General features: G+C 48.8%; 1 protein-coding gene across 1 annotated transcript; it reads left to right on the plus strand.

Moving 5' to 3' along the window:
- The first annotated feature begins 22,030 nt into the window (after positions 1 to 22,030).
- Positions 22,031 to 45,801, plus strand: EEF1A2 (eukaryotic translation elongation factor 1 alpha 2). Its single transcript, XM_065414262.1, has 7 exons — positions 22,031 to 22,174; positions 26,523 to 26,702; positions 30,088 to 30,384; positions 40,080 to 40,230; positions 42,083 to 42,339; positions 43,373 to 43,607; positions 45,474 to 45,801. Exons 1-7 carry the CDS (start codon positions 22,031 to 22,033, stop codon positions 45,599 to 45,601), a joined length of 1,392 nt encoding a protein of 463 aa, XP_065270334.1. The 3' UTR covers positions 45,602 to 45,801.
- The last annotated feature ends 25,870 nt before the right edge of the window (positions 45,802 to 71,671 follow it).

A 71,671-nucleotide genomic window follows, 5' to 3' on the forward strand; every position in this document is an offset into this window, starting at 1 on the left:
GCACATCCTAAAAGCTCAGAAACCTTAAGGCAAACAGAAATTTTTGAATGCTTGGTGTTGGCAATGCTGAAAACGTATCTTTCCTTTCTGCGTGGACATTGGAAAACTTGGAGCATTTTCATATGTGCTTATGTTGTTTTATCAGCCAGTTGTAAATACTCCATTCGGAAAGGAAACGATAGCCCTGTACATCATTCCTTCGGAGAGACAGTGTAATATCCTGGTGAAATACTGCAGACATGTTGCATTGTCTCTTGCAGCATATGGAAAAATCACCTCCCTCTCCGCACTGAACACAACTTGCTGGGAGTGCCACTAAAGAAGTCAACATTTCCCAACAGGTCGTGCACTCTAGAGTCTGAGCTTATACCAGGAAATAACTAACACAAAGCATCTGTGCCAAAGAGCAATGGGCCTTTTCATTGGTAGCAGCATTATCCCATCTCTGTAACCGACGTATTGCCTTCAGAGAGTTGCTGCACACAAATATGTATATTCCCAGTTTGGTGCCTAAGCCCCTGTTGTTTGCACACATAATAACGGAGGCTAGTGCCTGGAAATATGGCCCAAACAGAGCAGCAACAAAGCAAGAGGCTTTTTCCTGAAGTCCAGAACTTATCCAAACTTGTCCAGTGAACTTATAAGGCCAGACTGTCTGTGGTCACCATTGTGCCAGTGCACAAGGGGAAGAGTGCACAGGGAGCTTCTTGCCTGCATTTCCCCATGTTCCCAGAGCAAGGGACCAGGGACAATTGCACCACCTGTGCTTTGGAGAGTGCAGGGACTGCCCCCTTCCATGTGCCCCCCTCCCCCCCCGGGGGGGCAGGCATGATCTCCAAGGTGATGGATAGGTGGATAAGGGGATGTAAGGTCGTGGCCCCACCGATGCTCACTGTCGCTGACCCTAAATGTTAAAAAATCACGAGTCAGCCCTCCCACACAATCATGAGAGCAGCTTAAACATCATGAGACTTTTACACCCTCCCTCTCAGTATATTGATTCTTTTTGTTTCCCTTCTGGTTTCTGAGCCTTTGGAAGGCATTTGGGCCACATTTTCGAGTGTCCCTCTGCAACCACAAGGGCTAGAAACTTACTCTTCTAAAAAAAAAGAGAGAGAAGAAAGAAAGCTGAGAGTCCCATTGGAATCACTGGGGTCCAGTGCTTTAAATAATGCATTAAGTATTGAGAGATGGGCAATGAAATCCCAAGAGCTGGCAGCACTGTATTCTCTGCACTGACCCACAGGGTGGGAGAGAGAGGGCGAGGGGGGCAGGGACCGTCCCCAAAGAGGCCCAAGGATTTCGGGGAGGGACAGTGCTTCCCTGAGGGACAAACTTTTCCTGAGCTGCTGCAAGGAAGTGTGGATTTCAGGGCCGTGACATAAGAGGCCCTTTGAGCATTTCCTATGGCTACTTCTGCTCCTAGAGACTGCCTTTTAGAGAGCTCAGTGGACACTGGAATGGTGTCAGCTCTTTGCTGGCCACGGCCAGGGATACCAGGGGCAGTACGAGGGGCCTTTAGCCCAGGCAACAGTCACATGACGACCTGAGATGCAGCTCGTTTCAGGATGCTGCCCTGTATCCAGGAGCCTGGTGCTCCAGATCCCACTCCTACTAGTACTAAACAGGTGATAGGAGGAAGGGAAATTAACCTTATGGGGTCGATTTTCAGCCAGGTCTCCGCCCTTGTGCAGGTGCAGAATTGAGGGGGGGAGGGAGAGGAATAGCGGCCAAGCAGGACCCACTGATTGCTGTGCACCTGGGACCCAAGGCTGCGGAGGTCGCACAGGTCCATAATGGCCGGGGCAGCATGTCCGTGCACCCTGATGGCCCAAAGCACGGCCTAGCCCCAAGCCATTGCCTGAAGCTTTTACCACTCAAAATAGGTCGGCTAAAGAAGCGGCTGCTTTTCCTTTAAGGAGATGACACCCCCTGGTGGAGCAGGAGTGGAATGTTCCACACAGAGAACAACAATAATCTAGCTCCTCCTTCCCAGCCAGCCGGGGTGCGGCCAGTCCTGTTGGGATCAGATTGCTCCAGAGCACTGAGCAATAGAGGCAACGGGGAGGAGGTCGCACTGGCTATTGATTAACCTTTCAGTGCAGGGGAAACTCATAATTAGTTGCTCTACTAAAGCTCTAGGGCAGGGGTCAGCAACCTTTCAGAAGTGCTGTGCCGAGTCTTCATTTATTCACTCTAATGTAAGGTTTCGCGGGCCAGTCATACACTTTAACGTTTTTAGAAGGTCTCTTTCTATAAGTCTATAATATAGAACTAAACTATTGTATGTAAAATGGTTTTTAAAATGGTTAAGAAGCTTCATTTAAAATTAAATTAAAATGCAGAGCCTCCCCCCCAGACCGGTGCCCAGGACCCAGGCAGTGTGAGTGCCACTGAAAATCAGCTCATGTGCCGCCTTTCGCACACGTGCCATAGGTTGCCTACCCCTGCTATAGGGCCTGATGCTGCACTGTTAAACCCAATGGGACCAAGTCAGGCCTTAGTGAACTCAAGAGGCCCAATTCTGGCACCTTTACACACTCTGACTAGTACCTTTCATTGCAAGGAAGGGTAGCAGACAACCTCCAATGACTGTACTTCACAGATTCTACTCCAGAGAGCTAGATTTTTGCCCCTCTTCCTCACGCTAAGTAGGACCATCCTTGGAGCACAGAGCCATTGCACTTGCAAGTGACTTCAGTAAAGTTACGCTAGGGAGGATGTTGTCCATAATTCTTTTGTCTGATTCATAAAAATAATCAATGAAACATCCAATGAAAGAGAACCTCATTGTGAGGATAATAATGAGTTTGAAGGGCGAAAGGGTGTCAGGCCTTGTGGTGTCAAACCTAAAGACTGTCCAAATGCCCAGTAGAAGGAATTGGAATGGTTTGTTGTTTGTGTTTGAGAAGCAAAAACAATGGCGTGAGTTGGTTCACGTTCCAGGTAAGAGCCCTAGAGTTGAGCAGTGGGAAAAACTATCTGGGGCGGGTCTTCATCTGGTCTGACTTGGCGCTTCACTGCGATGGGAGCTCTGCCAATTCACACCAGCTGAGGATCTACCCCCAAGTCTCTGCAATGTCCCACAGTTCAGACACAGCAGCTCAGTGACAGGCTCAAATGTCAATCAGCTGTAGCCCACTGTGGAGAGCTGCTGCCACCTATGGATAAGAATTAGCCTTAACCGCCTTTCCCAAATGCCGTTCTAGCTCTGTTACTTTATTTGAAGGCTGCTCTATCAAGACCCCTTCTAGTATCAGGGGGATCGTAGCAGGAATAACCATAGGCCTGAAAACAAGCAGATCTTCACGTCGCTGGAAGCAGAAGCAGACACGGTGTAAAAATGCAAGAGAAGAAGAATTCGTAATGGCCAGTTCATTAAAGCAGCTTCCCACATGTCAAGCCTAAAAATATACCTCTAAGGAAAATGACACCAACAGACACTAATAGACTTAGTCTGCCAAATGTAGCTGTAATGTTGCAAACCCTCAAAAACGGAATGTAAAGCATAATTGAATATTATAGCAATTGACTCCTTCACTGCTGCTAGGACATGGGCTAACAATGTTTAATCGTGTGAGTAGAGCGTTAGCATGAGGAAGGAAGCCCTGCTGAGTATTTCCAGGATGCTGGCAGCAAACGGCCATCCTAAAACCATTTGAAGAGGGGCATCTAGATAGAAGTGGACAGGATTTTGGAGAAGTTATGTTGCTACTACACCTTTGCAAGCTCCTCCAATTCACATGCTTAATTGTGGAACTGGTGAGTCACAAGAACACTTTTCACAGTTTATGCACATCAAAAGCAGGCTGCATAGCGCTCTTCATGGAAAACTTCACAGGAAAAGTTATTAACAATTAACCACACCTCATGGGACCTGTGGATGGGGCCTTAATCTAAGGGCTACATGTGCCTTTAGGCACAACCCTAAGCAATAAGTTGCACCACCCCAGAAGGTGAGATAACTCTACAAAGAGGTGAGATATAAAAAATAGCAAAACCCCTTAAAGAGGTAAACCTGTTGTCTACACAGATTTGTGTTGTTCCTGCACCGAAACCTGTCTCATTCCTGCACTGAAATCGTCTTAAATGTGTCCTCCTTGACAGAAGAATATGGGACAGATAATCAGAATAGTGCCCTGCAGAATATGCATGCAGAATTAATGTGATTGCATGCTCTGTCATTGTAATATACAGCACAAAGCTTTTACCAGAGCCATTTTCACTGCCCCTTTCAGGGGGTCATGAGTGGCTCTGTGAATCCCGCGTGTATTTTTCGTTTCCAGTTCTAGTCTAGAAATCTAACTTTCAGGGCGAAATTTTCAACAGGTTTGTTTAAATTTCATCTGCAACAATTGCATGTGTATCTTTAGTGAGAACAAGAGCCTGATTTGCATAGGCAAATAAGCACAGGTATGTGTAAAGAAGATAAAGATCGTTACATACCTAACTACTTGATTTCAATATACACGATGTTCCTTTCATTTTGGGGCTGCAGTTAAGAGAGACAGTGTGTTTTGGAACTGGGACTCAGCAACCTGTGTTCTGATCCTTACTCAGCCAGTGGCTCAGTGTGTGACTTGGTCAGGTTACTTAATGAATCTGAGACACAGATATCTGTAAAATGGGAATAATAATAATATGTAGCCAGCTTTGTAAAGTTCTTTGAGCTGTATGGATGAATACAAGTGTTATGTAAAATAGTGAGGCTGAGTAGTAATAGTTATAACTAAGGAAGCTTTATGTAAATTAGGTCTGAAGAGTTAGCTCATCATTTTGCCAGCCATAACTTTGATCTGCCTATTCCCTTAGCCAGCCTTCATTTCAAAGTCTTTTGTAAAGGAAAATGCAGAGAGAGGACTTGCTTGTCGCACATCTTTAATCAGCAAAGCACTGTGTTCCTCTTGGCAAACTTGCAAATGGTCTTGCAGAGGCAGGATGCTCTCAGGACATCTCTTGTCTCAGCAAACCGCTGACCATATTGACTAACTCACCTGGCCCTATGGCAGGATCGGTGGTCACCAAATAGAATTTTAACACATATGGATGAATAGAAAACATATGGCATCAAATTAATCCCTAGTGTGACACCATTGGCTTTACTAGGGGTTACTCAGGGATGAATTTTGGCTCATCCATTTCACGGACCTGTACTTCTAACAGATCAGTGTTGTAGTAATCTCCCTTTGAATGCCCTAAAAGTTTATTCTTTTTTTTTAACCCGGTCGTTCCTTTAATAGGTCTTCAGTTAAGGTGGTTAGAAGATGTGTCCAGCCAGAGTCCTTTTAACTCAGCACCCATGAATTCATAAACAAAGCCTTGGCTTTTGCCAACTCACATATGTGCACAGCTGCCAAATAAAATCTGATGCGGTTTCTGATACTACTGGACATTTACTGCCGTATAAACAATCCAGCCGGATAGATGTCCAACATGCTGTAAACAGCATTAAGGCAGTACTGCGCGGATATCTCCCATTCTCTCTCCAACTTGACCTACATCAGGAATCAAGAGGGGACTCTAGTCTCTTGTGAGTGTGTATCTGAGCAGCTTGTGTTGGCATTAGCGGGCGTTATGCACACAGCTCCCCTGTGCTTCAAGAATGTCCCTAACTAAATGAATTTTCACATCTCTCTGTTATCCTCCTCTCCTCGAATTAAAAAGATTGCATTGGATATAGAAACATCTGCATTGGCTGCTTCTTGGATTGCTACCACATCCGATTGTACCGTGCAATTTTATTCTGTACGGCCTCTTTCATATCAAGTGTATCTCAAAAGGCTTTAAGGAGTTAAGGAATAAGGTAGCAATATAATAATAGCAAAGGAAGTGAGAAATTAAGGAGACAAGCATTAGATTTTCAGAGGAGATCTGAATATAGGTGAAGAGTTGCTGTATTTTGCTATGGGAAGTCTGCTCTGAATGGCAGAAGCTGCAGAGGAGAAGGTACTTGGCACCAGCAGAGTTGTGAGTATCTGATAATCTAGCCAGTGCTAGATGAGCAAAGGGAGCAGGGAGGGGAGTAGGGAGAAAGACAGAGGCAAGCACCATTAGGTGGGGAGGCTAAAGGTTAGAAGGGCAATTTTGAATTGCATCTTGAAATGATGGGGGAGTCAATGGAGTTGTTTCAAGACAGGAGTATTATGGTTATGTTTTAAGGGGGCTGTGGTAGAGATAGTCATTTGGTCAATTGTACAGCCATGGGGAAATCCGGGAGCCATCTGTCAAACTCAACTCATCCATCATGCAGTTTTGACCACCTCACTTGCACTCCGTCCACCATCCCCATTGTTTTCCCTGGGATTTAGTCTAACATCCCAAATCTTTGCCTTAAAAAAATCAACCTGCTACTAAAAAAAAGAGTCTTTCTTTCCCCGACATGTGAATTTTCCCATTTTCCCCTCCCCACTCCCTGGAAAAAAAAATGCTGGCCTGAGGTTCAAGATGGGCAATATTCAGCCCTATGCCCATGTCTTCTTAAGGCCTGATATCACATGGCTCTCTGGGCTCTGGAGTTTTATACCACTGGGAAGAGAAGATTCCCAATAGACCACACAACATTTCCGTTTAGGCCTCGAAGGGCCCAAGGGATTCAAAAATGTGACATTTTAATGTCTGAAAAAGCTATTTTAGGTCATTTTTAGAGATGTTCACATCCACTGGTTTTAATTTCTCCCTCCCTGTTGGCTGACTTTGTAGGCAGAGGAGTATGAGAAATATACCCAATGCATTTGTTAAAAACCCATTCCCTAAAGAGATTTCGAACACAGGTTTCTATAAAGCATGTGGTGTTGAGAGTATGCAATGGCCTGGGATGGTATAAAGCTGTGTATAAAGGTGAGCTCTGTAATGCAGCCATCACAAACGCATGCCAATAAAGCTTTTATGCCCCTCCGTGTCATCATGCGTTCCCAGCTTCTGTCATCCTATGGGTCAGATTATCTGCTGAGACACAAAGGGGCCAGGAAGGAACTGGATCCAGCCAGCTAAGAATTGCCCCAGCATGGGGAAGCTATTGGCTAGCACAGAGCTAATATAGCTACCTCCTGAGCCACCACCATCCCTGCAGCTCCAGCACAGTAGGCATATCATTGTTGAGAGGGGACATATCTGGAACACGCTATGCTCTGGTTATGCCCAGCTGGCATATGGGGACTGTTGCCAGCTGATGTAATATAGAGCAGACCCCAGGCTGCTCCACCTACATGGCGCTCCTGAATGGTGCAGATCTAGACCGAGAATCGGGGAGCTGGCTCCCTGACAGCCCCCACTCCCTGCTATGCTGAATTTGGGCCTATCCGTTTATCCATGGATTGATAATACACACAGACGTTGTACTCCTCTCCCCATAGATTCTTTAACAGCAATGGCAGATTAAAGCAGGATCATCTCTAGGTCACCTAACCAGATGCTGGCATCTTTAGGGGTTTTTCCCAGCCTCCCCATAACTGCGGATTTCACTCTCCAGGTTTCAGGCAGCACTATCCCAACATGGAATATTCTCATGGAATATTTTCCTCCCCCTCAAGCCCTTCATCTATTCCAGCATAAGCCCTCCCACCAGGGAGTCTAGCCATCGATCAGTGGAAGATGTTTAGCCATCATCCCTCCCTGTTTCTGAGCATTACAGGACTTCCTCAGAAGCACAGCTCAATTCCCTGCAGTGGCCTCATATCCTTCAGGGTCTGCACAGGTGAATCCTCAAGCCAGATGCTGCTTTGCTCGTCAGATACACAGAGCTCTATTTTAGACAGTCAAAGAAAAGCCTTCCTCTCTGCAGTCCGCAGTCACAAAGGGAAGAATGGGCACTTGGGCAAGTGGAATTTAAACAAGGAAAGCCCCCCCCCCCACACACACACACCTAGTGTGTTGGAGCTGCAGGTCGGGGATCCACGCCTCCCCACAATCTATAAGAGCAGCTGATGTAAAACGCAGGCCCATCCGTTCCATGAATGTAGCACTTGGCGAGGATGCTGATTGTTGATGCTACACAGCATCACCATGGCAACCAGCTTCCGCCTTTGCTGCTCTCTCTTCTCTATGCACCGCCCGTGGGAAGCTGGAGTGAAGTTGCATGGTCCCCTGGTTGTCTCAGGTGGGCTGCTGACATCTCAGTCCAAAAGACGTTTGCTTGCCGGGGGCTTTTGAGTGTTGTAAATTGCCAGCATTTCATGAGAGCAGCGCAGGCATCACTTGCCCTTCATGTCTGTCCTTGGGGTGGTAATTTGGTGTCTAGAACCAGAATTTCCCCCCTTCCCTCTGGAAGGGGGACGGCGTAAACCCAGGCTCCTGCTGTGCTAGGATGATGATGATAATGACAAACTGTAGGTTAAAGAGTCAATGAGTCTCTGCTGGCAAAGCTGTTTCAGGGAAGTCAAGGATCTGTCTCCTACCGACTCTCTCCCATCAACGAATTCCTCTATTTTCTGTGCCTTGTGCTACAGGAGCAAGTCTCTTGTCTGCATGCAGATGAGCAGTCTATTGACGAGAGATCAGCACCAGTCCCACCAGTGCATCTCCATCCTTAAAACTCCCAACATGGACCTGATTATCGACCCTACTGTCCTGAAGCTCATTCTGATTTTACAAACCGTTGCATTGCTTTGCTGCCAAGGCCTACAGAATTCTGGGCCCTGAGGGATGGAAGAGGTTTAGAAAGATCTGCCAAAGTTCCCAAAGGCTTCGATTCTCTTTGGATGATACAGACCCAATTTATTCATGTTTCTCTCCCTTTCCCAAGGGGATTCATTGAGTCAGTGTACAAATTGCATCATCTTCACTGCCTTTTAAACCACATGTTCCTGCTGCAGTGGGTGAGGGTGCTGAATGCCCTGTCCTCCCTAGAGACATTTATTTTTTAATGGCACCAAATGCTAAGTCCTCGAAACACCATCTCTTCCCCCAGGTGTGATCTTTGTGTGTTAAATGATCAAGGGATTATTCAAGCCACCCAGCTTCCATCGAAAGAAGAGCAAATAATCCCCAGAAACGCAGTGGCTGCCTGGTGCATTCAACTTATTAGAAAATGGAAGTTATTAAAATGAAAAGGTCATTACTTCTACATACACACAGAGACAACCTCACCGGTAGCCAACCAGAGAGCGGCATTCACATCCAGGGTTTTTGAGACATTTCATGATAAAGTTTAATTTTAGCTGGCTCTGCCTGTAGATTACATTGCGCCATGAAAGCACAAGCATTGCCTGGAGACAGAAGGAGATGAAATTCTTGCTGCGCCTTCCTCCTCTCCTCTGACTGAACCAGGGAAGACAGTTCCAAAGGACTGAGAAAATATGGAGTGATAGAGCATACTTCAAATCATCTGGTGGGATTTTACGTCTACTTTATCCTAGATGATTAAACCTGCTTGCTGTGCACACACTGAATATCTCCTCTCACCCCAACCCTTCTCTCTGTCTCCTGTCCACCTCTCCTTTGCATCACTTCTCTTCTGCCCTTAAGGGCCAGGTTATAGTCAGCCCCTGTCCTGCTATACAAGGAGGAAGGGGACTCCTGTCCTTGTGCTCCTGCAGCCACTAGCCTCCCCAAAAAGGCCAGAGGAGATAGGGCCGTGTCCTTGCCCCTTCTCAGCATCATCAGCAGAGCTTGAGAAGTGATGGTCCAAGCTCAGGAACTGGACTCTGAGCTCATGTTCCTGCTAGACTGATCCCTGGGGAAATTATATTTGCAGTGAGTGCTTCCCAAATTGATCTGTTTAGGAAGAGAAATGTTCCCCCTCTTTGCTTCTCAGCAATGGTGTTACTCCTTTCATGGCTTCCTGGGCAGTGGGTTCTATAGGACACCCTTTGAGATGGATGGCCACCAGGACATAGGAGTCATGTCCATCGGCACTGGAGAGGTACAATCCTCAGCCCTTTGTTCAGCACTGAAAGCGGGTGCATCACTGAACATACTGGCAGAGGACCAGCTCCCACATAGACATCTGCTAACACAGTCACCTCTGCAGAACCCCAGGGTCAGGGCCAAAGTATGTAATGTCTTATACTGCCCTCTGGAGAAAGAAGATCAGACCTGCCAGAGTGTATGTGGCCTGTGTCTGGCCTAGAGAGGGTGGAAACCCTAATGCTCCCTCAGTTAACAGAGATGATCCTTTAGCTCCTAAGGTAAAGTCCTTTGTCTTTGGAGGTAGCAGTCCAGAGTCCTGCCCCCAGTGACGCCAGTTTTTTTGGTTTTCTTTAAAAAAACCTTTTCATTAAGGCAAAGTTACAATGAAAAATGTAACATACTAATTCGTGTATTACTTATTGAGGATCAGGTTAATATTCAAAGAACCTGGCTAATGATTCTGGCTTGCTGGCTGGGAAGCCCTCCTCCTCTGAGTATGCTTAAAAGGGTGACTACATTTCTAAATACCTGTCCTCGTTTCAGCGCTTCTGTTGTGTGCGTACTTGGGGTGAAAGCTTTTCCATTACAAGGATAGTCCATATTTTACCATACCACAATTCCATTGGAGGAGAAATCACACAATGTGCAATTCAGAGTCTTGCTGCTAACAATAATACATAAATAAAAAAATCTGTTGTTCTATTTAAAATATAGATCCTTTTACTGGACCGTTAAGTAAGCAGGTCAGGGGATCTCTAGGGAGTTGGCATTTTGTCATAAGTTGAATCCCTTTAATAATTTCCAGGCAAAATCATCCGATTCTTGGACATAACCATCATATGTGCAAGTATGTTCCTTTACCTGCAACCCCTCCAATGGAGCACCTCCCTAGTAGCCAAAATATGGATCTTAGCTGAAGTCAAATGCCATCTCTGCAATATTTTATACAAATTTTCTGTACGAGCTATACAAATTGAAGATGTATATCCTCTTTCCCATGTAGAAACCCACTCATCCAGGCCAATTTCTTTCTCCAAATCCCTGTACTATATTTTCATCGGGGTTGTTTTCTTAACATCTTTTTCAGTCAAAATTGTATATATCTTAGAAATTCAACCTCTGTTTCATCTGGCTCCTGGATAAACTCCTGAAAGAGCTAGAGGTCTAAAGTTGCAGATAGGGGCCTAAAGACATTCAAAAAGCTGGCCCAAGAGCACTCCTGTAATAAGAAGGATAGAATAGTTATGCTGTCTCCACCCTGCACCAATAAAACTAGTGGAACAGTTTGGTGGAACGGGGAAGAATTTCCAGAAGGGCTGCTCCATGACATGAATGAAACCACGTCGGGTTGTAAACCTGCATGAGGCCTGCACCGAGCATTGAATATGGTCTCTGCTGGAGGAATCACACACTGTGCTTTATTCAAGTGTATCCTCTTTCACAGAGATGTCATTACCCTCACTTGTGTCGTGCGCTCTTCGCTTTGTCAATGACCGGCCTGCATGCCTCTCAGAAGCAAGGAATGGGGGGGCGGTATTAGCTAATGGGGCACAGTAATACCCAATCTGTGTTCTTGGCATCACAGCAGTATCTCTGCCCTGAACAGAGATGGTATGTGCTGAAGTGCGTTGGAGTTAAAGCAACCTTCATAACTGACAAGATAACGGTCGGCGAAGAAGAGTTGGCATTGGATATAGAGTCCAGCTGGCCGGGCTGCTGGCGTTTTTCTAAGAACTTGATTTCACGTCAGAAGTTTATTTTTAAATTCCTGGCTCCAGTTTGCTGGTATCAACAGCACACAATGATTTCAGCCATTCAAAATATTCCATAATTCTCCCCTCCTTTTCTCCCTTTCTCTGCCCCTCATTTCACGGCCCCCTCCCTCAATACTGAAATGCCTGTACAAACTGAAATGGTTTGGCAGAGTTGTTGGTCTAGCCTCTTAAAGGGCTTTATGAACCCTCCATCTGTTTGGTAGGAATTGGACACTCCCATCCGTTTACCACACACCACTATTTCCATTTGCTGGATTATTGATGAGCCATCATTATTCATTTAGCTCTAATACATTTATTATTTACTACTTGTTCAGTGCAGTACAAGACACAAAATAAAGGCAGTCCTTGCCCCAAAGAGCTTATAGTCTAAAAGACAGACCATTAGAAGGACATGCACTGGGAAATCAAAAGACGGGAGTAACAGAGATCATCCTCATTATTATTATGATAATTATTTAATTATAAATTCACTTCGTGGGGGCGTCATTGAAGGCACGCAGCCACTACAGTTTGGAGGATGGTATAGGGGCCTGGGTAGAATAGAGCAGAATGAAGAACTGAGCTTTTAGGAGAGAATTTTCATGAGGAGATTGTAGTGGGTTGGAGCACTGGTCTAGAGATTTGTTATATTCTGTATACTCAGATGGGAATTACACCTCTACCCCGATATAACGCTGTCCTCAGAAGCCAAAAAATCTTACTGCGTTATAGGTGAAACCGCATTATATCGAACTTGCTTTGATCCGCCGGAGTGCGCAGCCCCGCCCCCCCGGAGCGCTGCTTTACCGCGTTATATCCGAATTCATGTTCTATCGGGTCACGTTATATTGGGGTAGAGGTGTACCTCAAACACACAGTGCATTTACTGTATCTACAGCAAACAGTAAATGCTGGTGTTTTTAATGGTGTCCATTAAAGAATTCCTTCTGGAGCCTGTCTGTGTCCAGTTGGGTTTTCCACAACTGAGGATCAAGATTTCTTCCCTCCCAGTTCTTTTGCTACAGGTGATCAAAGATCCATGGAGATCTGCAGGAGGCAATAGGATTGACCCCATCAGTGCCACAGTGTCAATGGCTGTGGTTAATGAGCTTAGTAGATCTACTTCAGTGGTTTTCAACTGTTTCCATCCTAGCACCTGTTTTTGCATACCAGGATCACGTCATATAGTTAGGATCCCTCTCCCACTTAGTAAGATGGGAATCCTTGGGTTGAGAATCCTTGTTCTATTCAATGGCCTTTCAATGTTCTAGTGGAGAGGAGTTGCCTGCAAGGAAGGTTTGGAAGTTGTCTGGCTCCATGAGCTTCTCAGGGTAGTTCATTGTGGTTGCTGTTTCTTGCCTGGAGACCAGGCGGGCACTGAGCTGAGCCTGGAGGGGTTGCTCAGTCCAGGATAGGTTCTGGGTTGGTGTTGTGTGTGTGTGTGTATTCCTCATAACCACGTCCTTTCCAGTAATTAGGCTCAGGGCTAGACCTGTTCTGTATGTGACCAACTTTGTGTGTCACTAGCCAAGCTGAATATTGGGTTTAGGTGTATAATGCAATTTCAATATATTTTCTACCCCTCATCAGCAATATTTTACTGTTAATACCCTCAAAACCAGTCCCTACTTATAATTTATCTAGAGGGGCTATAGTAACAAGAAGGCAAAGGCCTTTGAGCATCATGAGTGACTATGCTACTCTTGAGTTGTCATAATGAGCGAGACACAGAATGCATAGAGTGAAACAGAATTTGCCCTTTCTGTAAAGCATTCAGCATTTCATGATGAGGTATCAATATAACCCATATGTGAGGGGAAGATGCTCTAGAGAGCAGCTACTACACAGCTTCTCATTCACCCTGCTCCCTGAGTTCTTGGGACCCCCTTTCCGCACAGACCGGCACCAGTGGAGGCATTGCAGCATCCGGGACCAGTGGGGAGGATAGAGGAATAGCTACTGTCCCTACACATAGGCATGGGGAGACTTGCAGGTGCCTATTGCTACCCTCCACGTTGAGTTGCAGAAGGTAGCATGAGGCCCTGCGTCTGGGCAGATCCTGGCACTGCAGGCATATAAGAACATAAGAACATAAGAACGGCCGTACCGGGTCAGACCAAAGGTCCATCTAGCCCAGTATCCTGTCTACCAACAGTGGCCAATGCCAGGTGCCCCAGAGGGAGTGGACCAACAGGCAATGATCAAGTGATCTCTCTCCTGCCATCCATCTCCATCCTCTGACAAACAGAGGCTAGGGACACCATTCCTTACCCATCCTGGCTAATAGCCATTAATGGACTTAACCACCATGAATTTATCCAGTTCTCTTTTAAACGCTGTTATAGTCCTAGCCTTCACAACCTCCTCAGGCAAGGAGTTCCACAAGTTGACTGTGCTGCTGCTGCACCTCAATCCTAATCTATAGCACTCCAGATAGAATATGTCAGTCCCAGACTTTCTTTGACTGGAGACTGTAAGTTGTCTTGAATGATTCTGAACTGTGTGGTGACGGTTTTGTGATACAGATAAGTGCCCACTAGAGAGTACATGGAAACTAACAAAGTAGTGTCACCTGAGATCCAAATACGTTCTGAACGCAGGTATCTAGATGGGAGAAGCTAGAGCATTCAACCTGCTAGTGGATGTCATGGGGTTTGTATTCCTGAACATTTAAACGTGTTTTTACAAAATTACTTTTCATAGAATCATAGAAATGAAGGGCTGGAAGGGACCTTGGGAGGTCATCTTGTCCAGCCCCCTGAACTGAGGCAGAAACAAGTCAACTTACACCATCCTTGAAAGTGTTTGTCTGTTTTTAAAAACCTCCAATGATGGGGATTCCACAACCTGCCTTGGAAGCCTATTCCAGAGCTTAAGTGTCCTTATAGTTAGAAAGTTTTTTCTAATATCGAACCTAAATCTTCCTTGCTGCAGATTAAGCCGACTGCTTTTTGTTCTACCTTCAGTGGGCATGGAAAACAATTGATCACCATCCTCTTTATAACAGCCCTTATCATATTTGAAGACTATCAGGACCCCAGTCGGTATTCTTTTCTCAAGACTAAACATAGTTCTTTTAACATTTTCTCATAGGGCTAGTTTTCTAAAACTTTTATCATTTTTGTTGGTCTCCTCTGGACTCTCTCCAGTTTGTCCACATCTTTCTTAAAGTATAGTGCCCAAAACTGGACACCGTACTCTTGCTGAGACCTCAGCAGTGCTGACTAGAGCAGGACAATTACCTCCCCTCTCTGACATTCAACATTTCTGTTAATACACCCCAGAATGATATTAGGGTTTTTTTCAACTGCCTCACATTGGTGGCTCATATTCAATTTGTGATACACTATAACCTACATATCCTATTCAGCAGTGCTTACTGCCTAGCCAGTTATTCCCCATATTGTAGTTGTGCATGTGATTTTTCCTTCCTAAGTGTAGTATTTTGCAATTGTCTTTATTGAATGGCTCTTGATCCAAAAGCTTTTACTCAAAAACTAGGGGAAACCAATCCCATTCTGGTGTGAAAATAGCCACAGCGAAGGAGTCAGTGCTAATCTAGGCAACTGAACCTGTTTGGTCTGAATCATCATCGTCTGGATACAAAAAGAATTCTAGATTCTGATGTACATTATCAGACAGCTACCACTTTCAATCTTTCAGAGGCTGTGCACAACACGGCTAAACCGAGCCCAGATTAGCCAGGTCCAAGAAAGATGTATCCTTTTTGTATTCTGTACTATTTACAGCATGATGGACTGTCAGACTGGGTTTCATTGTTAAAATAAGATGCATGCCATGCACCAGACTGCCCTGTCTTATGCCAGTGTCAATGGGGCAGCATGGATGTAACTGAGAGCAGAATTTGGTGATACAAACAACACATTAAAATTCAGACAACACTTTGCAGAGCAATATGAGCAAATCCCCTAGTGACTCTCCTGTTTGAACACGGCTGTGTGGGGACTGAATGATTATGTGCCACATTATTTTAAGTACAGTTTCTAATATGCACGGTCCTTTACCCTTCTTCCCTGACAGTTGTAGACCTTAAACTGAGTAGGGGCAAACACTGAATTTAGCCTTACCTTGCTAGAGAAAGTAGAGGATAAAATGAGGGCTGTTATCTGCTCTCCTTTCCTGTCTGTCCTCAGGAGTGGTCCTGCATAGAGCGACACTGGACCGATTCACCCTTATGAGCTCTGGGATGGAACTTTCAGCCAGGGAAGATGAATCTATTAACAAACTTCAGATCATGTCCCATTTAGGGTTATTCCCTGGTTAGCTGGCACAAAGGAGTAGAAGAGGGCGCAGACTATCCCTGCAATAGACAGGCAGTAAGGCACAGATGGTGGGAACAAGGGGGCTTCATGTACACAGAACATACTGCTACTCAGACGAGAAAGTACGCCTGACGTTTAGTGTATTCTTCCAGCTACTGCACATAATGGCAGAAATTCTGGTTCCATTTAAGTCAATAGTTTTGCCATTGACTTAAGTGGGGTCAGGATTTCACCCAATGGGCCAAATTCATCACTAGCACTAAAGTCTATGGTGTTGTGTCCTCTTTACTCAGTTGTGTCTATATTATAATCCCCTATGAACAATCTATATAATTTACACTCACTGGGCCTAATTCAGATCGGATGTAACTCCATCAGGAGAACACTGGTCTGAATTGGGCCTTTTAAATCTTGCCTTAAAGCCATCTTTTCTGGTTTACATTTGAGTCTCACTGCATTATATTTTATACAGGGAATGCTATGTAAAAATAAATGGCCCCATCTCATATATAATTTTATGTTATATAGGGCTAAAGTATTAATTGAATACCAGTTAAACTATAATAGAAACATAATATAACTCTGATTCAATAAATAACTGTAGGTTAGGACTACTATAAGTTACCTGATACAGATATTATTTAACCCTTTAATGACACAGGTAAAAGTGTCAGGTTCAGCTGGTAAAATGTGGTATATAAGTTGTTTGTTGTTATGTATTTATTCAATTAATTAATTTATTATTATTTATCGTGCTAACGCCTAGGAGCTCCAGTCCTGGACCAGGACCCCACTGTGCTAGGTGCTGTACAAACACAGAACAAAAAGATGGGTCCATATCCTAAAAATCCTGCTTGGCTAGTGTTTTGTTTAGGTCAAAACTAATGATCTTTTAACCCGTCTTCTAGCTTTAAAAGATAGAAATCTCCTACATTAGTCTTACAATTGCATAGCTCACACAGTCTGTAAATATTCTGGCAACCACATGGTATTTCTCATGCAAGTACAATATCAAGTTACTGCACAAGAAGAGTACTTAGGAGATATTTGTGCCCTCAGAGCCTCAACCACTTCTCATAGATTTATCATATCAAACAAAATGATGTTAATAAGCCTCTTATTCTTGATAAATCAATATGCACATCAACTGAATCAGCATAGGGCATACAGCATATTTTGCTTTATTTTTTCATTTGTATATTTGCTGATAAACTCTGGTGTTTCCTGCTGTAATAATGTATGTTGATGTCATTTTTAAATGACCAGTGTTGAATCTAATAATTAGACTTTTCACCTGAAGGTCTGGGAGAGCTATAGAAGGATTTAATTATTTCCAAATAAGTTTTGTGAGCTAGATAATCATTAGCCCCATTTTAAGGATTGGCAAACTGAGACACAGCGAAGTTAAGTGACTTGCCCAAGGTCACACAGCTAATCGATAGCAGAGACTGGGATAGACTCCAAGAGTCCTAACTCACAGTCCCCTGCTTTAAATATTAGACACACTGATATTTGATTAATCCAAAATCTTATCCGCGCTGCCTGGGTAAGTTACCTAGGCCTCTCTGTGCCTCAGTTCCCCATCTGTACAATGGGGACAATAGCACTTCCCTACCTCCCAGGGCTGTTCTGAGGATAAATACACTAAAGATTGTGAATTGCTTTGAGATCTACTGGTGAAAAAGTGCTATATAAAAGAGCTAGGTATGATTATTATTATTTATAAGCCATGGTGAAACCCTGTTGTGCAAATCCAGAAAGAACCCTTTTCTTTCCACTTCCAAACAGGTCAGGCAGACCTGAACATGCCTTTCCCTCTGTGAACATGCATCAGAGCTCTGAATGCCTCTCTATGCTAGTAGTTACAACTCTAGCTTTCCCTCCCTCTGAAGTACATCTCTACCCCGATATAACGCTGTCCTCGGGAGCCAAAAAATCTTACCGCGTTATAGGTGAAACCGCATTATATTGAACTTGCCTTGATCCGCCGGACCGCGCAGCCCCGCCCCCCCGGAGCGCTGCTTTACCGCATTATATCCGAATTCGTGTTATATCGGGTCGCGTTATACCGGGGTAGAGGTGTATTCCATTGTAAAAGTCTCCCTATCCTATAGCATTTATTTGCTGGTATCTACTGTCCCTCTCCTGCACACACTTCCTTCCACCACTAACAAAATGTGGAGTGGTAGCTTTTAAGCCTACATCCTAGCCATTGAGGTGAATTTGCAATCTAATCAGGTCAGGCCAGCCTTGGTGTCTTCTCCAAAGTAATGGATGGGCTAAAATGAGTTGGGAGAGAGACTGAATTGATAGCCTTGTGATTACTGCCAGAATTCAATTTGTAATGGCAATAGCCTCTCCTAGGTGGTGAATATCAATCACTGCTAATGCTTCACTAGGCCTTCAGCTCTCACACAGGCAGTTTGCTATGTCCTGCAGGCTTTGGGGGGCAAATGCGGCCTACTCTAAAAGGGCCCAGGGACAGCCGTGTTTCAGCAATCCAGCCTGCAGCTACACCGGGGAATGACAAGTGATGCCACACAAGAGCAATTCTCTTTCTTTTGGGAATTTAAGGTTTGCAAAGCAAGTCGCGTTCAGAGCCAGAGAACAGGTCCAGCACAGGGCCCAGAAGTGAAAGCTCCTTTACATGGCCCCAGCCGTGTGCCTCAATCCTGGCTGGGAGGCTGGTGAGAAGTTCTCTCTCCAGGGCCCACTCAGCCCTCAGCAGCACGTTATGGCTGGTTTCAGCAACGTGGATGCTTGTCCCCTACAATGTTCTGAGCCCACCAGCTTGTCTCACACGGGACACCCCGCAGCCTTCGGATGGTAGCAGCGGCCAGTCACGGCTGACCTCAGCCAGCTGCCTAGTACTGACGATGCCACACGGTGCAGATATCCCCGCTAGGCCTGACTCTGCCCAGCCTGTGGCTGGATAGGACCTCGAGCTTCACCTCCTGCCCACCTCCTTCTGCTGCCCTATTGCAAGACACTTCTTGGTTCCCCAGCCCTTCCTCTGACCCCATTCTCCTGCCATCCACACTCTATCTCCCCCTCCTCTCCTCTCCTCACTCCCCCGCCTCATTCCCTTCCCCCATCTCCTCATTCCCTTCCTCCTATCTCCCCCTCCCCATCTCCTCCTCCCCCAGCTCCTCATTCCCTTCCCCCATCTCCCCCTCCCCATCTCCTCATTCCCCCTCCCCCATCTCCTCATTCCCTTCCCCCCAGCTTGTCATTCCCGTCCCCCATCTCCTCATTCCCCCTCCTCTCCCCACTTCCTCATTCCCTTCCCCCACATTCCCACTCTCTCCCCTCCCCATCTCCTCATTCTGGCTTCCATCTCCCCCTCCTTATTCCCTTCCTTCTATCTCCCCCTCCTGCCCCCATTCCCGCTTCCCCCTATCTCCTCATTCCCCCTCCATCCATCTCCCCAATCCCCCCTCCCTATCTCCCCGTCCTCCCCCCCATTCCTGCTTCCCCTATCTCCCCTCCCCATCCCTCTATCTCCCCGTCCTCCCCCCATTCCTGCTTTCCCTATCTCCCCTCCCTCTATCTCCCCAATCCCCCCCATTCCTGCTTCCCCCATCTCCCCTCCTCCTCCTCCTCCTCCCCCCAGCTCCCCCTCGTCCCCCCAATCTCCCCTTCCCCACACCTCCTCATTCCCCCTAAACTTCCCCTCCTCCCCACCCCCTCTCTCTAGCTCCCCCTCTCCACCCCACCCTTCCCGCCCCTCTATTTTTCTCTTCCTCTCCCATCCTCTGACCCCCATCCCCTCCCTGCCCCCCGCCCCTCGCTGCTCCCAGGCGCCCTCCCCCTCCGCCGGCTCCGCCCCGCTCGGTACCGCATTGCTGTAGCGCAGGGGGTCACTGCATTGCGCCGGCACCGGCAATAGGGGGACCCCCTCCCAGGGAGATAAAGACGCCGGAGCCGAAGCTGGCAGCCTCTGCTGTCTGAGCCCGGCGCCGCCACCGGTAAGAGCGCCCAGCCACCGCCGCCGCTTGCTGGGGGACCCGGGGACCCGGTGCCGGCTCGAACCCGGGGCTGCAGGGTCGGGGGTTCGCGGCCGGGGCCGCCTGCAAAGCGGGGGGCTGCAGCCGGGGTCGGGGGTGGGAGGAGGCGCTGCAGCGAGTGATGCCCGGGCAGCGATGAAGGGCGAGCCGTGGTCGCCGGCGATGCAGAATAAAAGGGGCTCAAAAAGCGGGGCGAAGGCTGGCCCGGAGCCGGTCCTGTCTGCTCGCGGCATACGCCGCTCTTAAGCTGCGAGGTCAGGGCAGTGCCATTGCGGCGGCTGGCGAACGCGTCTCCTCCGAGCTCGCCACGCTGGGGGCTTTGCAGCGCTTGGGAACGGCTCCCAGGCTGGGCTGGGGTGAAGGGGGGAGAGAGAAGGAGATCAGGCCGGGAGGGGGGCAGCGGCTGGGTTTGACCTTGTGGTGACACCCCCAAGGAAAGGGAGGGAAGACATGCCTACATTTGGGATTTGCAGATCGCTCGGAAAAGGGGGCTGGATTTGAAAATTTGGGGTAGAATTCAGCATGCCGGGTGCTAGGAAAGGCTTAAGAAATGGAAGAATAGTCCATAACTGCTTTGAACTAGCCCAGTCCGGGTTTAAAAATAACCCGGAGGGAGGGGCAGAGAAAGGGAGGCTGTGTCACCAGACTCCATCAGGTGCTGTATGGGGGGGTTTGACCGTTCGCAGAGCTTGCACAGAACTAGATTTTCCAGCCCAAGATGCTTGACCCTCCTACCTACTTGTAAATAAAGGCACTTAGCATCTTTAACCCTGAAAACAATATGGTCGAGAGGTTTCTGAAACCATTGGAGGTTGCTTATCTTGAATGTAGTGCAGCTGGAGGATGTGGGATGCACCCACTCGAAAGAGCTGCATTCATTTTTGTTGGCTTATAATGTGCATTAGCATAACTGATTTAATGAAACGAGCCAGGTCCATGAAGGGTAAAAAAGGTGGAGGGGTTTGCTCCTGTCTCAGGGGATATAACTGAGTGCATGATGGAATCTGTATTATACCAGCAAACTTTCCCTGACCGCTTTTAACTTTAAGGGTGGATAAAAGAAATTAGTTTTTATTAGGCAATGGACTAGGCTCCTATTCTGCACAGTTACTATAGCAGGTGCAGCGCTCCAGGGTCCTGTGGGAGGCTGAGGCAGATAGCTGGATGTATTGCTTTTATACCTTCTTTCTATACCTCTTCTTCAATTTTATCTTAATGTGTGGAAGAAAAGTCGCTACTGCATGCTCTGATGGGCATTGCTGAGTTTTCTGGAAGCTCCCAGGCTGCTTCCATTTCACCTTCGGGGAGAGGGCTGAGCATGGGTTATTTTTGGCTGTTCCCTTTTGTGGGCACCATATTGTCATCCTAACCATGAGCTCCTTGGGAGATTTCAGTCCATGGGGAACCAGAAAGGAACTGAGTATCTTAGAAGACCTCTGTTGAGACAAGCCGAGACAAGAATGGATGCCTGAGAGCTCCTCGGAGAGCAGAGCAGTGCGTGAAATGGAGGCAGTGCCTAGAAATCACTGGAATTTTTAACACAGAAGCACCAGGAATAAATCAGTAACAACCCCCTGTAAGTGAGGCTGTCGGTCTGGCAGGGTTTCAAGGGCTAACTAGGATCATATGTTTGAGGCCCCTATGACGTGTCACTTTGAACGAGCAGTCTCATCACCTATCTTTGGCTTGCTCGCAAAGGCTGAAAAGATGGTGACTTGCATGGGGCTTGGAAGGGTTTACACAGCATACAGAAATAGAAAATGAGTGGAGTTAGCATCCGCCACAGCAACTCCAGAGGCAGGCAGGCTCCATCCCTGCTACAAAAAAGGGAGGTGGACAGACAAACCTGACTATGTCTGGCCTACATCTAGCTTGCTGGTATCTGGGGAGAGTGTGCCTTAATTCAGGAGGCAGAAGGTAAAAATATGTCTAAATAGCTAAACAGTGTTGTCATTGTGGCCGTCAGACTCAGCCTGGGTGAAGCTGCTGGGAAGGTCTGGTTGCCCTGGGTCTTGTTGCTGTTGCTGTCAGACTCTTTTGATGTTCTTGTTTGTCTCTCCCCAGCCTCCACAAAAAAACGCAGCTGTTCTTCCGCTCCTTTGCTTAGCGTCAGCCCTTTCCAACATAACCCAAGAGGATGGGGAAGGAGAAGACACATATCAACATTGTCGTCATTGGACATGTGGACTCTGGGAAATCCACCACCACTGGGCATCTCATCTACAAATGTGGGGGCATTGACAAAAGGACCATTGAGAAATTTGAAAAGGAAGCTGCTGAGGTGAGGCCTCTGACCCTTCCCGTGCCTTCCCCTTTGTCCCCTCCTCAGCAAATGAGTGATGGACAAGCCCTGTAGATCATCCAATCCATCCCCTGCCAGTGCAGGATTGTTCCCTACATTTCCTCCCTTCTTCCTGTGCCCCTCCTCAACCTTCCCTCTACTCCTCTGCCCTCCTTTGTTCCTATTCTCTCAATATCCTTTTGCCTCTGGGCCTTTCCAACTCTTCTGGCCTTGGTAAAAGAGGACATTTTGCACCCTTTTCTCTGGCTCTTCCAGTTGGCTGTGGAACTCATTGCCACATTATATCAATGCGGGTAAGAGTTGAGCATGATTTGAGAGATATATGGGAGATTTACAGGGATAACATATTATAACTTTATTCTTTTAAAGATTCTGGAAGGGAGATAAATGCTTGTACTTTAGGGCATAAGCCAACACCTAAATATTGGGAGCTAGAAGGAAGTGTTCCCTAGGAAGAGATGATTCCATTATTGCCTGCTCTAGGATTTCTTGCATTGTACTCTGAAACAGCTGGTCTTGGCTATTGTTGGAGACTAGATACTGGGTAGATGGTCTGATCCAGTCTGGTAAAACCGATTTACATTCTTGGGTTTGGGATCTTGTGTGTAGTTTTGACAGTAGCTGTCAAAGTAGAAAATCTGGTCTGAAATATGTGTACTTCATTTAATTTTATGATTTCTCTTTTATAAAGACGATAATAATAGCAGCATAATAATAAATGCATTTATCTGGCTTTCACCATAGAACATACAAAGCCAAAGCATATAACAAGAGAAGATGCATAGAGTGAAAGGGAAGAAATACCTTTGCAGAATGACATTTTTAAATTAAATGAGCTCAGAACGTGGCAATGGTAAATTCTAGTGAAATGAACCATTAGGAGCCTTGATGCATTTTTCAAAAGGTCTGTGGCCATCATAAATCTGTCTGATGCATATATGCTTTGATTTTTCTTTATAAAATTCAATATGTGTAATATACAAAAATGGCAGCATTTTTAGAGCTGCCAGTCTTGAATAGACATTTTGCTGATTGTCTCTTAACCCTTTGCATTTACGGAATAACATCCAGGATAAACCACCTTTTTCTCTACCTTGTCATCAGTTCCCTTTGCAGCTCTCTCAGCAAGAGCTGCATCCTGTGTCTAAACTGTTTTAAAATGGACTGTGCTGTTCTCGTAGATATTTTTGTCCTGTACCAATGAGTGAGACGCAGTATAATTAGGTTGTTCTAGATGTGACTGCAGCCACTTGAATTGAACGGACACTTTCACTGACTTGCCAGACTATGCAGGGGCTAGAAGCTGCTATTAATAGCCTATTGACTGAGCTTCCAGACTCCATTTTCTGATGCAGGGCTGTGGAGGGGGTTTTCTTTCACTAAGTTGCATTAGGAGGAAATGGAGGCCTGCATGAATAAAAAAACAAAACAAAATGACAACCACCACTGCTTCTCTCCCCCCCCCCCCCCTTTCCCGGTACTATTTTATCTTTTCTCCTTTTTTTTAAGGAGAGAATTATTTCACTAGAGCACAGAGGTTGTAGTAGCTTGGAAGGTTTCTTTATTCATTATTTTTGATCTCAGAACATAACTGTCCTTGATGCTTAGCTTAATTGAGAAATATCAGGCAGTTTCTGGTATTTAACAGTGGAGTTATTGTGTAAAGCTAGATAATACAGGTTTTTTTCTACACCAGTTCTGGGTAACTGAATATACCCAGTGAAAGGGACCTGGGGGATGGCGGGGGGGTGGGAGGGGATCTGTTTGTTAAATAAAGGCTCACATTTGTCCTCAAGCTATGCATGACATTGTAAGTTTTAGTGTGATTCAGACCCCCTTTTTTTGGGGGGGGGGGTAAGCAAATAACCCTCTCTCTTTGATAATTCTCAATCATCTGTTTTTCTGAGTGGGGAGGAATGTTGAGGTATCAAATAAGAAGGCACAGTTGTATGTTGAAGGTATAGTCTATAGAGATGAGGGTAAGAACTGTCCCAAATACGTTCAGACTAGATTCAAATCCCAGTCTGCTCTTCTGGGAGGATACAGTTTGACAGGCAGCATGGTTAAGCAAGCAGAGCAGTGGTTTGTGAGCCCGGAGACCTGGGGTCTCTTCTCAGCTCTACCTGTGACCTTCCTCACACTATGCCTCAGTTTGTTCATCTATGAAATGGGGTTGTTGATACCGTCTCTTGCAAAGTACTTTGTATGAAAAGTGCTATGAGATCTATGTATTGTTGTTAATAAATTCCACTAGGTAAAGCAGTTTCTCTGGTACTTTTCTCTGATATAGCCACACTATTTCGAACTGTAATTATTTGCAGTAAGAATAACCCCTGTCCTTTTCCATTTGTAATAATGTGCTAGACAAATAAGTATGCAAGCTTGAAAGAAGTTAAACTGTTAGCACTTGCTCAGATCCCGATTATAATCTGAATTCCTTGTAAATTAGCTGTAAGGACACAGGGACTGCTTGGGACCTTCCTTTCTTTGTATAGCTTTTTCCAGTGCCACCAACCTATAGCTAAGGACATGTGAAGATGCACCTTTAGAAATGCATGGAAACTCATTCCTACCTATTCAGAAGAGGTAGGCTTTCTGTTTGCTCGGTGTGGCAGTTTATTTCCATGTAGCAAGGAGTAGGTTTTTCAACTATTTTAGGACTATGCCCATCACCCTCTGTAGCCAGCTGCAAAGTCATTCCCAAGATAAATCTGTGTAAGCAGTCTGCACTCCATTAATAATTTGTACTCCACAAATCGTGCCCAGGGGAATCACGTCTCTATCTCTAGGATGGAACATGGCAGCTGTCTAAGGGCTTGATCCAGTGTCCACTGAAGTTAATGGGAGACTTTCCATTGACTCTGATGGCCATGGACCTAACAACACAGTAGCAGAACATCCACAGTTAAGTTAGAGAGGATACATTTTTATGCAGCAATATTAACTCTCCTATTTCAGGACACAAGCAACCACTAACAGCCTGTGGTTAGGAAGAAACTTCCACTGTGGGTGGATCATCCATAATTGCCCCATATGAAGTTTGGTGCACCTTTCTTTGAAGCATCTAGTACTGATTACTACTGTAGACAGGATATTGGACTAGATGAATCTGCTATGGCATTTGCTATGCTCTTGAGAACTACATAGGAAGTGGCGAAACATGCCATGGCAAATGACCTAATTTTCTAGATAAGGTCTATTTTTTCGATGTAGAATATTTCAGGTGTTTTTAAAGACCGGAATATCCATGAGCATTAACACCTTTATTTCTGCAAGCACTGCCAGGCAACAACCAAGTAACTACAGTGCATCTCAGTCAGAGAGCCTATTGCAGGATAGTTCTCCCCACCCCTCTCTCTGAGACTTCATTTTCATTGGTAGAAGGTTCACACTTGGGGAGGGATGCACACAACTCCAATCCAGGAGGGGAAAGAGCAGCTCCCCCTACTGGTGTGATTTCAGAAGGCTCTGATCAAGATTTGGCATCAGAAAAGGCCAGAGGGAGGAAGATGGACCCAACACATGGCAAAACCTAATTTAGTGGCTTCCCCAACTATATGAATATATGTAGATTGAGACATAAGGGGGAGACACAGGTAGTGAGCTAATATGTGGACATAATGCTAAATTGACAAGCAATACAACAAAGAAAACCTGATTTTACTCATTAGCTACAAAATCACAGCATGACTTTACCTATGAGCAAGGCCTGTCACACCATGGTGGTATTTACTTTGATTAGCCCCACACAGCATGGTTTTATGCATTGGATACCTCTGGCCACGATTTCATCCATTAGTCAGCAATATCATAGCATAGGTTTGCCCGTGAATTCATCCACCAATTAGGAACATCACATTGCTCTTTTACGCAGCAGCCAACAATATCCCATCATCTCACTGATTTAATCTATCCGGCATTATACTGTGGTGGTGTTCATTTCAACTATTGGCTGACTACACCAACACCTGGACTTCTGGATTGAGAAACAGCGTTTTCTGTTAGCCAGCAATGTTGCACAGTTTCACCTAATAGCCAGCAATACTGGGTCATAGATTTTTCCAGTATTGCACCATAATTCTTTACTATCATGTCCTGTTTGCCTGAAAGAAGAGCATATTTCCTTCAAGACAGATTAAGGACCTGGGCCTGCTGCCATTGAATTCAGTAGGGTTTTGTCTTTAATGTTTGCAGCTTTGCTCCCTAGTTGGGTATCTGAGCTCGTGAAGGCAGGTTACTGGGATGCCGCATCATGAGCTGACCCTGTTTCTGGGCTCAGGTTTCTTCTCATCAGGTGCTCTCCTCTTTTCTTTTAATCACTTGCTAGATGGGGAAAGGCTCCTTTAAATACGCCTGGGTGCTGGACAAGCTGAAGGCTGAGCGCGAGCGTGGGATCACCATTGACATCTCCCTGTGGAAGTTTGAGACCACCAAGTACTACATCACCATCATTGATGCCCCGGGCCACAGAGATTTCATCAAGAACATGATCACAGGAACCTCACAGGTGAGAACAATGAGAGGAGGAGCAGAAGGATTGCAGGACTTAAAAGTGAAAATGTGCCGTGCTGGTGGGCGGCACCCGGGAAGGGGACAGGGCAGCTGGGTGACACCCTGGGGTGCAGGATGGATGGGGGTGCCCGTGCATATTTTTGAAACCCTAACTTGGGGGGTTTCTTATCTACCAGACTTCATTTCAGAATCCAGCAGATCCAGTTTGTTTCAATCTGGAAGCTCTTTCATCTGCACATCATGCTGCACCATTTAAAAAAAAAAAAAAAAAAATCCAGAAATGCCAAACCCACAACCTCCTTCTGTATTTGGAATGCATAGCGGTGCAACCCCAGCTGCAACTTAATGTTTCATAGAGTTTAAGGCCAGAAGGACCATTAGATCTGACCTCCTGTATATCAGAGGCCATTAAATTTCATGCCATTGCCCCAGTATTGAGCCCAGTAACTTCCTTCCCATGGTGGCAGTGCAGTGTGCCGTAGAAACACTCACTGATAACCAATGTGCATGGGGCCTTTCTGTGTCTGGCAAGGCCCACCCACTAATCTCAAAGCTCCTCCCCCCTTTGATTTCCTCCCAGTTTGAGCTAACTGTCCCTCCATGGCCAACAGCGGTTACAGAACTCTCTGCAGCCAGAGGGTGGGAAAGGGCAAGGGGAGAGGGAATCCCATAGTAATAATTCAGGTCAGTAAAGTGCTTTAAAATCCTCGGATGAAGCTGCTAACGAAACGCAAAGTGTTATTAATTAACTGACCCTCACAATGCTGCGAAGCGACGCATAATGTCATTAGACTCATTTCAGAGGCAGATACGCTGGTAATCTAGAGTGACCAAGCATCATCAACGGAGCAAAGGGCAGAACCCAGGAGTCGTGGCTCCTAATCCCCCACTCGAGTCACCCCCTTTATAATCAAATGGCTGATGGCACTGAAGAACATAGCGTGGTCCTTGTACATTCTCACCCCAAAGGAGAGAGTGTACGGGCTGGGTTCTAGCAGGAGCAGCCTGGGAAGCAGGAGTGGCATCAGGGTGTGTCCTCAGTCCCTTTGGCCGTCCAAGTGCAAGGAGGAAAATTCTTAATCCTGGCTCCCCTCAGTTGGAAGCGGATGGGTTTGCATATAGTTTTTGTTGAGGGGGTGGGGAAGGTGGGATGAAGTTTGGGGCTCCCAGTGAGGGAGGGCTTTTCCTTGACCTGCACATCATGTTGCCACAGCCACCAGGTGGGACCTGACCATATAGCTGAGAAAGCTAGAGGCCTCCTTTGAGACTTCTAGCAGCTACTCTTAAGATAGCCATTGGGGGTGTGTGTGTGTGCTCGAGATCAGTGCAGAATGGCCCTCCTCACTTGCCTTCCAGGAGGCTGGTGGTAGCTTCCCCCTTATCACACCATCAGCTGCTGCCAGAACAGAGGCATGAAAGCAAGGTGGTAACTTTGAACCTGGGTCTTACCATTCATTGGTGCATTGTGCTAGCCCCAGAACTGTTGGTCTGAGCAAGCAATACCCCTGCAAAACACTGTCACGTAGAAACCCAGGACTCCTGTTGTCCTATCGTGATGAATGCCCATTGGTGATGTAGACAGGCGGCATCGCACAGAGATACAGGGGCCCTTGTTGAATACGAGCCAGCTGCAGTTCATTTTCGGGATGCTGCTGATCCGCTGTCTGAGCTGTAGAAGTGCAGCTAGCTCAAGCTGTTTAGGAATAGCAGCGGAAAGCGAGGGCTTAGGTGGTATTGGGGACGGGGCCATTCACCAGTGTTTGGACTGGCCTGAGAAGGATGAATATTCAAAGCGAGCAGTGCTCCCTGAGCAAAACTGGGCTGCGGTGCCTTGGGAATCACACACCACCTTGCAGTCCCTACCACAGGCCTGCTTCTGAGCGGCGCTGAGCAGCTGCAAACTCCTGCTGTGGTTAGCAACTCTCCAGTTCAGGCCCTGGAGCTACTTCTCTAGATCGCTGTGACAAAATATAGCAGTCGTCGAGGTCCACCTGCGAGCGGGAAATGGTGGCTGGCAACACTTGGTTGCGTGACACGAAATGCATGGTCTCTGTTGGACTAAATGGGAATCCCAGGTGAGCCTTTTCTGCAGCTTTTCGGTCTCACAAAGTGACCCACTGCAGTTAGGAAGATGAATTTTGCCTTGATCCCTAACATTCTCCCATTCTGCCGCTCAGCGTACAGAACTCATCTGGGTCCCGTTTTAGACAACAAGGATCATCCCATTGATTTCACTGGGAGTTGGATGAGCCCTAAATGTGACAACGTGGAGTTAGATAACCTATGTCCTGTGAAATTAGTATCGTGATGCTCAGCTGGGGTCATGTACTGCCTTCTCATGCTTGCAGGCAGCTTCCATTGTAGTCCCTATATGTAGCGGAGGAGGGAACGTGGTCATGAGAGAACTCCTGCCTGGTAGCGGGGATAGATAATGGTATGCTGGGTTTGTGCACATGAGGTTTGATCCAAAGTCCATTGAGGTAAGTTGGAAGATTTCTATTGGCTTCAATGGGCATTAGATCAGGCCCCTGCTGTGAACTCGAGTTGGATGGTCTTGTCCTGGTCCCCAGCCCATGTCATAAGACCAAGCTCAACTGGCAGTCTGGCGTAGCACAATTGGCACACGAGTTATATGGGTTGGAGTTTCAGTAGCACCTGCTCAGACAATGCCTGTCTCGAGAGACTCAGGAGTACTCATTTTGGGCCTATTAAAATCCGTGGCAATACTCCCACTGATGTAATTAGGAGCAGTATTTAATCCTCGACGAGCACCGCAGAGAGAAGTGTTGGATAGGAGCAGGCTCACCCTATTCCGGTGTGCATTGGGCAGCTACCCACAAGCAACGAGAGATTGAAAGGATCAATAGGGTCTGAGAAACCGTTTAGGTTCCTAGGTGGCCCCCAGTCACTAGCAGGTGAGCACTGCACATGCATTAATGAACTTGCCCTTACAACACCTTTGTGAGGTAGGAAAGTATTATTAGCCCCATTTTACACATAGGGAACTGAGGAATAAAAGAATAAATGACTTGCTGAAGATCACCTATGGCAAAAGCAGGACCATAACCTAGAAGTCCCAAGTACCAGGCTATGGCCTTCACCGCAAGATCATCCTCTCTCCCTAGTACAATAGCAAATAATTTCCTAATAGGGCAGAGCTGGCTTGGCAGGATGGGAAAGAGGAGGCTTGCTTTCAAGATGAGGATGCTGTTACTTATCATGTAGGCTAGTGGGAGCAGTCAGGTCAGAAAGGGAACCTGCATGGAGAGGTTATTATGAACCTTCTCACTCAAGAGGAACCAAGGACAGAGCAGCGGAGGACAGATCTCCTTTGGGTTGGCAGCAACACCTAATTTGCTTCATGTCTGTCTTGCTCCCAGGCTGACTGTGCCGTGCTGATTGTTGCTGCTGGCGTAGGTGAATTTGAAGCTGGCATCTCCAAGAATGGGCAGACCCGTGAACATGCCCTTCTGGCCTACACGCTGGGTGTCAAGCAGCTCATTGTGGGCATCAACAAGATGGATTCCACAGAGCCGCCGTACAGCGAGAAGCGTTACGATGAGATCGTCAAGGAGGTCAGCGCCTACATCAAGAAGATCGGCTACAACCCTGCCACAGTCCCCTTCGTGCCCATCTCCGGGTGGCATGGGGACAACATGCTGGAGCCATCTCCCAATGTAAGTGTGCGTGGGTGCGGTGCTAGACTTGCCTCTTCAAAGCTGCTCAAGTCCAGGCTGAGGTTGACCTTTGTGCTGTGCAAAATGAATGCAAATTGCATGCACCCCTGTAATACAAAACGACCTGTGTTGCAAAAATAGATCTTTGTCCCACAGCTTTAATCAAGCTGACCAAATGAAATGGGCCTAGGGTTCAGGGTCCTGATTATCGTCCTATGTTGGACTGATACCACGGCAGATAAGTGTAAACAGCTGCAGGAGCTGATTTGAGTGACTTCTCCTTAGGGATTTAATTTGAAGGCCTTTGGTTCCTAGCAACCAGATCCATCCAAAGCGGTTGTCAAACCCAGGGGGAGCATAACACGTTTTTGTGCACTGTTTGTTCAGTGAAATAACACAAACTAGGTCATGCCCTTGGAATGGTTCCCTTTATTCAGTCTAGTTTCTGCCTATCAGGCATTGGGAAATTCTCCCAGAAGTGTCTGTGTCAATACAGCAGCCACACATTGATTTGTGTGTGTGTGTGTGTCACTGGATAAGTCTCTTTACTCAGGCAACCCAAGACTCCAAGAAGTTAGTCATGAAAGTGATGGTCCATCAGATCATCCAGGATTGTTCGTTACAGGACGTTAGCTAGGGTTATGTCTACTCTAGTTTTAAATGACCCAAACAGTGGAGCTTCACCACTCCCCTTTGGAAACCATTCAGAGACCAACTGAGGAAGAATTTCCCAACACTAATTCTAAATGTCCCTTTCTGTCTAAATTTGTTCCCATTCCTCCTAGTTATATGCCATGTACTATGCTAGAGAATCCCTCTCCTTCCTCAACAGGTACATCCTGGACATATTGCTACATTGTTCTCCTATTCCCACCTTAGCCCTCACTTCCCCAAGCTGTGCATATTTAGCTCATTCACTCTTCCTTCCTAAATCAGTCCTTCATCACACTGATCTCCTCCGACCTGCTTTGTCCATACCTTTCTGATGATGTGGTACCTAGAATGAAACGAGCTATTTCAGGGATGGTTTATTGTACCAGAAGCAGCTCCTTCCCCTATAAGGTATATGACCTAGTGGTGAGCCTGTTCTGTACGCTGCCACATGGCAGGACCACTTCTTGGCTTCCCCAGATGTACCCCATGGCATGTCTTGGGGGCCACAGGTTGTTGTTGTTTTTTTTTTTTTGCATGGCAAAATCAAAATATGAAAATTAACTCCCCCCCCCCTCCTCTGCTCAGCCGAGATGGGAGGAGAAGAGAAGCTGCCGTTCCCCATGATAAAAAGAGAATTAAGCTCTTAATCTTGCAGCAGCTGTTCCCCGGCGGGTGTGACAATAGGGCTTTGTAGGGGCCTCCTGCAGTTGTCAGCACACCTTTGCCAGACAGCCTGTCTTCTAGGATAGTGACACTTGTATAGTGAAGTTTTTTTGGTGGTGGAAAAAAATAACCACAACCCAAGGGGAAGAAGGGTCCGGTGGTTGGGCTGGTGACCTGGCACCTGTAAGATCTAGGTTCAATTCCCTGGTCTGGCACAGACTCCCCGGGTTACCTTGGCCTTTCATTTAGCCTCTCTGGTGCATCTGTTCCCCATCTATAAGAAGGTGGATAATAGCACTGTCCTTCCAAACAGGGCTGTTGTGAAAATAAAGACTGTGAGGTGCTCGGGTACATTATCCTAAGTACCTCGGTTAAAGGAGGGATGTGCTGTAATTACACCTATAACGATGAAACGTTATTCAAATATCATTGAGCCCCCATAGGACAAACTGGTCAGAAGAGGACCAGGCTTAATTTAGAAGAGAATATTTGTCCCCTTGGACTTTAGAGAGTCTCTTCCTCTCCCCGTGAAGCTGGGGTAAGGTCCGTCTTGGTCACTACAAGGAAAGTACCAGGGGTTCTTGACTAGATTCAAGTTAGACAGGCTTCCAAATGTCACCAGTTGCTGGGTTGGGAAGATGATACTGAGCAACCCTCCTATTAATAGGTCGGGCGGTGGAGGTGCAGAGTGAGGCTGTAGCACGCAGGACTTTTTTTTTTTTTTTTTTTTTAACTTGAGAGTGGGCTGGCCCCATTCATCCAAATAGCATTTTCTAAACGCTACCCCTTGGTTGTGCCAAGCTTATGTGCAGAAATAGCTTTCCCGTGCCAGACAGAGGCAGCTGTCTCGGGGATGGGTGGCCAGCAGCTGTTTGAACAGCACATTAGAATGCCCCCATCAATTGAAATGGCAGCGGGAGCTTGGGTGGGTAGAATTTTAACACTCTTACGCTGATGAACGCACCACAAGACCCTTAGCATTGGCTCAATCCGGCTGAGTGATGAGCTGTTGCAAGGTGCTGAGCGCTCTGGTCCCAATCCAGCAAAGCACTTAAGCCCATGCTTAATTTTAAGCATATGAATAATGCCACTGACTTCAGCCTTGCTTGCTGACTTTGTTGGATTGCAGCCAGTGACCACAACAATTTGCAGGATCAGGCTCTGCAAATGACCAGGACTTCAGTCTTATGTCTTACCCAAAAGATCAGACTAGCGCCCCCTACCGCCACTTCTCCTAGGAGGGGTCTAGTGAGAAGCAGCATCTGGGTTTTCCCCCCTTACAGTAAAGGCTTGATTTTTTTTTTTTTTTAACCCCCCATTTTCTGGCTGGGTTCCATTAAAGCACAAGGCAGTCACATGCTCAGAGTGTGCAGCTCCACGGCAGCTTCATTCTCCTCCATGCCATGTAGTGGCCTCATCCAAATAAAATAGGACACAGCCCGGCTGCATTTGCTGCAGGAGATCTTCGTGAGACCGTCATTTTGGACCAGTCCCCGGTTCCTACTTTGGAAGCAGTGAGGAGATCGAAAGTAACATACACTGGCCGGCAGACGATTCTGTGCTACGCTCCCAGCCATCTTGGTACCCCGCTTCCATTCAGACCTTGTTTAACTGCTCATGCTGTCAGACCAACGCTTCTGGAACGGGCCAGTGGATTGCTTGATTTAGCATGTGCCCATCAGTTTAAGGGTTAAATATAATGCATTCCACTGAACATCAATTCCTAGGCCTCTGTTGGTTCTACACAACGGGGGCAGATCTACAGCTCACTGAAGTTAGTAGAGAAATGGATTTCAGTGGGCATGCGAACTTGGCTTTTCCCTTCCCCTTGCAGCTTTCTGTCACTTAGAAGCCTATTTCAGGGAAGGTGGCTCGAGCAGAGGCCGTTTACTCCTGTGGCTGGCAATCCGGTATCAGGCTCTTTTGGGCCCAGCTGATGAGCAACACGCCCCTTTAAAGATCGGTTCCCTGATACAGCCCTGAAGGCAGTGTTTAATTTGTAATGAAAGAGGCGCCGGTCAGGCAGTGTCTTCACACTCCCTCCACCCACCCCAGGCTCCTCTCCTTTAGAAATATTTGCCGAGCAGTTCTGCAGAATGAGCTGCTAAAGGATCTGGGGCTTCTTCCCTGAATTTCCGGGTGGGAGTGAGTGGTTCCTGGGAAGGGCCCGTGATCACACCGTGTCCTGTGACTGGAGGCTGCTGGGCTATTGCTCTCTCCATCCCAGCCAGTAGTTTGGACAAAGGCATGAAACTCAATCTGGAAACTGATGCTCGTTCTCTCTTGCACCGGCTGGAGGAGAAGGCAGGTGCAGGGCTGGCTGCCAACTACTGTGGTTTCGACCTTTCCTGCCGCACAGAAGCAGAGGCTTCTCCAGGCACAGTCACTTTCCAGAGCAGAGTGGGCTTGGGAACAGTGCAGTTTCCTGGAGAGGCTGAGCCATTTTAATCAACGGTAGCAGTCCTCTCTGCCTTTTCCTTAGTGTGGTTATTGTATCCTCTGTCTACCAGAGCCACAAGCCCCTGCAGCCAGGAGGTCAGGTCTACCAGCCCCTTCTGGCCCTATAGGCCCAGGCCACAAAGGGTGCAGCACAGAGAAATGCAGCTTGGCTGGTCTTGCTTTCAGCTGGTCAGTCCTCTCTCTCTCTGACAAATTAAACTCCAGCCTGGGAATGGTCTCCAGTTAGCAGCTTTGTACCTGCATAGGCTCTAGCCGCCACGTTCTGTAGTTTGTTTTTTGTTTTTGTTTTTGTTTTTTAACCCATCCATGCCTGGACATTGACCACCAGGAGCGGATCCCATTCTCACCAGCCAACCTTGGCCCTCAAACTAGGTCAAGTAAAAATGTGTTTTATTTTTATATATATAATAGAAGGCTTGAATGCACCTGCCCCTGGCGGGGGCACTGGAAATGGGAGATGGAGCTATGCCTTGTCCTCGTGGAGAGCAGTCACTGCTCTTTGCTGGTGCCTCAGTGGGGGTTAGGTACCTGGAAGCAAGCACAGGGGCCTGGTGGAGCAACAAGAGGCCCTCCAAGCAGAGATGGTGGGAGTCCTCATGCTGCATCCTTCAGAAGGCAGTGGAGGACTTGCTAGAGTGTGAGCATTCCAGAATGACTCACCCAAATTTCTGGGTCATAGAAATCATAGAATAGCAGGGTTGGAAGGGACCTCAGGAGGTCATCTAGTCCAACCCTTATCCCCTGCTCAAAGCAGGACCAATCCCCAGACAGATTTTTGCCCCAGATCCCTCAATGGCCCCCTCAAGGATTGAACTCATAACCCTGGGTTTAGCAGGCCACTACCCAAACCACTGAGCCATCCCTGCCCCCAAAATTCTTCCCAGGGTCCCTCCCATGGTATAGCTCCTCCCATCCCATGCCTCCGCCCTGCCTGAATACACCTGTCTCAGCAGAAAGCCCCACAGCTGAGACGATTCATAAGGCGATCAGGGGTAGCTGACTTCAGAGCCAGGCCTGGATTGTGAGTGTTGCCCTGCCTGAAGGCGCCGGGTGGGAAGCATCACATGGAGAGCCAGTTTCTCTGCTGCCTGGCACTTGTGTTGCTGTTGATGCCTGTGTGAAGTGGGTGTGAAATGGTACCAGATCAGAAGGGCAGCCCTGCATACTCCCAGCTGTATGTGACAGTGCCTGGCAGCAGAGAATCAAGCCCTGATGATATAGGGGACAAGCAACGTCCATAGTATGTAGAGACAAGCGTGTTTGTGCTGGGAAGTGGACATGGGTGAAGATTGGGGAAAATAGGAGAGTTTCCTAAGTCCGTCTTTGTTGGCTAAAGGGACATTTTGCTTGCTGATGGCTCCCAATCCTACCCCCTAGGGGAGTAGCTAATGGATTCTGATACTGAACTGCCTCCTAAATACTGGAAATGTTCTGGGCAGGAAACTGCAGAGGAGCTAGCAATGAGGGAGTCGGGCAGAAATGTCACTGTAGACAGTTCTGTGCTTTCTGGTGTCCCATGATCTATGAGGTGGTGTCACTGTCAGGGGGGAATGCCAGAGAGAATATCAGTGATGGCAATGAAGGAGACTGTCCACCAGATGGCGATGGTGCCTCACACAGTCTCAGCCAAAGGTTTCTGTAGCCTGGGAGGTGCAAAGTCCCCAGCTTTGATGCGGAGGAAGGTTCACTCATTTATCGGCCCTGAGGTGCCGAGAGGGCAGACGTGCTGAGGAAAACCCACCTGCCTCCAGCCACCCTAGCAGGGCTCCAAGGCAGCACTGCCAACCTGCAGGGTGCAAAACTCACCAGGCAGCTCTCCCAAAACCGTGCGATTGGCTTGGAAAGAATCCCTTTTTTATTTGCATCTTGGTTTTGAGCCTTGAGGAGTCACATTTTCAGGCTTTTCTGTGGAACAACCAGGGCTGGAAAGAATCCGAGGGGTAGCTGCGTTCGTCTGTATCCACAAAAACAAAAATCCAGTGGCACCTTAAAGACTAACAGATTTATTTGGGCATAAGCTTTTGTGGGTAAAAAACTCATTTCTTCAGATTCATGGAGTGAAAATTACAGATGCAGGCGTAAATATACTGACACATGAAGAGAAGGGAGTTACCTTACATGTGGAGAACCAGAGTGGACAGGGCCAATTCAATCAGGGTGGATGTAGTCCACTCCCAATAATTGAGGAGGAGGTGTCAATACCAGGAAAGGGAAAATTGCTTTTGTAGTGAGCCAACCACCCCCAGTCCCTATTCAAGCCCAAATTAATGGTGGTAAGTTTGCAAATGAATTGTTGCTCTGCAGTTTCTCTTTGAAGTCTGTTTTTGAAGTTTGGGGTTTTTTTTTGTTTTTGTTTGGTGGTTGTTGTTGTTGAAGGATGGCTACTTTTAAATCTGCTATTGAGTGTCCAGGGAGATTGAAGTGTTCTCCTACTGGCTTTTGTATGTTACTATTCCTGATGTCTGATTTGTGTCCATTTAACCTTTTACGTAGAGACTGTCCGGTTTGGCCAATGTACATGGCAGAGGGGCATTGCTGGCACATGATGGCATATATCACATTAGTAGATGTGCAGGTGAATGAGCCCGTGATGGTGTGGCTCATGTGGGTGGGTCCTCTGATGGTGTCGCTAGAGTAGATATGAGCACAGAGTAGGCAATGGGGTTTGTTACAGGGATTGGTTCCTTGGTTAGTGTTTCTGTGGTGTGGTGTGTAGTTGCTGGAAACTTACTTAACAAAACAAACCCCGCTGAGATTCTCATGGAATCACCTGACTCCAAGCGCTGGGGCTTTACGAAAAACACCAGATACCCAGAGCTGGCAACACCGCAGGGAGCCTGGTTCCTCTTTCACTTACCCCAGTGTAAATTAAAAGTACCATGAGGGAAAACTGGTATAGCAGAGATGAATCAGGCCAAGATAGTGTGAAATATAGAACTTAGTGCTTAGATACAGTGCTTTGTTATTTGTATTCCAGTAGCCCTAGGGCCTCCAGTCAGGGATCCGAGCCCCATTGTGCTTGGCACTGTGCAAACACAGAACAACGAGACAGTCCCTGCCCTGAAAAGCTACCTCCTCAAAGCACTTTACAGACCTAAGACCTTTGGGAGGTGGGGATGCCCTCTTATGGATAGGGAACCTCTGACACAGAAGGTGTCACATTAGAACATGGAGTGCCTGTAATATATCAAGAGTACAGCTGGACCAGTGTACAGCCACAAGCATATGAAACGGAGCGCTGTCTGCACTAGGGCCTATGCTGTTGCTACCATTGGTGGGGCTGTATCTCTGAGGGCCATTGCTATAACCCATTGGTACTAATTTTCCTAGTGTAGAGAAGGCCAGAGAAGTTAACCAAGTTTTCAGTAGTCCTGAGGACAATTGAAGTCAGTGGGGACTAGAGGTGCTCAGGATGTCTGGGAATCGGGCCCTGTGTGGCATGCCCAAATCAGTGGCAGAGGGAATTGAATTTGGGAGCTCTGGGTACCACTCTTGGTTCCTGTCCATTAGAGCATCCTACCGCTAGTTTTGTTTTACTAAGAGCTCCTGGGATGTGGCTGGGCTGAACTTGGAGCTGGGGGGGGAAGGAAGGTGCCTGTTTGCTACCTTTGCACCTTCCAGATTCCAGAGCCACCAGGAGACAGCTCAGTCCCCGGTGTGAGCTAAAGCAGCCCAGAAATGGCTCCAATTCACATCCTTCCTCCCCCGGCATGTCCTGCACTGAACTCTGCGATGGGGAGCAGCGGAGGGCTGTTCCACCCACCCAAAGCCATCAGGGAAGCGAGAGGTGGAAGCTCCCAGAGACCTCCCAAGTGACAGGGGAAGCAGACTGGCACGGCTCTGACATTCACGGGGGGTCAACACCCACCTAGAGTGGCCATTGGCTCCGAATCAGGAGCCTGTCAGTAGACACCTCTCCAGAGGGAGGTGGATGAGGCCCTGGTAACTCAGCTCTGTGACTCATGTCTCCTGCTTCTCCTGTCTCTCTCCTTTGTGACTCCCAGCTGAGGGCATGGGCTGTTTTCTGAGGGTACTGGGCTCAGAGTCAGCAGGCCTGTGTCTCTGCCACTGAGCGGCTGGGTGACCTTGGGCAAATCACTTCCCCTCTTCGTGCCTCTGTTTCTCCTCCTGCCTGTTGTCCCTTCAGAGGGTAAGCTGTTTGGGGCAGGGGCTGCCTCTCCCAGTGTTTGTACAGCACCTGGCACAGTGGGGCTGACCTTGTTTGCTCCTGTAATGCAAATAATAAAATAACAGCCCTCTGGAGGGTAGGAAGTCCGGCACTCGGAATGCACTGGAAGACCTGGGCTCCCCTCGCTGGGTTTTCCCGGTTACCCCTAACGTCAGGGTTAAAGGAACCGGATGGTATGTGTCACCGCTGTCTATTGGATGGACTGTGTGAGGCCTGCGCGAAGGTTCAGCTCCCTCTGCTGGCTGAACTGAGGTGTTGCTGCTGCAGCTCGCCTGGAAGAGTTTTGTTTTCTAGAGCTGACGGTTGGGAATTCTGTCCTGCACGGTTGGCAGGGGGCCGCGCTGTCTCTGTGTCGGTGGCCACGGAGCCAAACGCGAAGGGAGGTCTGGGAACGTGCCGCTTGCTGCCAGAAGCCAGCCATGGTCTCGATTTGCATTGCAAGCATGAACTGGAGTTGCCTGGCAGGGTGCCCTGCGAGGGTTGCTAGGATTTGGCATTCAGGTCTGGGGGGAGCTTAGCTGCAGTGCCCGGAGCAAGCTGCCAATTAAATCAGGCAGTTAAACAGTCACTGCCACCTGCTGCTTTGAGTGGACTCGTGTACTTGAGAGATTGGCAAGACTTGAAGGCATCTTGCACATTCACCTCTGCGTCAGCGCTCCCTTCCCTGCCCTGCCCTGAGGTCGCCTGTCTTGCGTTTCCTCCTCTTCAGCGCTCCCTTCCATCCATCTTTGTTTCTCTCTCTAACTTGAGAAACTTTCCTCTCAATGGCCCATCTCACCATTTTCTTCATCCTCTCCCTCTTTCCTCCCATGCATGCCCCTCTCTGGCCTTCTGTACACACTGGAGTTGCATGCGTTTAACTTGGCTTTAAACCAGCTCGGTAAAACCGAGCAAACCCCTGCGCGGATGCCTTTTATTTCAGTTTAAGAGTGACTTGGCTTACCCCTGTTCCTGATCAGCAGACTTCAGGCTGAGATCAATTTTCAGAGGATCCACGCAGACTTTTGCCTTGATTTAATGATGTCAATTTTAAGTTGCACCCGTAGTTTAAGCCACTGTAACTCTGCCCGTAGATGAGCCCGTTGTGTTTGTCGCAAAATAGGGGGCATCCCCTCCCTAGAGCGTCCAGCAGTCTGCAGGCTTGGACCTGCCCCTGGCTGAGGTTTAGTGAGTCATCAGGGCAAAGGTGAATAGGGACAGATTTGGGGGTGGAGGGAACAGTCTATCCATGCATATCCCAGCATGCAAAGGGAATTAAAAGACCAACATGTCCACTGTCTGTCCCTCCCAGCAGGCTGTGTCACTGGATTACTTGTGCTAACATATGGTGTGTGCTGCTCCTAATGAGAGGAGAGAATGGGGGCTGGGAGGTCTTGCTGGAGCGGCTGGTGAGTTAAGGCAGGCAGATCTAGATTAACACACGGGATGATCTAGCAGAAGGATTGCTCCTTGCTAAATGAGTCGAGCCAGATTAAGACAGGTCAGCAGGTGACTGCAACCCCAGCTCAAATAAAGAGCTTTCTGCTCTCCTGGAGAGAAATGAGCCTCTCTGTCTGGAGACGGGGTTCAGATTCAGTGGCTGAGTGGCTGTCCCAGAATCATACGTGGATACGGGGCTTCTAGCGTGCTCATCTCCTGCTGGAACATTTCTATGGGACTTTGGGTCTGAAGGGTTCTGCCGCAGAGAACTGACCCGCTCAGTGCATGCTTCTGCCCTTTTGTTCTCCAGATGCCTTGGTTCAAAGGGTGGAAGGTAGAACGTAAGGAAGGAAATGCTAGTGGAGTGTCGCTGCTGGAAGCTCTGGATACCATCCTGCCTCCCACCCGCCCTACAGACAAACCTCTGCGTCTGCCCCTTCAGGACGTCTACAAGATCGGCGGTGAGCAAAGCGATTGCTGTCTTCTCTCCCTAATTACAGCACCCTCTGGTGGTTGGACCAGAGATTCCCCCCCATAGTTATTGTCCACATTTTCCAGGTCTAATTGGGCTGACTTAGTTGGACTTCGCAAACTCCACCCAAAATCAAACCTATAAGGGTTGGAAGAAGCTAAAGGGAACATTGGGTTAGGACCGTTGCAAAGAGACCCATCGGTGGCTAGTTTTACAAGGCTGGAGATTTAGGGAGGCATTTGCAGAATGTTTCTTTTGGGGGCACAACCTGCACCCAAAATTAATTTTCTGAGCATGAATGTTGTGGGTGCCAGATTGTGCCTGGAAACAGGGGTCTGCTGAATTCTGGTCTAAGGCCCAAAAGGAAATGCATGTTAACGATTCCTCGCAAGGAACACGTGTCTGCCTCATAAAATGGCCACCGACCTTTGCCCAGCTCTCAGTCTGTGCTTAACAGGAGCTGCAGGCCAGAATGGCAGCGGGCACTGCACGGCCCGGTTGGAGGTACCCTGGCTAAACTGTGCTAGACGCCAGGATCGGGACAGCAAGGAGGCTCTGAGGTAGGTGTTGTGGCTGAGCTGGGGGAAGGAGGTTTGCTCAGTGCCCGCTGGCGCTATGCCCCGATGTCACCAGCGCTGTCTGTCGCACAAGCACTAAAATTCACTGAAGGAAAAAGTCAGATCGGCAAGCCAATAGCCTGTGCCCTTGAGAGATCCTTCTCTGCCCCGTTGGCACCTGGTCTCTTTCCCCCCCCCCCCCCGAGTCAGGTGCCTTCCAGTTGCCTGTGTCAATCAGTAACATCGTGTTAGCTAGCCTACCCGGCAAGCTGTGTCTGGGATATTTAAGCCAGACTGTCTCCTTTGCCCTGGTGAACTGAGGTCTCGGTGGATATAAATATCTTGCAGGAGTCCCTCCTGCTTAGGGCACAAGGCAATGTCTGCTGAATCTCTCCCAATCAATTTGCAGCCCCTCCCCTCACCCTAGCTAGGACTTGCTCAGTGTGGAAGTCAGGCATGGATTGAATTTTTCTCCCCTAAAGTGCATTGTTGCGGCCTGGGCTTTTAGTCGTTAACCTGCCGCATCAGATCACATGGTCATTAGTTAGTGGGTCCCAGTCAAGGGCATGAGCAACAGATACAGAGGGTTTTCCCATGGAGTAAGACGAGTGTTTGGAGGAAAACAATACCGCGGGGGGGTACGAGAACTGACTCCAAGGAGGGGACAGATCCAGCCAGGCTTCCTGGCATCTTTGCAAGGTCATTTCTCTTGGTGTTTCTTACGTAACTCATGGAATTTTCCAAACTCTTGAGATGGAGGAAGTTGGTAAAAAGCCTCCCTTTGGTTAATACCCTCCTCGTTCTGTCGCTCCCTGGACCTAGGCACTAATTCTGAGCAAGTATCCGGTGCGTTGTCAGGGCCGCTGTGAAAGCACTTAGCAATATTCAGGCCAGGAGATTTCTTTCCTGTCCCTATGAATTTAAAGCAAGAGGCTTTACATGGGTAGAATGGAACCTCTATCGGATGACCAGGGGCTGCACAGCTAGTCCTGGCTATGAGGTCCCTTCTTTGAGCTATAGAGGGTTTCTCAAAGCACTGAATGGGTATCATTTATCCAGCACAGAGCAAGGCATTGCTAGGGGCCCTGGTAGCTGATCTTGTCCCCTTGGTTCTAGATTAGGCTGTAAATAAGCAAATAGTCCCACGTCTTCTGCTGGTGTAAACTGACATAGCTTCACTGACCAGTGCTTTCCACCAGTGTCTGGCCCACAGTCTCTGGGAATATAAGCTGATTGCTTTCAGCTCTGCTGTCTTCATGTCGCCTCCTCTCTCCTCCCTTGCAGGTATCGGTACTGTCCCAGTGGGCCGTGTGGAGACGGGGATCCTCCGGCCTGGCATGGTGGTGACCTTTGCCCCAGTGAACATCACCACTGAGGTGAAGTCGGTGGAGATGCACCACGAGGCTCTGAGTGAGGCCCTGCCAGGAGACAACGTTGGCTTCAACGTGAAGAATGTTTCCGTCAAAGATATCCGCCGCGGGAACGTCTGCGGGGACAGCAAGTCGGACCCGCCCCAGGAGGCAGCGCAGTTCACGTCTCAGGTCAGCAGCACTGAACAGTGATCAGGTAACAGGGGTCTGTGAGTCACATCCATCAGCGCATGCATGGACAAGCTGGGGACTTTCTGGTCACAGGTACGGAACAAACCCAAGGCCTGCCTATTGGTACATCAGGTTGCCGGGATGGATAAGATCATCTCAGGAAGGGCTGCCCCAGGCAGCAGCACTTCTGAGAGGCTGGTAGAGACTATCACAGCCAGCTCGAGGTGAAGGCTTTATAATTATGTAGTATCTTTCTCCCAGAAAGATCCCAGAGCTCTTAACTACCTGGTGTTCAAGCTATCTACATGCGATATAAGAATCACTTTCACCACTACTGAAATGTAGCCACCTCTGGGGTGGAACACAGCAGCGGTTGAACAGTGCACAGCAACATTACTCAGTACTACATTACTCAGCACTTTAGGGACAGCAAGCATAGTGGATTGTAGCCTAGTGGATTCCATGTATGCAGCTGAAACTTCGGGGATTTTTATGTACCTGTGTATACCAGCCTTTCAGGTCATTTACGTCATGTTTCTACTTTCCTTGTTTAAACCCAAACTGGGCATGGTTGGCTTTTCATGGACCCTAGTCCCCACTGCTGCTTGTTAGAACCGTCCTATTTTCCCCTTCAGCCTTTCTCCATCAGGGCAGGGGAGCTGAGGCGAGGTTCTATGGGTCTTTATGAAGGCTGGGCCGGGAGAGGGCTTGTAACAAACAGATGTTCTCCAGAGATGATACAATTACCAGATGAATCTCTCGCTCACATGCAGCCCAGGGAGCTGGGACTAGAACGCTGGTCCATCAGCATCCAAAATACAGGCCTCCTAGCGCTTAAGCTAAGGGAGAACTCAGAGCTGGTAAGGAAAGTCTGTCTTATTTTCACTGAGTGGCAGCCACTAGATGGCAGTATCTTCACTCCCTGCCCCCACAACATACTGTGTACTTGGGCTGCGTGGGAGCGGCAAGGGGTTTCCTTCACGGTTTTCGCCTCAGTGTACCCTGGCGAGCTCCGTTTTGTTCTGTGTTCCAGGTGATCATTCTGAACCATCCTGGCCAGATCAGCGCTGGCTACTCCCCTGTCATTGACTGCCACACCGCGCATATCGCTTGCAAGTTTGCTGAGCTGAAGGAGAAGATCGACCGACGCTCCGGCAAGAAGCTGGAGGACAACCCCAAATCCTTGAAATCCGGAGATGCCGCCATTGTGGAGATGATCCCTGGGAAGCCGATGTGTGTGGAGAGCTTCTCCCAGTACCCACCCCTCGGTGAGACAACGGGTTCATTGTTTACCTCCCATTGTTTACATTCCTATTCTTCATACCCACAAAAGGGGGGCTCAGGGCTGGTTATTTCCAAGGCCGTGGTCAGTTGTTACCTCCCGGAAACCACGTGTCACATCAGGGTGAGGAGGTCCCTAACTGGAAAGACACTTGAGCTACTTAAAGTCTCTCTGAGTCTGCTGACATAGCGTTTATGATGCGGGTTGTGAATTTTTGGGGTTCTCTGGTCTAAATCAAATCCTGGCAGCTAACAAAGTGTCATCTGCGAACAGGCTACTGCACTCAGTGGGATGGATCTTTCTGGGGCAAGGAGTCCCAGCTCCTGCAAAGGGGGAGGTGTTAAAGCAGATCCATTTGGATGCTGTCGTGCACCAGGATGTATTTGTGGTAATCCTTTAACTTGCACAGCACAAATCTCTTGTAACATTTTAGTAACGGGGTGATTACAGAATCTTCAGTTCAGTGAGCCGCAGTGCGAAGGCTAGCTTGATGATAACAATGAGTTTAGATTACTTAGTCCAGCAACAATTCCCATATCCCCTTCATTCCTTGCTTAGAGGACAGAAGTACCAGTAATAGGGTAAGTGTTCAGTGAAGTGGTATTTATGTACCTTTCCCAATTGAGAGCCTGATTGGCAGCTCTGTAGCAACTTGCAGGCCTTGCTTATTTGCCTAGAACAGAGTTTAGTGCACCTGCTCATACAGCTAATAGCAAGGTGCAATCTGTGCACACCTCACACAGCCCCACTAGAGTGTAGAGGGAGAATTGCATGCTGGGATCTGTAGTCTCAGCCAAATTGCATGCTGGGATATGTAGTCTCAGCTAAATCTAAGAGGAGAGCAGCTGTGGGATCGCATTGCAGGGCTCATGTGGCCCACATGCGTGGTGCTTAGTATCTGGAACTGGTTGTAGAATGGACAGGAATATCCACTGTTTTTCTCAATTTCATTGACGTTTGTTTGGCCGGTTCTCAATCAGCCACACTAAACCCTAAGGAAATAGGGTTACATGGAGCAAAGGAGGAACTGCATGAGGTCTGCGATAGGCACCTGCATCAAGGTCATGCTGTCCTTGAATTGCCCTTCCTTAAGGCATTTCCTGAGCCAATATAGCATAAGTCTTGAAGGGGCCTGAATCAGCCACGCCTGGAGGGTTGACAGACAACCTCACCGAACGGCCCCTTCACTGAGTGAGAGGGAGGAGCTGGCAAACAAATCTCAGAGCACAGGGGGCATCCCTGTGCCGCACAGGGCTCCTTTGGCGGTGCAGGGCTCTGAATGAGGCATTTGCCTGGAGCTGCCATCCGTAAATATGAGGATCTCTTCATAGCCTCCCTGGGGGGCAGAGTGCAACACGCCCAGCTCCTGCTGATTGGTGGAACAAGATGCCTTGTGACTTGTCCCTCTAGGGCAGCCCACTGTCCCTCCTTACTGCAGGTCTGTCTTAGGTACTTATCAGGCCCCCATTATGTGCTATCTGAGCACCTCAGACTTGTTAACAGACATACTCCCTGTGAGGTAAGCAGGACTATTGTCCCCATTTTACAGAGAGAAACTGAGGCCTGGAGACGTTTAGTGACTTGATCGTACACAAAATCTGTTGGAGCAGGGAATCGAATGTAGGTCTCCCCTGTCTGGGCTGGTGCCTTAACCACTGAGCCGTTCTTCCTCCTCTGTTCTAGTCTGATCACCATCTGCCTGGTAAAGTCTGTTGCCAGCTCTGGGCATGGACTGGTCAGAAGGGGTTTCTAGGTCTAATCTGAAATGGGGCTTTACAAGTGTTAAAGAGACAGCAACATGCTCCTGTTGTTCTCATGCCACCTCCTTCCTCTCCATCCCCCCACCCCGCAGGACGCTTTGCCGTGCGCGACATGCGGCAGACCGTGGCCGTCGGCGTCATCAAGAACGTGGAGAAGAAGAGCGGTGGTGCCGGCAAGGTCACCAAGTCGGCCCAGAAGGCCCAAAAGGCTGGCAAATGAATTGTAGGCTCCCAGTGCATCGCGCAGAAACCATCCCCGTCACCAGGATGCTGCCATCTTCTCCCTGAGGCGCATGTGTGCACATCAGCTTGTAAGAGTTTATATGTCAACGACTGGATGCTAACCATTAAGGTCCAGTGGAAATTCTTTAAAAGGAAAAGCATGTTCCAGCGTTTGTGAGGCTTCATGTTAATTTTACCAATAAACTGGTGCAACATCCACAGTGACAGTGTATGTGTGCATGTGTGTGTCTGTTATCCCCATTGTATGGCTGGGCAACTGAGATCCCATTTTCAGAGCCTCCAAGATATTTAGGAACCTAATACCTATTGATTTCAAATAATTGATTTTGACTTGCCCAGGGTCCCACAGAAAATCTGTAGCAGAGCAGGGATTTGAGCCCAGGGCTCCCGAGGCCTAAGCAAGTCTCCTAACCGCTAGACAAGCTTTGCTGTCCATCTTGAAAGGCAACAGCATCTGTGACACTGGCAATGTGACAAGTCCTGACCCAGCTCCTTGTCTGCTTTACGAGCAGAAGCACTTTATTATTTAAAGCAGGGCTGCATTTTTAAGGAGCCGCTGGACTGGTGTTTGCATGCACACAACCCTGCACTTGTGCCTGCAGACAGGAGATTGCTCATGGAAAGTGGCCAGCTGTATCCATGTAACTGCAGAATCATTGAAATGTCGGGCTGGAAGGGAACTTGGGACATCCTCAAGTCCAGCCCCCTGTGCTGAGGCAGGACCAAGTAAACTTAGAACAGGGGTTCTTCTTTGAGTGATTGTTCACGTCCATTACACATTAGGTGTGCGCGCGCGGCGTGCACGAACGTCGGAAACTTTTCCCCTCAGCGGCTCCCGTCGGGCCCGCAGGGTCTCCCCTCCCACCAGAGCGGTGCCCCGCTCTAGCGTATATATATCCCTGCCGGCCCGACCCTCCCTCAGTTCCTTCTTACCGGCCGTGGCGACGGGAACAACTCTGTCTCTCATCTGAGAGTGTCCCTTAGCATAGTAATTAGTGTTACAGTTATCAGTTCGTTAGTAGTTAGTGTTAAGCTAGCAGTTATCAGTTCTTTACAAAGGCTTAAACTCTTTGTGTTAGGTGTTTGGCTAACCCCGGCACCGGCCCTGGGCGGCGGGGCATGCCGCACGCCCAAGGCTTCAAGGCTTGTGCCACGTGCCGCAAGCCTATGCCATTGAGTGATCCACACGAATCGTGTCTCCGTTGCCTGGGGGAAGCACACCAAAAGGAGCGCTGCAAGATCTGTAAGGCTTTCAAGCCCAGGACTAAGAAAGAGAGAGACTTTCGCCTTAAGCAGCTGCTCATGGAGTCGGCGTTACAGCCCTCCACTTCTACGGCACCGTCAACCTCGGTGCGGAGTGCCCCGGCATCGGTTCGGGATCCGACGCCGGCGGGGCAACCTAAGCCTACAGCACCGGCTCGGAGGGAACACCCCCGGCACCGGTCCTCTTCGCCGGCTAAGCCGAAGGGCCAACCCAAGGCCCGAGGACGTTCCCCGCACAAGAGGGTAGCGCCCGCGAAGACCGCAAGTGCCACTAAAGCCGTTGCGGTCCCAACACAGATCCCGGTGCCAGTGGCTCTGGCGCCGAAAGGCCCGTCGAGCCCCGGGATAGGCGCGTCGAGTGAGGAGGAAGGGCTGGAGGAACTGTTGGAACAGCCCTCCACCCCAGACACATTTGAGGCAGCAAAGGACCTCATTGAATTGTCTGCTGAAGGCACCCTCCGCGCTAAGGACATTCCGCCGAGACTGCCGTCCAAAGGCAAGCCGGCGATGATGCGCCCATCACGGTCGCCATCTCGGCACCGTTTGCGGCGCCAATCCCGGTCGAGCTCCGCCTCGGTGGACTCCCGGCTTCCCTCTGCGCAGCGGGCCGCACAACCGTCGGGCCCCAGCAGACGCGAGGCACTGGCCCAGCAGCCCTGCTCGAGCAGGCACCGGGACGTTTCGGTCGCGCAATCCCTGAGACCGTCCTCCCGCAGCCGCTCCCGGTCCCGGGGCCACCGGTACCGATCCAGGTCCAGGTCGGCACGGCGCTACTCCCGGTCCCGGTCACGAAGGCACCGCTCTCCAACCCCAGACCGGCACCGCCCCACGGCACCGCCGTGGCCCTCTAGATCACCGTCCATAGTTTCGGAGGAGGACTCGGGCCATTCCAGCAAATATGCCCACAGAGCGCAGGCCAGTAGGGAGCACGAAGCCTCTTGGCAACCACAGTGGGGCCACCCAGGGCAATGGCCATTCTGGACCCCTTAGGCCTACCATCAACAAGGCCCCCCGTCCAGAACCTCGAGATCGGGCCCCTCAGGACACCGGTCCCGCTCCCCACGGTGGCGCCCACCCTCCCGCAGGGAGGCCACGGTATCCAGGCCGCCAGAAAGGGAAAGGGCCGACTCGGCACCGAGCCCGGCACCGTCCCAGGCCCACGTCAGAGAACGCACTCCGGAGGAGCGCCCTGCGGATGAGGAGTTACAGGAGGAAGAGGACGCACAAAAGGCCATGACCTCCTCCTCATCACCAGACGAAGCCGTGGCGGGCACAACAGTGTCCGGTCCTCCCCCGATTGACCATCGGGCACACCAGGACCTGCTCCGCCGAGTACCCTCAATTTGGGGTTGCAGGCAGAGGAAACCGTAGAGCAGGAAGACCCTATGGTCGACATTCTAAGCCCAGAAGGCCCCTCCAGGATTGCGCTCCCGCTCATAAAAACGGTCCAATCTAATTACAAGACCGTATGGCAAACACCAGCCTCCGCGGCACCTACGGCAAAGGGCGTAGAGAGGAAATACTTCGCCCCATCCAAGGGGTTTGATTTCCTATTCTCCCATCCAACCCCATGTTCGCTGGTCGTCTCCGCGGTCAACGAACGGGAGCGACATGGCCAACAGGCCCCGGCCCCCAAGGCCAAGGAGGCAAAACGCTTGGACTTATTTGGGAGAAAGGTCTACTCGTCCGGAGGCCTCCAGCTGCGGATCGCGAACCAACAAGCGATCCTGAACAGGCACAATTTCAACTCCTGGGCATCGGTGTCCAAGTTCAAGGAAGCCTTGCCTCAGGGCTCGCAACCCAAGTTTGCTGCCTTAGTAGACGAAGGGAAGGCGGTGACCAAAACCTTCTTACAGGCCTCACTTGACTCCGCTGACGCAGCCGCTAGGACAATTGCGTCAGGAGTGGTAATGAGACGCTCGGCATGGCTGCAGGCTTCCGGCCTTCCCCCAGAGGTGCAAAACACCCTCCAAGACCTTCCGTTCGAGGGTTCAGGCTTGTTTTCGGACCAAACGGATGCCAGACTGCACAGCCTTAAGGACTCTCGAGCTACCCTCAAGTCGTTGGGGATGCACACCCCAGTGACGCAGAGGAAGCCCTTCAAGCCCCAACCTCCGCAGAGGCAGTACCACCCTCGTCCTAGACAGGAGCCGTACCGCAGGAGGGGCAGGGATAATAGGCGTAGACGCAACAACACGCCCAACCAAGGCCAAAATCAGGGCCAAAACAAACCGCAGCCGGGAAACAAACAAGGGTTTTGAAGCTGCGATCGAGGACAGTGTACCAACCTCTATTCCGGATCCCCCCCCGTGTTTCAGGGACCGCCTGTCCCGTTTTTACCGTGCTTGGTCACGTATAACATTGGACCGCTGGGTCCTACGCACGGTGGAGGCAGGATACACCCTTCAGTTCTCCTCGCCCCCTCCCTCCCAACCCCGTCCCTCTTCAGGGACCCCTCTCACGAGCAACTTCTCTTGCAAGAGGTGCAGGCCCTCCTCACAGTAGGAGCGGTGGAAGAGGTTCCTCCGGACCTCAAAGGGAAAGGGTTCTATTCAAGATACTTCCTCATTCCCAAAGCAAAAGGGGGCCTTCGTCCTATTCTGGACCTACGCAAGCTAATACTTGCTCAAACTACGTTTCCATATGGTCTCCCTTGGTACCATCATCCCATCCCTGGATCCGGGGGATTGGTACGCTGCCCTCGATATGAAAGATGCCTATTTTCACATCGCTATCCGACCGGCCCACCGGCGGTTCCTGCGCTTCACTGTCAGCCAGCGCCATTTCCAATTTACAGTTTTGCCCTTCGGCCTGGCAACAGCCCCGCACGTATTCACGAAATGCATGTCCGTGGTAGCAGCTTTTCTTCGAAAAAGAAGGATGCGCGTCTACCCATACCTGGACGACTGGCTCCTAGCGGGCCGGGCGGAGGCCGAGGTTCGCTCCCATGTGGCATTGACGCTACAGGTGTTCCACGAACTCGGTCTACTGGTCAATGTACACAAGTCAGCACTGGTCCCTACGCAGAGACTGGACTTCATAGGGGCAGTCCTGGACTCAGTGGCGGCACGGGCGAGTCTCCCTGTTTCGAGGTTCCTGGCCATTCAGACGGCCGTGAGCTCCATCCAGCAATTCCCCACGACCACGGCCAGATGTTGCTTACAACTCTTGGGGCACATGGCGGCCTGCACCCACGTAGTCGGACACGCCCGCCTCAGACTCAGGCCGCTGCAGTTGTGGCTGGCCCAAGCATATCGCCCCAACAGAGACCCCTTAGACCTGGTCGTGACTATCCCGGCTCGGGTGTCGAACGCCCTCCGTTGGTGGCTCGATCGGCAGCAGGTTTGCGCGGGAGTCCCTTTCGCCGCCCCACAGCCCGTTCTGATGTTAGTAACAGACGCGTCGGACCTGGGTTGGGGGGCGCACCTGGGGGACCTGCGCACTCAGGGCTTGTGGTCCAGGGAAGAAAAGTCGCTTCATATCAACCTGAAGGAGCTAAGGGCGGTTCGCCTCGCCTGCCAGACCTTTCACGCTACCATAAGAGGCCACAGAGTGTCGGTTCTGACGGACAACACTACCGCCATGTTCTACATAAACAAACAGGGCGGGTCCCGGTCCTCTCCCCTCTGTCACGAGGCACTCCGCCTCTGGGACTTTTGCATAGCCCATTCAGTCCACTTACTAGCGACATATCTCCCGGGGGTCCAAAACGGACTAGCGGACCACCTCAGCCGGTCCTATCTCATGCACGAGTGGACGTTGAAGCAGGACGTCCTGCGTTCAATCTTCCGGAGGTGGGGGTTTCCCCAGGTGGATCTCTTCGCCACCGAGGACAACAGCCAATGCCCCCAATTTTGTTCATTCCAGAACTGCAGTCCGGGCTCATTGGCAGATGCCTTCGCAATCCCGTGGGGCGGGAGCCTGGGGTATGCCTTCCCCCCATTCCCGCTCATCCACAGGGTCCTCCTCAAAACCCGCAGGGACAAGGCGACAGTCATCCTTATTGCCCCGGCGTGGCCACGTCAGCACTGGTTCACGGCCCTGTTGGAACTGTCCGTGTCCACTCCGATAACCCTCCCCCTCCATCACGACCTCATCACACAAGACCGAGGTCGCCTGCTCCACCCGAACCTACCGTCGCTACATCTCACGGCGTGGTTTCTCTCTGGCTAAACGATATGGAGCACGGGTGCTCTCATGAGGTCCAGCAAGTCCTCCTTGGTAGTAGAAAGCCCTCCACAAGAGCGACCTACCTTGCCAAATGGAAACGGTTCTCCCACTGGTGTGAGCCTCACTACATCCAGCCTCTGCAGGCCTCAATCCCATCAATTCTAGACTACTTGCTACACCTCAAGCATCAAGGGCTCGCCCCCGCCACAATTAAGGTGCATCTGGCTGCCATATCGGCGTTCCACCCTGGGGAGTTGGGGGTTTCGGTGTTCTCCAACCCCACAGTAGTCCGATTCCTCAAGGGGTTGGAGAGGGTGTTTCCCTACTCGCGCCCACCGGTCCCCGCGAGTTCAATCAGTTATTCCTTGACTCCTACCCTCCTCCAATGGTAAGCTTGTGAGTCACCTAATGTGTAATGGACGTGAACAATCACTCGAAGAAGAAAAAACGGTTACTTACCTTCTGTAACTGTTGTTCTTCGAGATGTGTTGTTCACGTCCATTACACTTCCCACCCTCCTTCCCCTCTGTCGGAGTCACCGGCAAGAAGGAAGCGAGGGAGGGTCGGGCTGGCAGGGATATATATACGCTAGAGCGGGGCGCCGCTCTGGCGGGAGGGGAGACCCTGTGGGCCCGACGGGAGCCGCTGAGGGGAAAAGTTTCCGACGTTCGTGCACGCAGCGCACGCACACCTAATGTGTAATGGACGTGAACAACACATCTCGAAGAACAACAGTTACAGAAGGTAAGTAACCGTTTTCTCTCAGCCTTTCCAGACAACTGTCCCCCTTTCAGGAGTCTGATTTGTCTTGCGTACCCCCAAGTTTCAGTTCACTTAAAACCTACTCGCTTACAAAATCAGACATCAAAATACAACAGTGTCACAGCTCACTAGTACTGAACAACTGCTGACTTTCTCATTTTTAACCATATAATTATAAAATCAATTGGAATATAAATATCGTACTTACATTTCAGTGTATAGTGTATATAGAGCAGTATACATGAGTCATTGTTTGTATGAAATTTAAGTTTGTATTCACTTTGCTAGTGCTTTTTATGTAGCCTATTGTAAAACTAGGCAAATATCTAGATGAGTTGATGTACCTCCAGGAAGACCTCTGTGTACCCCTAGATACACATACCACTGGTTGAGAACCCCTGACTTAGAACATCCCTGACAGTTGTTTGTCCAACCTGTTCTTAAAAACCTATGATGATGGAGATTCCACAACCTCATATGGAAGCCTATTCCAGAGCTTAACTATGCTATAGTTTGAAAGTTTTTCCTAATATCTAACCTAAATCTCCCTTGCTGGAGATTAAGCCCATTACTTCTTGTCCTACTTTCAGTGGACAGGGAGAACAACTGATCGCTGTCCTCTGTATAACAGCCCTTAACAGATTTTAAGACTATAATCAGGTCCCCCCTCAGTCGTCTTTTCTCAAGACTCAACATGCCCAGTTTTTTAAAAATTTCCTCAGAGGTCAGATTTTTTTCTAAACTTTTTATAATTTTTGTTGCTCTCCTCTGGACTCTTTCCAGTTTATCCGCATCTTTGCTAAAGTGCAGTGCCCAAAACTAGACACTCTACTCCAGCTTGAGACCCCATCAGCACGGAGCAGAGAGGGCAATTACTTCCTGTGTCTTACATACCACACTCCGGTTAAGACAGCCCAGAATTAAATTAGCCATTTTCGCAACTGCATCATATTGTTGACTCACTCTGACCCCTAGATATTTTTTTAGCAGTACTACCACCTAGTCAGTTATTTCTGATTTTGTAGTTTTGCATTTGATTTTTCCTTCCTAGGTGAAGTACTTACGCTTGTCTTTATTGAATTTCATCTTATTGCTTTCAAACCAATTCTCCAATTTATCAAGGTCGGCTTGAATTCAAATCCTCTCTTCCAAAGTACTTGCCACCCCTCCCAGCTTTGTGTCAGCCACGAATTTTATAAGCATAATCTCCACTCCATTATCCAAGTCATTAATGAAAATATTGAAGAGTCGGGGACCAAGGATTGACCCCGTGGAACTAGATACACCCATTGATAATTCCTCTCGGAGGATGGCCTTTCAACCAGTCTTGCCCCCACCTTACAGTAATTTCCCTAGACCACATTGCCCTAGTTTCATTATGAGAATGTCATGGGACTGTGTCGAAAGCCTTTCTAAAATCAAGAGATGTCATGTCACGTCTACTGCTTCCTCCCAACCACTAGGCCAGCAACCCTGTCAAAGACAGAAATTAGATTGGTTTGGTGTGATTTGCTGGCTATTCCGTATAACCTTATTATCCGCTAGGTTCTTACTAACTGATTGCTTCATCATTTGTTCCAGTATCTTTCCAGACATTGAAGTTAGACTGACTGATCTATAATTCCCAGGTCTTCTTTTGAAAGATAGGTCCTATGTTTGCCCTTCTCTGGGACATCACACGCCCTCCATGCGTTCTCAAAGATAATTGCTTACGTAAATCCTGGTATGCTGGGGTTCGTTAGGAGGAACCTTTGTAAATCTCTCCCACTTTAAGACAGGCCAAATTTTCATGGACTGAATTGGGCTAAAATCATTCATACGAGTAGCTCCATTGATTTACAGACCTAGTCTGGTTACAGTGAGACTTCACTGATTTCAGTGGCGCCACTCAGGGAAGGAGAGCAGGGTTTGGCCCAGTGAGTTTTTTCCCCGAGTAAGAGCCCTTCACCACCTGGTCCATTATTACCGTAGCTCTTTGGAGGCCTAGTTATAGCCCACGCCCTCATGGTGCTTGGCGCTGTACAAACACAGACCAAAAAGACAGTCCCAGCCACTATGACTAATGTTTATGTTCTGCAGCATTTTATTGCCCTATCTAGCCCGTTAACAGTCAATCCCTACACCGTGACATTTCACATTAAAACTAAAGCTTGATTTAACATTTTTTAAATGTTTCATTTGCCGAGAGAAAATAAGAGCTTGTCACATGCTTCCGGAAGGCTGCTTAATAATAACCATGCGCTATTCTCGAGAAGCAGCCACCGCATGTCTTGGCTGTGCGCGGGAGGCACTTATTTGCAGAATGTCTGGCATGGGGAAGAAATATCATGACACTCAAAACCCCAACCCTGTCCAATGGCATCACAGGAACGAAAGGATCAAGCTACGAAATTCCCATCTGGACGTTGGGTCTGTTCACTCCCAAATTCAGTGTGTTTTAGGATGGGATGTTGGTTTGGCCCATTTGTAAAATTCAGACCTGGAATCGGATTTTTTTTTTTTTTTTAAAGCTCCAAAGGACAAGGGATGCTCGAATCCAGGGAGCTGGTTAAGCCCAGCCCCTAGATCGATCATGGCGCGACAGCCATGCGCAATGCAGGGGGACTCAGAATAGCAAGAACATTAGGTGCATGGAGGGCCGGCTCCAGGCACCAGCGCAGCAAGCAGGTGCTTGGTGCAGCCAACGGAAAGGGGCGGCGCGTCCAGCTCTTCAGCGGCAATTCGGCGGCGGGTCCCTCAGTCCCTCTCGGAGGGAAGGACCTGCCGCCAATGAAGCAGCGGCGGTAGAGCTGCTGCCGATCGTGGCTTTTTTTTTTCTTCCGCCGCTTGGGGCGGCAAAAACGCTGGAGCCGGCCCTGGGTGCATGTGAGTGGCACATTTGTCGACGTGACACAGTGTCCCTGAGGGTCTAAAATAAAAAGGGAGCCGTTCTGGTGCCAGGCAATAAGACTGGCTGGTGCTCTCCTGGACAAAGTATGAATCAGAAGTGGTCGGAGGCCTTGCCAGATTTAGGAAACCTCTACAGAGACGCAGTTGGCACTGGCAGGAAAATGTGCTCATGGCTATTTTGGAGCGAGCATCCAGTTGACACCAACAAATGAGCCCCTTTGGCCTGCCCGGGCTGCTGCTCGCCTGGGGTGAGCAAAGCAAGAGGCGTGCCGGAGAAACTGAATTCCAGCAAGGATTCTGGGAAGCAGGTGCTCAGGGCTGCACAGGCTGGGAACTAATTTAATAATGGGCCCTAAAATGGCACCGCTGCGTGGGGAAGCTTGGAAATCACCCACTACGATATCCGTTGTCTTCAGCCAGTGCTTGTGAAAGGGAGTAACTGAGAGCACTGGCTGAAGTCAAGTATTATATTAGTGGGTGATTTCCGAGCTTCCCCATGCAGATGTGCCAGTGCACCTCCAACCTGACCTGCAACCCCCTCTGCTACCCTGGTCAGTACCAGCTTTACGTAAAGGTAATGTGGGCTTTCCAAATCCCTATCTCTTAAAAGGGGGGCTACTCTATTCTCTGATTGGCTGGAACATGCAGTGAGCCAGATTTCTAAAAGGCCTCCAAAATGACACCCTCCATATTAGCAGGCAAACCCATGAAGATGCACGAAAACCTGTATTTGAGCATGCCGGCTGGGCACTTCGGCGGGCAATAACCCACCTGGTGCATCAAGTACGGAGGGATGCACTTGCAAGCCGCTGCTGAGGATGCATTTTCAGAGGCTTTGAAAATATAGGGCAAATAATGCAGTCCGACTATAGCTATTTCATAACACCGTGCTTCTCTCTGAGACAGCACTGGTTGTCTCTCTAAGTACACGCGCTATCTGATCTATCAGAAATCAAGCCAGCAGAGTAGAACATCACAGGATCAGTGTCTCCTGGCTTTAAAAAGAAACACCAGTTTTTAATCTATTCCACTGGTATTGGCTCTTACATTACAGTGAGAAAAGGTACCGATCTAGCAAAGAGAGACTGCTTGTGTATCCAGTTTGTTTCCTCAGCAATTGCTAGTGCAGCCAACTTTTCTCTCCAGAGGTTAATTGTGCTACTAAATTCCCTCTGGAGAATCTCACTAGATGGATTTTATTCTTGTTAACAAGGCCCGATCAGCTATGTTTTAATGAGCAAGAATGTTGCTTTGTTGCAAAGTGTCAGGGAAGCTCCTCCCACTGAAAACCGAAGTGTGAGGAAGCGTGACAGTGTTGCAGAAGTGGGGCCTAAGGATTACAGTAGATCACGGTGTCAGACACACAGCAACGTGTGGAGGAAGCAGACTACCATCCAGGGCCATAGCATCAAACCTGCCACCACCGGGAGCAAACAGGAGCTGGCTTCCATTACACCTGCTGATGCTGTAGTGTCCGTGTTTGGGCACAATGCCACTATGGGAGGTGAGTTCGAAGAGCCACTCCGGACTCCAACAACCGCTGAGAGTAGGGAGCAGTGGATGGAAGCAAGACCTCCCTTTTTGTGGTCTAACCCCTCCCCAGCACACATGAGTGGGAAGCCAAATCTGGCACACAGATGCCCACTCTGTATCCTGCAAGGGCCAATCCTTGATGTTCTGACTCAGTTTTCACTCAGGCAAAATCCTCCCCAACATTAACAAAGGCTTTGCCTTGAGGGAGGACTCCCAGTAGCATCACCCATTGAATTAGCTCCTCAGCACGACAAAATGACCATGCTCCACCTTGTGGCTGTGTAGCCTTTACTTCAATTGAACTGGCAGTTCTATGTTCAAGCCCAGTGTGCCTAGTGAGGGAGGCCAGCCGGTGTTGCCAGAGTTGTAAGATCAGCAGGCCGAGAGTCACCCAGGGCGACTCTAGGCATTCACAAAGAATGAATACAGCGACCACACACACAGCCCCAAGAAAGAAATTTAGTCTGTATTATAAGTTTCACCAACAGATAATCAGTATTACAATCACAAATACATACACGAACCCCGAGAGAGCCCATGCGACAGCCAATGCTGTATTCATACTCTCATACCCAAGCGATCATGGCTGTCATCGATAGAGGGGGTGTTTCCTGATGAGGTCTTCCTGACTTGCTTGTTCCCTCCATAACATTACCGGAGAACCCCTTTCAGCCTGTGTCATGACTGTGTCTACCACCTTATGCATATGTATGAGGGTTCCAACCCCCTTTTCCTTTCTGTATTTCCATACCCCATAAAGGTTGGGGTGCCCTCTTTTTCATAGGTTGTTCTCTTAGTTCCCTTTATTCTTATGGGCATCTCATTACCATCTACGGAAACATGTTCCCATGGTAACCTGCAGTAAGAGCAAACCTTTCCACGATGTTACAGTCAGTCAGGTGTCGCAAGGTCTAGACAGGCACATTGTGGCGTATTTTCCCAAACCTCACCTATTGGCACATTCTTTTCAGTAATCTTGTAACTTTACTGGTATAGGGTGATTCCTGGGTCACCTACTTCTGTCAAGCCTCCTTATGCCTGAGGCCTATATGGCTAAGCTGAAATATTACAGGCCTTAGCCTGTAGGCCTTGCCTCGCCTTGCTTCTATACCTAAAACACACTCATCACTTATAAATACCCGTCAATCTTATACTCGGATGTCCTAGCCTAATTATAGCTATTCCTATACCTACAACGTAAATCTATTCATCACATGTTGATTACATATGAAATAACATGAGTTAATCACAACAATAATGCAATTAAATGATTACAATGAACTAATTGGCTACAGCTGGAAGGGGCGAATGCTGTTTGCTTTCTGATAATAAGGCTTCAGACGCCAGAGAACTTTCCATGCGTAGTTCTCTAATCTAGGCAATAAGCAGGCAGTGGTTATAGGGAGGTTTCTGTTGCCTTGAGGATGTTCATTCAGAGGCCTGGAGCTTAACGCTAAGCACCATAATCTCCCCGAATGCCGGCAGAGAACACATGCCCAGCCTGTCCAGGGGTGAGAATGCCTCCCCTGGCAGAGTCAGGTGCAGCACCCATGAAGTCCCATCCCGCCTCCCTGGGCTAAGGAATGTCGCAGTGACATGAGCCCAGGGAAAGGCAAAGAGGATGTTCACCCCACATTCCCAGCACACAGACGTTAGCCAGGCCTGGGGAAAAGGAGTTCGGGCACACTTGGGCCCAAAAGGTTATTTTTTCTGTCCATTTCCTGGGAGATGGAGGAGATGTGGATAGCATCTTCTCCCACCAGCCACACAGCTCTGGGGCTAGAGGAGCCATTCCTGGTTAAAGACAGATTGCACAGCCAATCAGAATAGTGTTCAGGATTGCTATTTTTGTCCTGAGAACCCGGCCTTACTCGAAAGGATATGATCCCCAAAGCTGACGTGCATAGGCGCTTGTGCCCTGCCTTCATCTGAACAGTTCATCAGGACTGTTTGAGTCCTCCAAGAGAGACAGAGACAGCTAATGCCGTATTACAGGCGCTCCTACCCGGGTTCTGCGCCCCAGTGTGTTAAGTACTATCCATACACAGACTGTCCCTGCCCCTAAGAGCTTACAATAAGCTTAATTGTAGTAAGAGACGTTCTTATCATCCACACCCATCCCCTGCCCTTTCCTCCTTCGCACCAGATATAATTGCTTACTTACAAGAAAAGTCATTCCCCACCCCCCAGGGGCTTACCATCTAAATAAACAACGCAGGCCAAAAGCCCCACAGGAATAGAACCGGTGCCCTGTCTTGTTCCCAGACCATTAGACCACACTGCCTCCCATGCAGTGAATAAACAACAGGGATGATACAACAGCCCGTGAAGTAAGGACACAGCATGGTGCTCCACCTCCAGATATGAAACAGCTCCACATCTCTTTTTCCTTTTGCCTTCTAGTTTTTAATTTGCGAGTGTGCTGTGGATAACAAAGCTGCAATTCCAGCTGGGGTCTTAAGTGATTTTATAAACCACAAGAGTGAAGCTTGAGATTCCAGAGCCTCCACATGGAATTAATGCCTCCGTTTATATTCATGTTCCGCTCTATGCAGAGCTGGAAATGCTATTTCCCCATCTGTATGTTTCTCTTGTCCCCTCATTCTTGTATTTCTATCCCCCCTCCTGCCATCTTTCTGCTTCTCTTCTCTCCCCGCAGCCTGGCATTTCATCTCCAAAGTCCCCTATATCCCCAAACCCTGCCAAAGAACATGGTTACTGTCTACCTGCCAGGTGTCCCTGGCTCAGCATTGACATCAGTCACTGAACAAGAATGGGAACTGGAAAATAATCACTTTTTCATAACCCTGTCACAAGCTTCGCGCTCCTAGCTTATGAAGGCACCAAAATCCCCCCTGTGCAATTAGAGCTGCAACATGGCCAAGCGGAAGAATGTTATTCCAACTGATTCAAATACATTGTAAAGCAGGGAAGATACATCACAAAGTTAATCAGCCCCAGAGGCATGGACGCCCCTCAGGGGAAGAGAATTGCACAGAATGACAAACAAGGCATGTTAAAACGAACAAACAGCAGTATCTGAGGATCCTCCCAGTGCTTTCCGATGATGGGGGAGCTTTATTACCCCCATTTTACATCGGGGAAAACTGAGGCACGGAGCATTTAAGGGCCTGAAATTGGAGCAGTTGAAAGAGGAAAAGGATTTTTGGCAGACTATTGCGTTGTTTTGTTTTTTGGTTAATACCCATTTAACTCAAACGCTGAATAAACAGTTGAGAGAAAAAGAATGATTTAATTAAGAGCTGAGAAGGCTCCAACTCCATTTTACTGGTACTCCAATGAGAACTCCAGCAAAATCAAGGAAGAACCAAAAGGTTTTCTTAAAACAAAATCTTCTCAGACCTTCTTTATAGATTAGAAAGAAACTAAACAAGGCACAAACTCAGCGCCCCCTTTGACGGTCACTGTTAACAGTTCTTAAGCAAAGGCAAGTTTGACAATCCCAACTATGTTTCCACAGAAAGCTGCTAGAGAAACCGCAGATGATGTATTGGGAGCATTCTACACGTGGTGGAGTAATTAACAATGTGGTTTCAGAGAAAGGGAAATTAAAAACTCTAAGGATTTGATTCAGAAGTGCTCACGACTCATAGCTGGTTCTGTGTACTCAGCATGATTCTAATGCAACCTGTGCCTTAGAATTCGAGATGGGTCCTACATTGTGAATTTTTGATCTGGAATCAGAACTTCCTCAAAGTTCAGGGGTTCTGGTTTGGCCCAGCATAGGGACATGATAAGTGGAGAAATTCAGATCTGGATCCACTTGGGATTCACATCCCATTAGTGTTGGTTTGTCATGTTGAGTGAATTTTCCTTTTGTTTGCATCTCAAACTCAATTTCGTAGGGTTTCACATCAAAATCACATGAAAGCATGGACTGTTCCCAGACCAGAACCCTGGATCTGAACATCCCAAAATATAGTTCTCACCCAACTAGCACGGTGTCTGTAAATCCAGATTTGGATCCACATTTTATGGCTTGGACCCTTTCCTGCAAAACCATAAATAGATCCAAGATCACTCCAGACTGGGTCAGGGTTTGTTGTAAACCTTTCAGTGAACTGGGGCCAAGCTGAAAACTGGGAGACAGACTGTGAAAACTGGAACAGTGCTCTGCGGCAAACATTGCACTTGGCACTGCTGATTACAGTTAAGGACACACACATTTTAAAATTCCCAAATCTCTGCAGAATCCTCGCCTTGAAATGGAAGGGTACTCTGGAGTCTCGGCTTTCTTTTTTTTAAAGTATGTTTTTACCCCTCATGCTATAAGTTTAGGTGCAGCTTCCCACATAACATGTAGGGCCTTGATTATATAGTAGGCTTGCTTTGATTCTGAAGGCTGGAGCTTACTATTAGAGTTAGAAGGCTGGGCTGAGTTGAGCCAAGGAGAGAAGGGAATATGCTCTCATTGCACGATTGAACGTCCACAGTGGCATGGGATGTTCCTAGGACAGTTATATGTTTCTGGCACAGCACAGCCAAGCTCTCACTGATCTTTTTTGGAGCTATTCAGGATGGATCCTGTGTGCATCCTGCTGTCTTCTTTGCCCACCCTGCATAGTGCATATATGTCTGTTTCCTGTCTCAGATGCAAACTCGGTCATTACGACAATTCTCAGCATTAATCTTAGTGCTGCCACCTACAACTCGCTTGCTGACCACAGCCAGGTGAAGAGTATTCTAGAGGAATGTACAGCAAAGTACAACAGCTCTCTCCAGTTTGCATGGCATCCTGGATAGGCAGGTGCTCTGCATCTGTGACTGTAGAGAAGTGAGTCCAAGAAAAGTTGTAGTGCTGCTTCTTACTGTGCCAGCCATGAATGCTGGAAATGACTCATCCTCAACTCCACTGTCTCTGGAGTTCTTCTTTCATGAGCCTGGACAAAGGAACTGCAGATTATTTGGAACGACAGAGCTGTCTACAGTCTAGGATCCCCAAACAAAACCCTGGCTGCGTGCCACCCGATCTGTAACTGCTTGTGTATGACTCTGGGCATCAGCAAGGAAAAAAAAGTGAATTAAATTAAAATATACCCAACCGTATGGTAGTAGCAGTGGTAGGAATAATGAGGAGGAGGATGTAGCTTCAAAAGCATGCAAAGTGCTTATTATATTTCCTTGGGAGAATGATAGTTTAAATTATGGGGAACAGAGTTTGCAAACTTGAATATGTTGCATGAAATTAAATGCTTTGAAAATTTTTTAGCGCTCTGGTCATCATTACTAACTGTCAGGGTGATTAAGCACGGGAATAAATTGCCCAGAGAGGCTGTGGAATCTCCATCATTGGAGGTTTTTAAGAGCAGGTTAGAAAAACACCTGTCAGGGATGGTCTAGATCAGTGGTTCTCAAACTGGGGCCGCCGCTTGTTCAGGGAAAGCCCCTGGCCGGCCGGGCTGGTTTGTTTACCTGCTGCGTCCGCAGGTTCGGCCGATCGCGGCTCCCACTGGCCCACTGACTGCACGCTGCGGATGCGAATGAGGATGTCACACCATCAGCATACGTGAAAGTGCCCCCCCCCCGGTCCACTGACCCCCCCACTCCACCTCTCTGCACCATCATTTCTCATTGCACAAAGTCATTGAGACCAGCTGGGCTGAGACCACGAATAGCCCAGATATCAGGGACAAGGGTAGCTGTTTACTAAGGCATCAGGCCCATGTCAAGATGACCAGCTTCCGAATGAACACTACCAAGAGGACAGCAGCTGTGATGAAGAAGAGCAAAGCCTGCCAGGTGCCATGAGATTGCCTGCAGCTACTCCAGTCCTGTATGTTCCATGCAGGAAGGCTGGAGGGTCTGCAGCAGGAAGCAGGTGATGATTGCTAAAGGACACAAGGACATGAGTGAAACAAACAGCACAAACTTCTCTCTGTGTCAGTCTCTCTAGACAGCGATGGAGAGGGAGTGCATAGACAGACAGACACGTGGATGGACAATATGGATACATGGAGATCAATACATTCATCTATAGCGCTTTTGAGTTGTAGATCTCAAAGGGCTTTACAAAGAAGGTCAGTTTCATTATCCCCTTTTTACAGATAGACAAATCTCTAGCCCGGCTCTTGTTCTGCAAAGTGCATGTGCACAGCCTCTGGATAATACGGGATTGGTGGAGTCCTTCGAGCTTCTACCCAGCCAGACAACTGAGCAGGGGCAAAGCAGTAAGTAGGAGGGTTGGTCATTCCCCTAATGCATTAGATAATCTCTTCCTGGAAGGCTCTCTGACCTGGGGCCTGACCTATGGCAAAGTGTTCTGCGTTGGGCGCTTGGCCTTTAATTCTTTCAGTTCTATAAGGGAAATTAGCAACTCCCACTCTCCACCGCCCCCCAGTCCCCGCCTCAGCCTAATGCCCGGCTGTGCTTTAATAATTGAAACTAACTTTCATTAATCTACTGTAGCTGATTGGCAGACTCAGCAGGCACTTTGGGCTTCTCTAAAAAATTCATAAGGAATTTGAACGGCTGCAAATGGTATCTGTGCTGCAAATGCTGAGTCGGGTGAATCTGATCCACCTGCTGCCCTGCCAGGGGTGGAGACAGGTTAATGCAGCAGCAAGAGCAGCGAAATCCCCACCGGACCCCAGTCCATCTCAGCAGAAAGCAGCCGCGTAACTCCCTGCTGCTCTTCCCCCTGAAGGAGGTGGGTTACATTACCGGGGTGGCCGTTTCTTTGTGTAAAGGTCGAGCGGTGGCTCTGAAGTGCTGGCAAGAGGAACTGCCTCCTTTGAAGACAAGGGCTGCAGGAGGGGCTCTGTGATGATCTCGGTCCAGTGGGGAGAAGGCCACAGGTGAAAGTAAGCCGGTACGCCCTGGTACGGTGTACCGGCAAGAGCCGGTTTGCCGTACTGGGGCGGCCCGGCTTCCCCAGGGGGCAATTTAAAGGGCCTGGGGCTCCCAGCAGGGGCCCCATTGCTGGAGCCCTGGGGTAGGACTGCGGGGCTCTGGGGGCTATTTAAAAAGTCCGGGGCTCCCGCTGCTTCTACCGCCCCAGCCCTTTAAATAGCCGCCGGAGCCCCACTGCCACTACTCCAGGGCTCCGGCGGCTATTTAAAGGGCCGGTACGGTAGAAGCAGGGGAGCCCTGGGCCCTTTAAATAGCCCCCGGAGCCCCGGGCTGCTGCTGCTACCCCAGTGGGGGGGGGGGGGGCACTTACCTTACAGGGGGGACTGGGGCTGGCTCTGAATCCCTCAGCCACGCCCCTTCCGCCCTAGGCCCCGCCCCTTCCGGAGGCCAGAGCTGGCCCCAGCGTACCGGTAAGTCACTGGACTTACTTTCACCCCTGGAGAAGGCAGATGTGCTGGGGATGGAGATGAAGGTGCTCTGGGGTGGGTGAGGATGAGGGAGCCGGGTGACTTCCGCTATATGTGTCTCGTGTCATTCCCCCACTGCAGGCTGAGCGGAGAGCCCCACAGGCAGCCGACAGATTCCAGTCGCAGGGAGATTCCCCAGACCTGCCCGTGTACTTTACAGCTCCTCAAGGTGTTCCTTGCTGAGCATCACTAGCCCGTGTTCTGTCAGATGAGAGCCTCCTCGTGCGTCTTAACCAAAACCATCCCTTCCGACCCGCTGAAGATCTCAGCCACATTCAGCGTCCTTCAAGCCTGCAGCCTCCAAGCAAGCTTCTGTGAGGGCCGGATGGATGGAGAGCCCACCCACCGTAGGGCCCAATCCTGTTTCCATGGAAGTCAGTGGAAATGTTGCTACTGATTTCCATGGGAGCTATTTAGGCCTCCCTATACCTGCCATGTGGGAGAACTGCAGAGAGGAGCTAGCCAGAGGCTGCCGCCGGTAGGAGCGGAAGCAGCAGAAGCAGGAACCTCTGGATGTTCCGATAACTTCCTGCAGTTTGCGTGGACTCTCTCTGCCCCGTGCTGATCAGCTATTTGCTCCAGCCCTCCTGCTCCCACAGCTTGACTGTATACCTGCCTCTCTTACCCTCTTCTCCCCCGCCGCCCCTTCCACCCCCCTTCCCTTCCCGTTTAGCTGCTCCCCTCTGAATTTAAACCTCCCCCAAAGACTCATAGAACTAACATGCCAGTTGTCACATCATTGTTCACTCTGTTAGCGTGTTCTACCCCTTCCCCCTTCCTGTGTCTGGCTTCTCTCTTAGATTGTAAGCTCTTCAGGGCAGGGACTGCCGGTGACGCTGTACAGTGCCCGGCACAGTGGGCCCCATTTTGGGTAGGCCCTTAGGCTCTCCCATAATAAACATGACTAAGAATAACAGTAGTGTCTCCATGGGACATAGCTCTTATGACACGCTAGTAGGTCCTGCCTCCACTGACTAATGGAGCCTTCCACTGAACCACTCGTTGCGGCTATATGGCAGATAAGGAGTGACAGTAACACAGCACAAGGCCGGTGTCTGAGAGACCTTTGATGGGGCAGGCAGGCCTCACAGTCCAATATCTTGGTCTTTCGGGCTGTGCTTCTTGATCCCCTTCTCTGGGTACGTCGACAGTGCCTGCGGCACGGAGCTTCCCAGCCCAGGTCTGCAGACTCCGGTTTATGGAGCTCATGCGCGTGCTGTGAAAATAGCCGTGCAGACAGCGCTGTGGCCTCGCGGCTCGGGAGGGAGCTCAGGCTCTAAAGCCCACTCCCCTCTCGTGCAGTGCAGACGTATTAGAGCCCACGGCAAGTACCACCTAGCAAAGCATTTACACCAGCTGGTAGTTTTCCAGATGGCCCACAATGATGGGCAGTTATAGTCTTTGGCTGCAATGATGCCATTCCAGCGATATGTCAAAACGTGTCAAGAGAATTTAAAAGAATGACGTTGTGCTAGGAAAGGGGCGGGTTTGGCCCCAGCGGGAGGGAGGCAGACACCCCAGGTATTTCACTGCAGTGTGCGGTGGGGCCTTTCTGAGGAGTCCATAGGTCTACGTTGGGAGCTGGCCTCCTTACGGCCTTGCACAGGCTGCCTGCCTCGTGGGTCCCAGCGTGAGGATGACCATCCCCATGCACATGCAAGTGGGCAGGGATGAGGGCGGGCAAGGGTGGGGAGTGGGCGGAGCTCATGCTGCTCCGCCCCACCATAGTGCTGGTCTGCACAAGCGAGCTGATGCGTGGCAGGGAGTACGCTGCCTGAGGGAAGGGCTGGTGGGGTGTCCCTCCATGAAGAACAACAAGGGAAAAGGGCGGCAGGATCCTGCGGTGCTGCAGCAGGGCAGATTGCAAAATCCCCGTCTAGCCCTTAGCCTGGAAGGGGTCGGGGGGCCCTGTCTGGCCACCTCCATTGTGCAGCGCCTAGAAAAGAGGGTCCCGCTCCTGATAACAATATTTAGTGTGCAGTGCTGTTGCTAGCCGTGTTGGCCCCAGGATGTGAGAGATGCAAGGTGGGGGAGGTAGCCATTTTATTGGACCAACTTCTGGTGGTGGAAGGGACACAGAGCTCTCCCTCAGAATGCCCCTTTATTTTAAGTGGTCTCCGACCTCTAGCATCTGTGAACCCCTTATGCTTAACAATCTGTCCCATCTTGTATTTAGCCCAGACACCCTGGTTACCTTCCCCAGACCTGAAGAAGAGCTCTGTGTTGCTCGAAAGCGTGTCCCTTCCACCAACAGACATTGGTCCAACAAAACTTATGGCCTCACCTACCGTGTCTCAATACTATTTAGAGCTTTTCAGGAATTCTGTGGCCAACCTCGGGCTGCAGAAGCTGAATGCAGCTGTTTGTTCCCTTCAGCCTTAGGGACTGTCTGGTGTTTTTTTAAGGAACACTGAGGCCCCTCATTTCAATGGTAACTCCCCCGAGTTGGGGAGGCCAGAGGCTACTGCCTTCACGAGACCTTAAGGATGGCTCTGCCTCATTGAACGGATTACAGAGTAGAGAGGGAGGAAGGAAGAAGAGCGATGGAGACAGACAGAGAAAAATCCAGCTGTTGAGTCTGCCGAGCCACTCTCCGCTCCCCCCTTTGCCTTTGTTACAGGCCCTTTAACAAAGTGCATCTCCCACACATGCTGGGAGAATGCCATCTTAAGTCAGCATCAGCACAGCAGTGGTGTGATCCCAACCATGATTAGAAGCCATCTGCTGGGGATCGTTAGTCTGAAATGTATGAAATTGGGGAAGGCAAACTTTATACACCGCATTGTTTCATAACATGCTTAGGAGAGTCCAACTCAGCAGATTAGTGAAACATAGACACTATATACATTGCTGTGGGAGGATTAAACCAATGAGCTTGGCAGATACTTTTTAGCTAATTTCCTTCTTTTTATTTCTGCATTTTGTGAGGGAATCTGATGCATGTCAGTGCTTATGAAAGTAAAGAGCTAATAGCACTGAACTAGGTGCACTGATGAATTTCCTTCTCTGTCCATTGTTTTACTCTTGTGCTGTATTAGTAGGACATTTGGCGATACTGTTTGTATGAAAGAAAGAATAGAGTTGTATGGTATTGTGCTGTGGCTAGGAGGTATGTTAGCTTCCAAGTACTCTCCTATCAATACCCCTCAGTCCTCACCTTGAATGCCAGAGGTTCTCTAGTACTCTGGTATGCTTCTCTGCCAGGTAGCACCAGACCAGCTGGTGGGCACAGACCATGCTATGCTGAGCTGTTCAGAAAAGGATCAGAGAGTGGAGCAGGGCACTTGGAAGATGAAGGGTTAAATGCCAAGCCAGAGTACATGAGCCTGTAGGTGGCTTCTGGTGCATAGAGGGTGAGGGGGAAGTTAGCACACAGACGGTCCGGTCCGGAAGATACAGGGACAGGGAATGCTGGGAATGGCAGTGGAGCACTATCCAGGCTTGAACCGAGGTACCGGTGCCTTTACTACCATCACAGTGCAAGTGGGCATGGGGAGGTCACAGCTCAACCCACCCACCTCCCCACACACTCCAGCTGAGCTCCAGGTCTATTCACCAACTGACAGGTCCACAAAATAATGTGACTGCCATTATCTTGTGCATGCTTCACATTTCTGATAGCCCTGCTTTGTAATCTCTTGGGGGCAGGGGACTGTGTTTATGTTGGTGTTCCCTGCTGTGCCCACATCACCGCCAGCAGTCATCTGATAGAGCAACAATAATAATGACATGGAAGGGAGAGAGAAATTATCAATGGTGTTGATGCTCGCTGGTTTCAAGGACTCATTGTGAAATTTTCTCATGGGACTTGTTAGAAGAAGGAGCAGGTTGACCCAGAGGCAGATTTGAGTACGGGCTTCTTTATTGTGATACTTGTTCCCCTCGACCCAATTGTCGAGTAAGCACTGGATTAGTTACAGCACATTCTTTTTATTTAGGTTAGTATGTAAATGCCTACATCTGTTACAACACTCCCCAAACCCTTATTAAGTAATAGAAACACCCCTACTATGATTATACCCACCCCTATTGACTGATTACAGCATTACGCACATTATATACACAGATTTACCTTGAAAATACAATTCTTTGCAGTAATTTATTGCTACGAATTCGCTTAATCAGCAGTTCTCAGGGAAGGGAGGAAGGGGCCATGGCCCAGGGCTGGGAAAGACGGGAGGGGGAGAGAACACTTTTTTTACACATCGGGTATTCTTTAGACAACTACATTTTTCATGCAGCTGCAACATTTATTTATCCCCAACAAGCTGAAGGGGAGGGCGAGGGATGACACTTATCTATCAAGCGAAGAAACGGTGCCTGCCTGTGACTCTACTCCCTAATACCGCACCAGCAGTCTCCACTTAACCCTTACATATCCCAACAGGACAGATCGTTGTGAAGAACGGGCGTATCCAGTGCAGTGGAGTAGGAGGCAGTTGTGATTAGACAGCATAGCGGCACTCCAAATAATGCCTATTATAACCGCTGCTAAAGAAAGCAGTGCCGTTGTTACGCATTATGTACACAGCGCTGTGATGTACTAGGATATATCCTGTTGATGGCAGTCTGTGTGTGGACCATAGAAAAGAAATGTGGGGCTGGGGGCATGATTCAAAGGAGGGGAAGAGGTAGCAGCACCTCCAAACCGCAATTGGACAATGCAGAGTGGGTAACGGAGCCAGTATTTGTTTGAGCAATCACTTGTTTTGTATGTACAAATGCCGCTTTTGCATGCTCAGGGATGGAGATGTCAACACCCACCTCCCCTTTTGTACCCACAATCTGCAGACCCAGCTATTACTTGCGGGTGCTCTTCATATTGTCTAGATGTCCAACCGCCTGCTAGGGAGGCACAATCGTAACATCGAGATGCCTAAAGAATATAAATTGCTCCTGTAGTGGTTTGTGCTGGCAAAATGACAACAAAAAGGGAGACTGGGTTAAAGGGCCTGAGAATTGGGACCATCCTGCAAAGAAAATTATATTCCACAAAAGCAGAGTCAGCCCTGTTCATTGAGAATCAGACCCGGGGGCCAAATTCTGCAGGGTGTTTAAAAACAGCATGGGAGGTGCGTGCACTCAGCACCTCTCAGAAGTGCTCAGCACCTTGCAGGGGAATTACTGGCCCCATGAATATGGAATAATACAGGCACTGGAGCTGGGCATTACTAGAGCTGGGCTGGCAGCATTCTCTCCTGCATGAGACCAGAGTACGTTAGTAAAGAAAGTCATCACAATTCTCTGCTTCTTCATGCTCCCTAGATGAGAGAGAATACTTCCTGAGGGCCCAAAGAGGGGGAGGTCTGAAATAGACCTGTAGGGAAACCCCACTATAGAAACAGAACACAAATTGGCATCAAGTTGCAGGTAATTCCTTCAAAAGCCTGACTTCCCCATGTGACATGTGGATAGGTCACTTGAACAGACATTCAAGGAATATGGTAACAATCATCTTTCGGAGACTACTCACAGTACCTCTATTATTCCATATTTGTGGGGCCAGATACAAGGGGGTGTAAACTGGCATCCTTTGTAATAAATGGAACCCATATACATGAGCTCTGGATCTGTCCTTTTGCCATGTCCCTTCCTTCCTATTGGTATATTTGTATGGCTTTGTTCCCCCACAGGAATCCTGCATCCCTTTCTACCCATCTTCCCACTATCCCAGCACTGTGTCGGTCACTCAGTGATAGCTTTCAGCCAGATTCCTGCCCTGTCCCTTCTAATTGTAACAGGGTCTCCACAAACCCAGCATCAGACCCTGTCTGTGCCTCAGTTTCCCCATAGTCATGTAAACTAGTTAGCCGACTCACCAGTCTGCTGCATTAGTAATGCTTCCAACAGTGTCAGTATTTCCATCCCCCGGGGATGCATTTATTGTTCAAATGCAAACACCGTTCATCACCAACCAAACCAGGTAAACTAGGTCCTGCACCTGGCCCCTCCTAAGACTTCAGCCTCTGTCCACATAGCAGGGATCCCCAGCCAGGTCTTTCACTTAGGTGGTGTGCCAAGTCCCCTTCCAGGACCATTCCCTGACCCAGGGCTACAGCGAGGCTACCATCCTCCTGCAGGAACTTCCCTCGTCCCCGCAGCTCTGCACCCCGTAAGTGAGCTACTTGTTGGCCCTTTAGCTCACAGCCAAAGACTAGTCCCAGCTCCCTTCAAGGGCCATGCCACCCTATGATGTTGCTGCTGGGGCACTGCTGGCAACATGCTACTTTCCAAGTGGATTGACAGAATAAACACAAGAAATCCAATGTTTTAGGGGTGGGGATGCCTCTTATGATGGTTTCTAATCCCTAACTGATCATCCGGATCTCAGTGAGCTGCCAAGTTTGGCTCCCATTGAAGTCGGTGGGGTTGTTTGGCCACTGACTTCCTTGGGAGCAGAATCAGGTCATAAGATGGACCCAAACTTTGAGAGGCCTGCTTAGATCAGAGGCCCAACAAAACAAGATTTGATCCGCTACTATAAAGCCATCCATCTACAGAGAACAAACTGGAGGGGGACAGCTCACTGGAAGTGTTCAAATCCAATGAAGGCTAAAAGGCCGCTAACTAAATAAGAGATGGGGGGGAGGGCCAGCATTCTTTTCAAGGGTGTCATGTAAAAGTGCAGAGATAATACACTGATCTGAACCAGCCTATGTGCCACTTGTGTCCCCGTGGGTGTAGAAACACAAGAAGGTCAATGGAAACGATGCAAGTGTTGTCAGTGAGGACACAAAGAGTGACTAAGGGAGCTAAATTTATAGAGTCTGGGAAAAGAAAGACTCAGGGTCACATGGTCTAAAAATACCTTCAAGGTAACAATATAAATGAAGGAAGGCAATTGTTCATGGCCTCAGAGGAAAGTAGGACAAGGAGCAATAGCTGGAAGCTAAAGAAAGAAAAGTTTAGCCCAGGGATTAGGACAAAAAGTCCCTAACTGAGGGGAACTGGGCAGTGGAACAGGCTGTCAAGAGAGCAGGGTGTGGTACTAACACTGTAGCTACTCAAGAACTGGTTAGATGAGGGGTGAACGAGGCAAGGTCTTGCACAAGAGACATCAGACTAGCTGCCACAGAGAGAGGTGGGGTATGCGGAGGTCCCTTCCGGTTCTCTGGTGACATCGTCTGTAGGCCAGTCACATACAGCATTCAGAGAGCACTACATCAAACGCACTGCACCCAAATGTAAGCCAAGCACCACAAACATCCCCACTCATGTGCTTGTTATTAAATACCCAGTGCAAGGAAATGCAGGATTTTTTAGCAGCACTTCATTTTCATGGATGCCACAGCAGAGTGTGGCACTCCTGGGGTGGTGGTGAGGGGCACAGGTGGCTCTATATTGCCTTTCCCTCATCGTGAGGGCTGCTAGGATGGAAAGCACGCCCTGGTATGAGTAACAGCATCTTCAGGGTTGCCCCAGCAGCTCCTAAGGGATTGCTCTGCTGGCCAGGATTGCATGCATCATGCTCTGACTCTCCCCACCAGCCCCATTCCTCAGAATGCCCCCGTCACATGGAAATCCATGGCTGCTACAGGTGCAAAGAGCATTTAGGAGAGGATTGGGATTTGGCCCTTAGTGCCAAATTTACCCTGGTGCAAGAGGGTGCAATCCTATTGACCTCAGCCGCATGCACATAAATTTAGCCCTTAATATTTATACTGGCAAATTAGCTACGATCGTCATCGCTAACAATCGGACCCTACAGGAAGTTATCTGAGCTTATGGGCAGATAGCCAGACAATGTTTTGACCACAAAAACACACACTGAGTCTCTTCAACAAAAATCCAGTGTCATTTTGTTCTCAATTGTTCCCTATTTCACATGTTCCGTCAGGCAGCGGTTACTTCAAACGACTTTATTACTTGGCACAGAGCACAACCCAATTCTTAAGTCTGAGTGATTTTAACTTTCTATTAAGAGGACAACCACAGTAAGGTTTCCACATGAGAGCGTAGTATGTCTCTCTCTCTCCTTTGCAGCATGTTCTACTGAAATGCAGAACAGCAGCTACTTTTGCAGCACGGAAGGAGACTTCTCCCCATTGAAAGAGACACATCCATTGGAAATCGTGTCAATCTTCTTATTTATT

This window comes from Emys orbicularis, chromosome 12 (assembly GCF_028017835.1).
Source record: "Emys orbicularis isolate rEmyOrb1 chromosome 12, rEmyOrb1.hap1, whole genome shotgun sequence".
NCBI classification, from domain to species: Eukaryota; Metazoa; Chordata; order Testudines; family Emydidae; genus Emys; species Emys orbicularis.

Excerpts from the sequence above, each read along its gene's own strand:
- EEF1A2 (XM_065414262.1), top strand. The coding sequence starts at position 22,031 with ATGGGGAAGGAGAAGACACATATCAACATTGTCGTCATTGGACATGTG. Across the intron at positions 42,340-43,372 it reads CAGCGCAGTTCACGTCTCAG|GTGATCATTCTGAACCATCC; the intron begins GTCAGCAGCACT and ends TCTGTGTTCCAG. Across the intron at positions 43,608-45,473 it reads CTCCCAGTACCCACCCCTCG|GACGCTTTGCCGTGCGCGAC; the intron begins GTGAGACAACGG and ends CCCACCCCGCAG.